At 46.8% G+C, this 70,196-nt stretch overlaps 6 protein-coding genes across 6 annotated transcripts; 2 read left to right on the forward strand and 4 right to left on the reverse strand.

Annotated features, from left to right (window-relative positions):
* The first annotated feature begins 12,687 nt into the window (after positions 1-12,687).
* On the forward strand, positions 12,688-15,009 carry LOC109741354 (amino acid permease 3). Its single transcript, XM_020300431.4, has 3 exons — positions 12,688-13,016; positions 13,120-13,662; positions 13,888-15,009. The coding sequence occupies exons 1-3, from the start codon at positions 12,902-12,904 to the stop codon at positions 14,670-14,672; spliced, it is 1,443 nt and encodes a 480-aa protein (XP_020156020.1). The 5' UTR covers positions 12,688-12,901; the 3' UTR covers positions 14,673-15,009.
* A 7,272-nt stretch (positions 15,010-22,281) lies between these two features.
* Positions 22,282-26,792, reverse strand: LOC109741357 (momilactone A synthase). Its single transcript, XM_020300435.4, has 3 exons — positions 26,744-26,792; positions 26,331-26,402; positions 22,282-23,315 (listed from the first exon to the last, which is right to left on the reverse strand). The coding sequence occupies exons 2-3, from the start codon at positions 26,381-26,383 to the stop codon at positions 22,502-22,504; spliced, it is 867 nt and encodes a 288-aa protein (XP_020156024.1). The 5' UTR covers positions 26,384-26,402; positions 26,744-26,792; the 3' UTR covers positions 22,282-22,501.
* A 6,754-nt stretch (positions 26,793-33,546) lies between these two features.
* Positions 33,547-34,878, forward strand: LOC109741363 (NAD(P)H-quinone oxidoreductase subunit N, chloroplastic). Its single transcript, XM_020300442.4, has 4 exons — positions 33,547-34,107; positions 34,212-34,328; positions 34,419-34,504; positions 34,605-34,878. The coding sequence occupies exons 1-4, from the start codon at positions 33,742-33,744 to the stop codon at positions 34,672-34,674; spliced, it is 639 nt and encodes a 212-aa protein (XP_020156031.1). The 5' UTR covers positions 33,547-33,741; the 3' UTR covers positions 34,675-34,878.
* Positions 34,879-34,956: 78 nt separating this feature from the next.
* Positions 34,957-35,879, reverse strand: LOC109741362 (protein DMP7). The gene has a single exon (XM_020300441.4). The coding sequence runs from the start codon at positions 35,623-35,625 to the stop codon at positions 34,957-34,959; it is 669 nt and encodes a 222-aa protein (XP_020156030.1). The 5' UTR covers positions 35,626-35,879.
* A 57-nt stretch (positions 35,880-35,936) lies between these two features.
* Positions 35,937-39,675, reverse strand: LOC109741361 (probable magnesium transporter NIPA4). The gene is made up of 9 exons (XM_020300439.4): positions 39,139-39,675; positions 38,430-38,486; positions 38,252-38,342; positions 37,988-38,148; positions 37,776-37,903; positions 37,536-37,673; positions 37,141-37,233; positions 36,374-36,479; positions 35,937-36,295 (listed from the first exon to the last, which is right to left on the reverse strand). Exons 1-9 carry the CDS (start codon positions 39,329-39,331, stop codon positions 36,168-36,170), a joined length of 1,095 nt encoding a protein of 364 aa, XP_020156028.1. The 5' UTR covers positions 39,332-39,675; the 3' UTR covers positions 35,937-36,167.
* Positions 39,676-62,139: 22,464 nt separating this feature from the next.
* On the reverse strand, positions 62,140-65,028 carry LOC141043078 (uncharacterized). Its single transcript, XM_073511995.1, has 3 exons — positions 64,399-65,028; positions 62,426-63,379; positions 62,140-62,280 (listed from the first exon to the last, which is right to left on the reverse strand). Exons 1-3 carry the CDS (start codon positions 65,026-65,028, stop codon positions 62,140-62,142), a joined length of 1,725 nt encoding a protein of 574 aa, XP_073368096.1.
* Between the last annotated feature and the right edge of the window lie 5,168 nt (positions 65,029-70,196).

Below are 70,196 nucleotides of genomic sequence, written 5' to 3' on the forward strand. Positions count from 1 at the left end.
TTTTCGTTTCTGAAAGTTTGGGGCTGCGATGCTTATGTGAAAAAGCTTCAACCTGATAAGCTTGAACCCAAATCGGAGAAATGTGTCTTCATAGGATACCCAAAGGAGACAGTTGGGTACACCTTCTATCACAGATCCGAAGGCAAGATATTCGTTGCTAAGAATGGATCCTTTCTAGAGAAGGAGTTTCTCTCGAAAGAAGTGAGTGCGAGGAAAGTAGAACTTGATGAGGTAATTCTACCTTCTCCAGAATTGGAAAGTAGTTCATCACAGAAATCAGTTCCAGTGATTCCTACACCAATTAGTGAGGAAGCTAATGATAGTGATGATGAAACTTTAGATCAAGTTACTGCTGACCCTCGTAGGTCTACCAGAGTAAGATCCGCACCAGAGTGGTACGGTAATCCTGTTCTGGACGTCATGTTACTAGACCATAACGAACCTACGAACTATGAGGAAGCGATGATGAGCCCAGATTCCGCGAAATGGCTTGAGGCCATGAAATCTGAGATGGGATCCATGTATGAGAACAAAGTGTGGACTTTGGTTGACTTGCCCGATGATCGGCAAGCCATCGAGAATAAATGGATCTTCAAGAAGAAGACTGACGTCGACGGTAATGTTACTGACTACAAAGCTCGACTTGTTGCGAAAGGTTTTCGACAAGTTCAAGGAGTTGACTACGACGAGACTTTCTCGCCCGTAGCGATGCTTAAGTCTTTCCGAATCATGTCAGCAATTGCCGCATTTTATGATTATGAAATTTGGCAAATGGATGTCAAAACTGCATTCCTGAATGGATTTCTGGAAGAAGAGTTGTATATGATGCAACCAGAAGGTTTTGTCGATCCAAAGGATGCTAAGAAAGTGTGCCTTGCTATAAGTATAGTAGGGAGGTACCAAAGTAATCCAGGAATGGATCACTGGACAGCGGTCAAGAACATCCTGAAATACCTGAAAAGGACTAAGGATATGTTTCTCGTTTATGGAGGTGACAAAGAGCTCGTCGTAAATGGTTACGTCGATGCAAGCTTTGACACTGATCCGGATGACTCTAAGTCCCAAACCGGATACGTGTTTATATTGAACGGTGGAGCTGTCAGTTGGTGCAGTTCTAAGCAGAGCGTCCTGGCGGGATCTACGTGTGAAGCGGAATACATAGCTGCTTCGAAAGCGGCAAATGAAGGAGTCTGGATTAAGGAGTTCATATCCGATCTAGGTGTCATACCTAGTGCATCGGGTCCAACGAAAATCTTTTGTGACAATACTGGAGCAATTGCCTTGGCGAAGGAATCCAGATTTCACAAGAGAACCAAACACATCAAGAGACGCTTCAATTCCATCCATCATCAAGTGTCGGAAGGGGACATAGAGATTTGCAAGATACATACGGATCTGAATGTTGCAGACCCGTTGACTAAGCTTCTCTCACGAGCAAAACATGATCAGCACCAAGACTCCATGGATGTTAGAATCATTACAATGTAATCTAGATTATCGACTCTAGTGCAAGTGGGAGACTGAAGGAAATATGCCCTAGAGGCAATAATAAAGTTGTTATTTATATTTCCTTATATCATGATAAATGTTTATTATTCATGCTAGAATTGTATTAACCGGAAACTTAGTACATGTGTGAATACATAGACAAACAGAGTGTCACTAGTATGCCTCTACTTGACTAGCTTGTTGATCGAAGATGGTTAAGTTTCCTAGCCATTGACATGAGTTGTCATTTGATGGGGATCATATCATTAGAGAATGATGTGATTGACTTGACCCATCCGTTAGCTTAGCACTATGCTCGTTTAGTTTGTTGCTATTGCTTTCTTCATAACTTATACATGTTCCTATGACTATGAGATTATGCAACTCACAAATACCGGAGGAACACTTAGTGTGCTATCAAACGTCACAACGTAACTGGGTGATTATAAAGATGCTCTACAGGTGTTTCCGATGGTGTTTGTTGGGTTGGCATAGATCGAGATTAGGATTTGTCACTCCGTGTTTCAGAGCGGTATCTCTGGGCCCTCTCGGTAATGCACATCACTATAAGCCTTGAAGCAATGTGACTAATGAGTTAATCATGGGATGATGCATTATAGAACAAGTAAAGAGACTTGCAGGTAACGAGATTGAACTAGGTATTGAGATACCGACGATCGAATCTCGGGCAAGTAACATACCGATGACAAAGGGAACAACGTATGTTGTTATGCGGTTTGACTGATAAAGATCTTCGTAGAATATGTAGGAACCAATATGAGCATCCAGGTTACGCTATTGATTATTGACCGAAAGTGAGTCTCGGTCATGTCTACATAGTTCTCGAACCCGTAGGGTCCGCACGCTTAACGTTCGATGACGATCGGTATTATGAGTTTATGTGTTTTGATGTACCGAAGGTTGTTCGGAGTCCCGGATGTGATCACGGACATGACGAGGAGTCTCGAAATGGTCTGGACATAAAGATCGATGTATTGGAAGGCTATGTTTGGACACCGGAAAGGTTTCGGATGAGTTCGGGCATTTTCCGGAGTACCAAGAGGTTACCGGAACCCCCCGGGGAGTCAATGGGCCTTAATGGGCCTTAGTGGAAGAGAGGAGGAGGCGGCCAGGTGGAGGGCGCGCCCCCCAAGCCCAATCCGAATTGGGGTGGGGGCCCGTCCCCCTTTCCTTCTCTCCCTCTCCCTCTTCTTCTTCTCCTACTCCAACTAGGAAAGGGGGGAACCTACTCCTACTAGGAGTAGGAATCCCCCTTGGGGCGCGCCATAGAGAGGGCCGGCCCTCCCCTCCTCCACTCCTTTATATACGTAGGAGGGGGCACCCCATAGACACACAAGTTGATTGTTTAGCCATGTGCGGTGCCCCCTCCACAGATTTCCACCTCGGTCATATCGTCGTAGTGCTTAGGCGAAGCCCTGCGTCGGTAACTTCATCAACACCGTCATCACGCCGTTGTGCTGACGAAACTCTCCCTCGACCTCAGCTGGATCTAGAGTTCGTGGGACGTCACCGAGCTGAACGTGTGCATATCGCGGAGGTGCCATACGTTCGGTGCTAGGATCGGTCGGATCGCGAAGACGTACGACTACATCAACCGCGTTGTCATAACGCTTCCGCTTTCGGTCTACGATGGTACGTAGACAACACTCTCCCCTCTCGTTTCTATGCATCACCTAGATAGATCTTGCGTGATCGTAGGAAATTTTTTGAAATTATTGCGTTCCCCAACACTGCTCCACTCTTGGCATCTGCGTCCGGATAAGCTGCGGCAATGCACACTCCAAGAAAACCAGTGGCGCCGCGTTGACGTCCACGTAGTAAGGCACTTGAACCACAACGGATTCGAGGGACTGCCTACTGAGTTGTGTGGTAGTGTAGAAGTATGGAGCCTTGTAATGCTTCGGCCAGGGAAGTGTCTACACAGTCGGTGACGTAGTAGGACCTCGCGTCCCAGACTTTGCCCTGCAATGCTTCCATCGCCTGCACATCCATTGCCACAAGCACCACCTTCGCCTCCGCCAGCGTTCTGCTACTTGAGCGGTGTTGCCTTTCCCTTCACTTTGAGGTGGAGATTTTGTCGTGCCTTATCTTCAAGGCGGATGTGATCGCCGAATTCTCCTCTATCGCCGTCTCCGAGAGCTTCTTGTATGGGTCCATCCATCGGCGGCGGCAAAAAGGGCAAGAATTGGGTGGAGAGCGACAACAGTGAAGAGGAGAGTGGTGGATTGTGTCGCAGAGACAGTGCAAACCAACTATAAAAGCGCGGGCTCTGACATAGTTTTGAGTGGGTCTAGGGTGTCGGAGTCCTACATGGATGATGTCTGGACTCTCCCAAAGCCCCCTGGTTTGGTTCTGGTTTGTGGGAAAACGGTGGTCCGAACTGCCCCACGTACTGATGAATGTCGACGTTGAATGGTTTGCGGGGTCCGGGCACCCGCGTCCGGATGGATACATGCTGTTTGGGGGTCCGTGTTGGAGATGCCCTCAATGAACAGACAAGTCTTTTTTCCTACTAAGAATGGTCTTAGACCAACTATAGTAGATTATTTGTATCGGCGATCATCACATTGGATATGTAACACACTCCATATGAATATGGAGGCCGCAACAACCATGCACGTCACACTGAGTCGCCATAATGCGGTCTTTGTATTCGCTTTACATGTAAGACCCATCCACCATCGGTTCATAGGTTCTTTCTAGCCAATTTACAACAAATTGGATCAAAAAATGAGCATAATTCAACAAATATTATTACAAACCATTTATCTGATACAATAAATAATCCAAATGCACCAAATAATCTGATGAAATAAATTGCTCAAGTGAAAATAAATGAAAGTTAGAGCAATTTAAGCATTCCTTCTCCCAGCGAGCTGGCAATGATGCTCAATGAGATCCTCCTCATCAGCCCAGTCTTTAATCTTCCGGTACGCCTCCAAAACTGCTTGAATGCGGTTTGGATTCCTGCGAGGCCTGACTGGTCTGACATTAGGTTCATAGTCAATGGGGCCTGCAATACCGGTATCCCCTTCATCCTCTATGATCGTGTTGTGTAGGATAACACAACATTTCATGATATTTGCCAACATATACTTGTTCCAGAAGTGAGCAGCCCCCCCCCCCCCAAAGCCAATTTCAAACCTTGATTGCGGCACTCCAAATGCCTTTTCAATGTCTTTCCTCTAAGCTTCTTACGCCTTGGTGAAATGCATATGTTTCTTGCTCACAAGCTTAGAACTTGTCTTCACAAATGCAGACCAAGATGGATAGATTCATCAGCTAGATACGGGCCTTGGTCATATTGATGGCCATTCACGGTGATGTTGTAAGGTGGAGAAGTACTAGCAACTAGCCTTTGAAACAAATAAGATCTCTACAAGACGTTGATGTCACTATGAGGTTCAAGCAAACGAACGTAGCAATGCCAGATCCAAAGATCTTTGGAGGCAACAACTTCCAAAATAATTGTTAGATCCTTGCAATGCCTGGTGAATTGGCCGTGCCAAGTTGCAGGGCGATTCTTCCACTTCCAGTGCTTATAGTCAACACTTTCTAGCATCCAAGGTCAGCCTTTTGCTTCATGCGTCGCTAGAAGCTTGGTCGTGTCCTTGGCATTGGGTGCTCACAGATACGACTCTCCATAAACCTTCACCATAGTCTCAATGATCAATTGTGTGCACTTGATGACTGTATCTTCGACCATTTGAGAAGTGTCATCCATCAAATCTGTAGGGGGGGGTCATATGCAAGCATGCGAAGTGCTACGGTCACCTTCTGAAGATTGGAAAAAACAAGACTAGCAGCATTTATTTTTTGTTGGAAGAAAGGTTCAATGGCTTGCATGTCTCCAGCAAATCCTGGTCCACCACGTCAACCTTTACAAGCACAAATGTTTGTCAGCACAAAATAGGCAGCATTGTCGATCCACACACAATTTCTAGGAGAAACGATTTTGAACTAGTAGTTCAAGTACTTGTGAAATCAGTAGCTCAGGCAGTTCCAATAAAAATGGGAAGCTCAAGCCATATTGGGTGTCATGGGAGGCTATGACCCAGCCCCGCCATATTGGGTGTCATGGGAGGCTATGACCCAGCCCAAGTGTATGGGGGGGTGTCTCTGTTCTAAAGATATTGAGCTTTTCAACCTCTCCTTGCTTGCTAGATAGGCCTGGCGAATCCTGCAAAATCCAGAGAAGTTGAGTTCCTCAATCTTAAAAAGTGTTTACTTCCCCCACACTACCATCCTGAATGCATAATTGGGGGTCCACCCTAGCCAAATTTGGAGGGCGATAGTGGAGGAAGAGGAGAGTGGGTTGGCTCATCGTCGGAGGCAACCTCCATTTGCACGTCCTCGTCGGAGGCATCCTCCGGCTACCTGCCCGCCTGCCAGTCGGCATCAGTGGCGGCCATGGCCTTCTTCTGCTCCGACGTCAGCCCATCCTAGAGAGCTTTGGTTGCGGAGGGATCAATGGCGGGGAGTGGTGTAGAGAGGGATGAGCGGCTATGACCGGGGCACACCGGTGGGCGGTAGAGGGACGGAAGGGTGGTGCAGGAGGAGACGCCTCGGCCACCGCGTGCCATCAATGCGGGCGGTAGACGGAGGGACGGGCGGCCGTCGTGTCGTTTGAATGCGCGGCAGTCGGCTACACCGAGAAGCGGCACGAGCGGCGCTCTCTCGGCCGGCACGCCGCTTCAATGCCGGCGCCGGTGAGTGGTCGCGTCTACTCTTGCTGGGCATGAATGCGGGCGCTGACGCTCAAGAGCGGCGCTAATCGTAAACGTGCGGGGGGGGGGGGGGGGGGGGGGGGGGGGGTTGTGCGCCGGGGCGGTCAGAAGCGGGATTGGGATCGGTCGGACTCCCGCAAACCTCCTTCACTTTTGTCTCCAATTTGCGGGAGAAATCGCGTCCGGACCATCCAGCGGACCGATACAGGACTGTGTTGAATGGCTTCCACGCGCGGTCCAGACAGCACGGTCTGAACGGTTGCGGAAGGTTTGCGGGTTGGCGTTGGAGATGCCCTTGGGTTATCATCATATCACACGATTCTTGTTCTTAGTTAGTCTACAACTTAGCATATTCACGTTCTCACGGGATTAGCTAATTAATTCATCCACGAGCGGAAAAGGATGGCTGTCCGGTCTCCGTCGCAAAAGGCACACGCACAAAAATGTTCGTCGGCTTTCCTCCACAGGTTCGGGGCCGGTCAAAACCGGACGCAATGAGTGATTCCACAAACCCGGAAGAATCGAATCGATTTTGATTGAGCACTGCAAAACATGGTACTGCAGCCATCTCACAGAGTCATAAAGAACTATTGATGCGACGACGATCAGGAACCATCCAACACACGTAAGATAGCGGCCGGACCACTTCACCATCCATGCGCGAGTGGGCGGGAAAGGAAGAGATACCTACTCCATATTCCATGGCAGCCGAGAAAGGATGGATGGACGAAAGCCCGACCGAATTGCCAGCACAGCGTTGGGGTCCCGATGGAGCACTCAGCCGGTCAGTGCAGACGAAGCACTACCGCGACGAGCGATCAGTTGTCACTGAGTCCTCTCGACCAACCGTGCAACATGGGCAGCAAGCTAGCTAATGCAGCTCCTGCAGAGAAAGGTAAGTAGTGGTAGCACCTATGTACGTACGAGACACTTGCAATTCCTATTTCTATCGCTAGCTTTTTCGTGCATCACGTGCTCACGAGAGTGAGACGAGGTGGCCTGACTAGTGTGCAAAGTAGGTACACTCTCTTTCACCGTTGACTGGCCGCCTCGCGTAGTGGGCTTATCTTTTTTTCAAAAAAGAAAAGAAGAGGATGACCCCAGCCTCCGGATCTGACTGATGCATGCAGTCATTTTATTAATCTCTACTCCGAATGAAGAAGTTGGTAGTCTCCATCGGTTAATTTTCGTCCCATCAGAGACGGTTTTTTTCGTCCTCGATCCCACCTCCCGCATCCCATCGATTCCCCCCTCCGCCCTCGAACCAGGAAAGAAAAAACGGTATGCTCCCATGATGTCCAGTGCTAAACCCTCCGGTTGTTCAAAAAAACTCGTTCTGAAAAAAATCTACAAAAATAAACCTACGAAAATTAGCCAGATGCTCGCACCCGAATCCTCGTGCCCTCGATGCACTTGCCCGCACGAGTCGCCGCCGTCATTCGTCCCTACGTCCACGCAGCTAACGTCACCGCCGCTCAATGCCTTCGCCGCCGCTCAATCCCTTTGCCGCCGCTCAACCCCTTTGCCGCCGCCATCCAAGTGCAAAGCCTCCACCCATCTGCACCAGAACCCGTAAGATCCGCCGCGGATCATTGGATCTGCGGCCGATCCCGTAAATCTCTTCATGGAATACTGGACATCACATGGACTGTCAGACCAGTTCACCCAGGTATTTCATTTTTATACATTATCTCGTTATTTTATCTTAAAATATTATATAAATTGTTTTTATATATATTTTGTAGGAGGATATGAAATATTTTCGACAAAAATTAGCTATCATTTTGCTCGATTCAGAGCTGAATAAGCTAAAAGGAGGTCCCATATACCATCAACCTGACGATGAAGAAACTTTAGCTAATTCTGATCTCGAGATCCTGGAGAATCCATCAGACGCAAAGACAAACGTCCTACCCCAATCACTATCATACCCACGGACCAACGTGAATTACTTGCCGGCTTCTGCAACTACATCATGTCGATCGATGATGCCGGGTGTTTGGAGTAAGTATCATGTATCAATATTTAATGTGCGGATGTATACTATCGTTCTTCTTACCATCCAATTTATAGGAAGGTATGGGTCCGAAGCTCGACACCCGATCCAATGGGCTTAAGTCTTAAGAAACTTCAGTGCATACTTAACATGGAGCATCCTATGGACAATGATTGCGTCAACACCGCCGTGCGTATGCTGACATGTGACGAGGGAGTATTGTTCACAGACCCTCCTATACACTACATGGATCTACGATTTTGTGTAAGTTATCGTAACTCTTCATTCTATGTGTCATTAGTATCAACATGTTGAAACAATATTTCTTTTTTTACTTAGTCCATGATGCTAGAGTCAACACGAGGTCAGAAGTTTTGCGAGAAGGAAACTATCCAGACGTTGGCAACATTATTTGATAGCTGGCCTGGGATGGACAACGACATCTCATCGTGCAACAAGGTAAGTAAAGTATTTTGTCCATTGTTATCATGGTTTATTGTTGTTTCTAATAGCTCCACTTGTCGATTTATCTTCCCTATGCATCCATCGGCCGATACATCTTGTACGTCATCGACAAAGAGGCACGTCGTCTATATATTATGGATCCTATTCAAACATCACAATCGTCAGAGGATAAAAATTTGAGGCATGCACTGAATTTAAAAAGTTTTGCAAGGGATTTCAAAGAAGCACTCGAAATAAAGCTGCCTGGTTGGAATTCTGATATATCTAAATGGCAACGTTTATTTCCGTTCGGTGTTCCAACGAGTATAGACGGTAATGAATTCATAACAAAAACATTTACTTTTGTTATCACTATATTCTTTATATTATTAATTTAAAGTTTTGCAGGAATGTGTCTGGCTATTTTGTTTTTCATTTTATGCTCTGGTGGAACGGTAAAGAATTGGTCAAGCCGGTTTGCGCGGTGAGTATTGTCCATTACATGTTTTAAGACCTTCGGCGTGAAATTTTCATACTAACTACATGTATTGTTTGTGCAGGATGGGTATGAGTTGAGGAAGCAGTTTTTATTATACTTGCTAAAACATCGTGGGAATGAAGCTAAAGGAAACTTTCCTGATATTGTGAAAGAATTTCTTAAGCTCATCATCTAGATATTAATAGTTTTATAATAGATGTTTAGCTGGAACATCGCTCAGTTTGTTACATGGACATGTCGTTAATTTTTCTTTATGTTATCAATTTACATTGCAAAAATGGACTTCAGTTATTCAATAATTGTGGTTGTGTTATATTGTTTATACGTGTGAAATTTAACATGTAACTCTTGTAAACTATTTCAAGAGTCCATGGCAACGCACGGGCATTCTACTAGTTATTCATAAAAAATTTACAAAGTAATACATCAGTAAGTCTGAAGCCATCATCTTAGCAACATCTGTCGCTACTCTTATCCACTTGATGAATAGGTGCGGATTGTCCGAGCCAAATACCCAGACATCACACCAAAGCCTAACATCCAAAGCTGAAGCCCCAACCAAGCCGCATTGCCGGGTCTGGGGCACATACAAGTCCGGTGCACACTCACAGGCCGTCGCCGCCGTCTTCCACTGATCCATCTTCAGAGCAGGTACTGACGCATCGACCTTGTCAGGCCTGCCATCGACACCACCACGGCGCCACACAGCGCCACCTCCCTAGTCGCGTTCATCATCATACATCCGTCGTTGAGACCCTGCTGCATCATGTTGTCGAGACTCCACATTGTCGATGCGTGACATGAAACGCCGCTCCAACGCTAAATCTGTGCACTGGTCCCTCGAGCCAATGCACACCTCCAAGAATGACGCGCCCATGCGGGGAACGACACAAGAGCGCCGCCATTATCCGATCAACCAATCAAGGGTTTCACCCGGAGGTAGTGAGATGAGTTGGGAGCTTCACCTCGATGATGCCTTCATGAAGGGAATGACGCCAAGGGCGCCACCATCACCGGCTCCGGCCACCGTCTGAACGCTAGATTTTCAACCGGATCTGTCCCAAGAAAATTCAACTCACAACCTATGCACCGTCCAGACCACCTTCATAGCCCCAGATCTAGCCGCCCAGATCCGGCGGCCATCCACAGTAGCACTGCCATCGTTGGAGCCCTGGCACACCGGCCACTGCATGCGTGTGCCACGACTGGAGCCTGGGAGAAGGGCCGCCACCCCACCTCGCCAAACCGCGAGAGCCGCCGAGAGGGATCCCGGGCGCTCCTCACCGTTTTTGTTCCGAACCAATCCGTAGCCAAAGCCACCAGTTCACCGGCGCAGATCTGCCCTCGACAGGGACAACACCACGCCATGCCGCCGCGGAAGCCCGAGCTACACCTGCCGCCACCTTCTAGGGGCGCCACCCCGGGATCCAGGCCGGACGTTGCCGTCACCACCGGACACGTGCCGCCGCCCCGAACCGCTGAGCCGCCGGCCGCCGCAGCCATGGCCGCCGTGACCGCACGGACGCGCCGAGCGGCCAGTACCACTAAATCTTCCACGTTGCCCTGCAGCTTCGCCGCCTCGGCCCACCACCACGTCGCCGCGCCACCGCGACCTAGATCCAGGAGAAGCACCCGGGCGGCGTTGGGTGACCCGTCTCACCCGATCCCGACGCGGGAGGAAGAGGACCTCCCCCGCCACCATCGTTGGCCGCCCCGGCAGCTTCCTCAGTGGTGACGGAGGGGAGGACGGGGATGGAGGCGGCCCGGCGGCTAGGTTTAGGGTCTCCACCAGAGTAAGAGCAACTCTAGCAGACCCCGCATCCCGCCCCGACCCGTAAAATAACCGCCAAAATGCGGGCCGGGGCGGAAAAACCCGCCCGATCAGACCCCGCATCCTGCCCCGGCCTGCAAAAAATTTTAGGGGGCGCGGCAAAATCCCGAGCCCAACCCGGGAAAACGCGGGTTTCCCCCTCGCGGCTGTGGTGCCCTGCATATAAGCGGAAGCGGTTGGTGGGGGGACATTTCATCCCGCGCTTTATCCCACCAACCACCTCTCCTCTCCCCTCTCGCGTCGCCGCCGGCCGCCGCCCAAGATTCCAGCGACCGCAGCCGGCAGGAGCACGCCGGAAGGCCGCCAAGCGCACAAGGCCTCCCCCCTCCCCCCTGCGTCGGCGGGCCGCCGGATTTGCAGATCTGCGGCATTTCATCGTGGGCCGCCGGATTTGGCTTTTTCCGGCCGCCGGTTGCTACCCCAAGCGATGGAGTGGTCGGGGAGCCTCTCCCGCAGCCCAGGCAAGGGCGCATCACCGCATGCAGGTGCGAGTTCGTCTGCCCGCCGTCGCCGCCCGCCGTACTCGTCCGGCCGTCCACCGGGCTCGGCGCTAGCGCAGCGTCTTTGTGGCTTGCCGATGCCGCTCATAGAGTGCGACGACTGCACGCCGAAAGTGCTGCGGCTCACTTCGAGCACGCCGAAGCACCCCGGATGGGTGTTCTTCAAATGCGAAAACGACGGGGTACGTGCACTTGCGGTAGCTCGTTTCACAGTTCATTCTTTAGCTAAATTGCGGTGGCTCACTTCGAACTTGCTCATTCTTTTGTGTAGGACGAAGGATGCTCATTTTGGTTTTGGGAAGGGCAATACATTGATTTGTTGATAGAAAGAAATTTAATAGATGTTAGTGCACTCCTTAGTACAATCTAAGGCAATGATGCGGCTGCATGTGCAACTAGAGGGGAAGCAACATCTACTTCTTCCGAACCAAAGATGAAGAAAGAAGAATGCAAAATCAAGAATCCACAGATCAACAACGAATGCATGGAGAGGATATTAGTCCAACTAGTGGGAGCAGTTATGAAAATTGGAAATCTTCTAAAATGCATTCTTGTAGTTCTTGTTTTCTTTGGTCTTGCTATTCTAGCAAAGATTTGGTGATACAATCCAATGTTGTTATAAAACAAAGCAATGCAATATGCTAGATCAAATTGAGTTGCAAATTTAAGTTTTGTGGGTCGGGAAGAGATGCGCCAGATCAGACGCCGCAACCCCAACCCGTAAAAAAGCATATTCTGAGATTATTCTTTTTTACGGGTCCATTATGCGGGGTCTGCAACTGCGGCCGTCCGCGCCGACCCGCAAAGACGTTTTTCCGCGAACTACAAAAACGTTTTGCGGGTCGGGAGGATGCGGGGTCTGCTAGAGTTGCTCTAATCAGCACTTTTCTGGTGCCACGAGGGAGGAGGCATGGCGAAAGCCAAAAGGTGCTGGTTGGATCCTTCTCGGAAGGTGACTGCCCGACCGTGTCGATGTCGACCACCCATAGCAAATGTGCAGATTACAGTACATGCGTCAACTCTACGAGTTAGGAGGTTTGAATTTCCAGTGGGAGCACTAGCAGCAGCGCCTTCCCGCGTCCTACCAGCCACCGGGTAGCAGCTGGTCCCTGAATGCCGACCGGTCCGGGCCGGCACTCACTTTACGCAGTGCAGGCTCCTCCTATAAATTGCACCGGAACCCTGGGTACCCAGAGGCAGGCCAGGCACCCACCACCACTCACAGTAGACATTTACTCGCTCTCTGCAGATCACGCTGCGCAAGATCGCATCTCTAGCGAGCCCGCAGAGTGCACTGCACTGACTGTGGTCTGGCCTCCTCTTTATCAGTTCTCACCCGCACGCCTACTCTCTCTTCTGTTGGCAGCAATTAAGCCTAGAGAGAGGCCGATCGGGATGGCGGACAAGGTCGTGGCCACCTACTACTACCCACCGATGGAGGTAGCCGCCGCCGAGCTCGGCCACACCGCCGGGTCCAAGCTCGACGACGATGGCCGCAACAAGCGCACCGGTACGTACAACCTCTGTCTCGTACTCTCATCTCATCTCATGGTATACGTACAGCGTACTTAATTGTTGGTCTCTCTGACGAACGTACGTGCCCATGTGTCCAGGCACGATGTGGACGGCGAGCTCGCACATTATCACGGCGGTGATCGGGTCCGGGGTGCTGTCGCTGGGCTGGGCCATCGCGCAGCTCGGCTGGGTGGCCGGACCCGCCGTCATGCTGCTCTTCTCGCTCGTCACCTACTTCACCTCCTCACTGCTCGCCGACTGCTACCGCTCCGGCGATCAGAGCACCGGCAAGCGCAACTACACCTACATGGACGCCGTCAACGCCAACCTCAGCGGCATCAAGGTGCAGATCTGCGGGGTGCTGCAGTACGCCAACATCGTCGGGGTGGCCATTGGCTACACCATAGCCGCCTCCACCAGCATGCTGGCGATTAAGAGGGCCAATTGTTTCCACGGCAACGGCCACGCCGACCCCTGCAAGCTCTCCAGCGTGCCGTACATGATCATCTTCGGCGTGGCCCAGGTCTTCTTCTCCCAGATCCCCGACTTCGACCAGATCTCCTGGCTCTCCATGCTCGCCGCCGCCATGTCCTTCACCTACTCTTCCATCGGCCTCGGCCTCGGCATCGTACAAGTTATAGGTAGGTAGTATATACCAATGAAAAAAATAGCACGCTCCAACAAAATAGCACCGACCTCAAAATACACTATTAGCGTGCTATATCGCGCTATAGCGTGCTATTAGCGAGACAATTCTCAATACGCTATAGCGTGCTATTTTTTTTCAGTGGTATATACACACTGATCAATCTACGAATGGCATTCAGTCAGCAGTGTGTTAACCAAGGATGTCTGCATGAATGCAGCAAACGGAGGCGTGAAGGGCAGTCTGACCGGCATCAGCATCGGCACGGTGACGCCGATGCAGAAGGTGTGGCGCAGCACGCAGGCGTTTGGGGACATTGCGTTCGCCTACTCCTACTCGCTCATCCTCATCGAGATCCAGGACACCATCCGGGCGCCACCGCCGTCGGAGTCCACGGTCATGAAGCGCGCCACCATGGTCAGCGTCGCGGTGACCACGGTCTTCTACATGCTCTGCGGCTGCATGGGCTACGCGGCTTTCGGCGACGCCGCGCCGGGGAACCTCCTGACGGGGTTCGGCTTCTACGAGCCCTTCTGGCTCCTCGACGTGGCCAACGCCGCCATCGTCGTCCACCTGGTCGGCGCGTACCAGGTGTACTGCCAGCCCCTGTTTGCCTTCGTCGAGAAATGGGCGGCGAAGAGGTGGCCGGAGTCCACGTTCGTCACCGGCGAGGTCGAGGTCCCGCTCTTCAGGACGTACAAGGTGAATATGTTCCGGGCGACGTGGAGGACGGCGTTCGTGGTGGCGACGACGGTGGTGTCCATGATGCTGCCATTCTTCAACGACGTGGTGGGGTTCCTGGGCGCGCTGGGGTTCTGGCCGCTCACCGTCTACTTTCCCGTGGAGATGTACGTGGTGCAGAAGAAGGTGCCCAAGTGGAGCACGCAGTGGGTGTGCCTCCAGATGCTCAGCCTCGGATGCCTCGCCATCTCCCTCGCCGCCGCCGCGGGGTCCATCGCCGGCATCAAGTCCGACCTCAAGGTGTACCACCCGTTCAAGTCATAATCGACGCTTGACGATCATGCACGCACCGAAGAACATTCTAAGATAGCGTCCGGTTACTCCGGTAAAGTTCACTTTGGCAGTGTGAAAAGCCAAAAAGAAAAGGAAAAAGAACAGCGACAAGGTACCAGAGTGTCAAAAAAATTGTTTAGGCTGGCTAATGACCGCCGTAGTTGCCTCAAAGAAAACATACCTAAGTGTCAACAGTGTGAGTGTCACCAACTAATGTTCTTGTTTTGTGTGGTAGTAGAAGTTAATTTAATACAGTCTTGCTAAGTCTTAGTCCACTAAGACTTGACGAAGTCTCAGTTGATGCTATATCCATAAGATGGTACATTAAGATCCGTGCAAAATTTTATTTTTATTTTTTCTGTTTCTCTCTTGCCTGTTATGCCATTTGACTGGGACTTGGTTAAATCTTCCAATTTAATAGTAGTACAGAATTTGAAAAGAATGTTGAAGTGTGTCTGCTGTCTGCTGTCACCCTGAGCTCGGACTCTCTGTCTTGCATGTTCAAATCACACCAACCCTCGGCCGATTTTGAAGCTAAAGTTGATCCAGCGTTCCTTTCCGAACTGATTGGCGAAGCGTCGAATCTTCATAGAATCTTCATTCTCTTTCTACGAGTGGAAAGAGAGCATTGGGCCAGCCGGCATCCTGCGAGATGAATCTCGGAGGGGTCCGTAACGTCGTGGCGTTCAAAGATCCCGGCCGGCACTTTGGGCGATGTGACCTTCGCTTTTCCGGTGAGATTCCAGATGCCAAGTCTCGTCGACACTCTTGAGTGGGTTCGTGCTGGCGGCCCGGCGGCTTCACGGTCACGGCCACCCCTGGGCCTCTGTAGTCGCCATCGCACATTCTGTGGTTGGTGCCGACGGTAGCACGAGCGTGCGTACAAAGGGAACAAGAACCCTACGAGTAAAATACAGAGGGGCGTGTTTGGTTGCCGTCGGCTACAGCACCCGCATTGCATACCCTTTTTCCACTCAATTTGGGTCTCGGAAAACAGCCTCATATGCGACATCTGCAATTTGTTCGGTTGCCTGCATATGGACTGCCTGCATTAGTGGATCAACTTTGGCATGTTGTTTGGTTGCCTGCATTGTCTCGGCGCATACAACTACACGCTGTTTGGTTGCCCGCATGGGGTATGATTAAGAGCTAACACTTGCACTTAGCACACAGGGTTAAGAGCTAGCAGAGGAAGGGGGAGAAGAAATGCAATGTCCGCCCGACCATGGCGACTGCGGTGGATAGTGGCCGTGGCGCCGTGTCCGACATGACGAGCATGGAGTCGTAGACGAGCGACCCCGTCGGCGGCACGGCGAGCGACACTGTTGGCGAACTAGTTGCGGTGCTCGCGCAAAGACAGTCGACGGAGGAGGAGAATGCAGTGCCCGCGCCATGGTATCGTCAGTGCAGTGGACGACAGAGGAGGCCGAGATGATAGACACCAGAAATGACTCCGGTGTAGTAGGGCGAGAGAGAGGAGGCCAAGATGATCGACCCCGTCGGCGGCGCGGCGAACTGCAGTGTGCATGGAGGCAGAGGACACAAGAAGTAGTGTGCGTGCCATTGCAGCGTCAGTGCAGTAGGAGGACGACAGAGAGTAGGCCGAGATGAGCGACGCCGGAAACGACTCTAGTGTAGTAGGACGTGGGCAAGGAGATCAAGGGAAAGGGATTCAGCGTCGAGAGGGACGAATAGGAGGGCTCTGAGCAGAGGATAGAGGAGATCGACATGGCGGCGTCAGTGCGGTAGACTGCTGCTCAAAGAGAGATGAAGTTACGATCGTCGAAACCAAAAACTTACAACATGAATGTTGTGAGGAACTGCGAGATTAGGCTGCTGGTCAAAGGAGATTTCAAATGATCGATCGTGCGCGACGAATCTGACAAAATTCGTCCAGAATAGCTCCAAACGGGAAGACGAGATTAAGAATTTACGGCCGATGAAACTACGAACCGATCGCCTGAACGGAACCGTAGCATCGAGGTGCATCTTTTTTATGTAGAGCTTACCTCAAATCGAAGCACCATTGTGTAGATCAGAGGGAGGAGATTAGATAGAAGCTTACTGGAGGTTGAAGAAGAACTCACGTAATCACCTCGCATCCCTCCCGTCTCCACTCGTGCAAGGGCCCGCTCGCTTGCGCTCGCCTCGGCCTGGCTCGCGAGAAACTGCCGATTCGAGCGTTTCCAGCGAGCCAGCCTCTGGGCTGCTTTAAGAAGCGTGCGATGCAGGTCCAACAGTGAAACCGGGCAACCAAATAGGCCTCTTCCTTCCCGCGCGGGCCTGGTTGAAGCGATGTGGGCAACCAAACACGCCCTAGAGGAATACCGGAATGGCACTTTCTATGTTTGGTTCCTAGCCACACTTTGTCACATCTCAATTTAGAGATCTCTAATAGATTATGTACTAATATTCTTTCCGTAAAAGTGGTTTTATGTGATGTCCGTACAATTTAAGGAAAGTTGATAGGTATTTTCTCAGTTCCTGTAAATACTTCCCCAAAAAGTGGTTTTTGGCGGTGGCGCCATGGCGCTTGCGAACTCTGGCAGTGGCTGACAGCGAGCTACGCTACAGTTAGAGGCGGCAGTGGTTGCGGCGGTGGCGCGGCGCACTACGATGACAATTAGCTAACATGGCCCTTTTATCGATGTTAAAGAGTTTTTTGCCGAATTTCTCCTCAACGGTTGTTATTACAGATACAGAACCGGTTGAAGATGCTCTTGGGCAAGTTTGACTAAGTTAGATGGGTGTTTGATTATAGCCACACCTAAGGGAAAAACCGTTGCTAATCACGAGCTCATCTGCTCATGGATGTACGGTAAAATCTTAAAAATAGCATAGTGTAATTTGAGGAATCATGCAAAATGCTTCGCTCGCGTCGCTTCCTGGGGGCGGCTCAGGCGATAACCTAGTGTAGGAGATATGCCCTAAAGGCAATAATAAATGATATTATTTATCTCCGAGTTCATATTATGTTTATGTTCCATGCTATAACTGCAATGATTCTCGAGTCTGCAATATCCACGAGGCTCGGAGGAAGACTCATATGCACGTGTGGAATAATGAACGGTAAGAAGTATTCCTAGTCTGGCCTCTAAGACTAGCTCAAGTGTTGCATGATGGTTCTGTTTTCCTGATCATGGGCATGTCTATGCCAGCAACTTTGAGGGCAAAATGTTAAGAGAACATTTGTGTTGAATCGACCCAGATTGATGTTATGCTATGAGATTCATTCATCACAAGTTAATGGTACATAACACAGAGATGGTTAACGTTTGCATGATTCCTTAGACCATGAGAGTATCGAGTTTCTTCATGCTTGCTTCATGAACTTTGGGGTTTGTTAAACGTCATCCGTAAATGGGTGGCTATTACGGCGGCTTACGGGTTCATGGAAAAGTGTGTCAAGTAACTTGATAGCTCAAGATTGGGATTTGCTCCTCCGACGATGGAGAGATATCTCTGGGCCCTCTCGGTGTTACGGTATCCATCATCGTCTGGCCAAACACTTTGTGATTTGATCACGGGGATGCCGGAACACGATAACGAGAAAAGAGAACAATACCGGTAACGAGGTAACTAGCATAGTGGACAAGTTGTTGATCCACGGGAATGCCAACATGTCTCACCTCGGGTATTTGTAACATATCGCGAAGCAACAGGAATAGCACACGGCAACTGGAGGTTCACTCGAATATTTATTCGTGTGGGTATAGGGGCCAATATGGGTGTCCACGGCTCCGATGTTGATCATTGATCGGAAAGGGTTCTAGTCATGTCTATACTTCACCGAACCTATAGGGTCACACGCTTAAGGGTCATCTATCTGCTGAATACTAGACAAGGAGTCTGAGAGAAAATCACCGAAAAAGTTTCGGACACCGGAAAAGTTTCGGACACCGGAAAAGGTTCCGTAGAAAGAGGTCATCGGATGAGTTTCAGTGAAACTGAAAAGTTGTTTCAGGGGATACCATAAAGTCAAATTGGTTTCGGCACATGCCTGATAATTCTTGGATGGTGCCAGAATCATTCTGGAAGCTTTCTGGAATTTTCCGGGATAATAACCGGATATGCTCCGGAGCTGCCGGAACCACTTCAGATGCTTTTCGCAGATGAAAATCACTAAACCGGAATTGTTTCGGAACGCGTTGAAAATAATTTTGGTGGGTACTGGAAATGTTCTAAGCCCACACAAATATTTTCAGTTCGAACGGACGCTGAAAAATGTCGTCATGAATAGTGAAAGTGCTTTTTGGGATATTTTATGGAAAGCCACCTTTTGGGGCTTTACTAAAAAGATCTAGGGATGACATGGATGGATTGGGAGGCCCTCATGGGGCCCCCAAGGGGTGTGGCCGGCCACACTTGGGGCTCCACCTTGGAGCCCCTCTTGTTCCTTGGTTTCACTCTTATGCCCTTGAGGAAGGACTTCATTCATGTGCATTTTGGGTTTTTGTGTTAAACTACCCTACCCCTTGGGATTTCCTATAAATAGAGGTGGAGGGGCAGCCCTCCACACTCATCCCTTCTCACATACAAGTGTCATGCATGATCTGGCTTCTCTCTCCCTCCCAGCGAAATATTTTCGTAGAGCCGAAAGGTTGTCTGGGTTCCGGTGGGAACTAGTTCTGGACGGCGAAGCCCTGCCGGATAGATGACACCGTATGTGTGCAACTCTGTAGAGAGATTGTAGTTTCGGTCTTAGTTCGTGAGTGCCTCCCGAAGGGCTGTCCGTGTGACCGTCCGAGTTTCGAAGGTCCTCCCGAAGGGTTGTCCGAGTGACCGTTCGAGTTTCGAAGGTCCTCCCGAAGGCCTGTCCGCGACATCGTCCAGGGGGCTGTTCGACCGCCTCCCGGAGGGCTGTCTGAGGAGCAGATGAGGGTATCCATCCTCGCGGTTGGGAGGTTGTAAATCCTAGCTGCGGGGATCTGCACCGCCGATCTTCATCGACTCTACTTCCCGCTGCGCTACGAGTCGGCAACGAAAAAGATCAAACCTTGTATGCAGTCTCCATAGTGGTCCTGGGCTGGTGCGTAGGTCGGAAATTTTTTGTTTTCTCCTGCGTTTCCCTACACCTAGCCACCGCCACCCCCGCCCCCCTCTCCTCCCTCGCTCCTCCCGTCGCCGTCGGGGGATGCAGGCGGGCAAAGCCTGCTAGGCGGACGGCGGCGGCGGGGGGGCCCTCGTCGCACGCCGCGAGGCTTCGGGCCCCGGTCGAAGGCCCGCATCTGGGGGCGGCCGCGTCTCGTCGGCGCGAGCAAGTCGGGGCGGTGGCCCCGGGCATGGTGCCAGCGCTGCTCATCCCCTTCCTCGGCCGATGGCGTGTGGGGCGGCGCTGAGGCTGGCCATCGTCGATCTAGTGCCCGGCGCCCAAATCCGGCGGTGGAGGTGCTCCGATGAGCTGTGGTGGCACTGCCCTGGCGAGTTGCGGCTGTAGGGCGCGCTGGGTGCTTGGGGTCCCCTCCCTCGACCGGGGGAGCTGTGGTGGTGGCAGCTAGGCGTATCTTTTGGATGGTAGCGCCGTGATGGTGGAGGTTCTATTGATGGTGAGCTGCGACGGTGGCGGTGAGCCGCAGTTTTTGGACGGCGGCGCTGCGACGGTGGTCGCACTGCGGTGGTCGTGGAGATGGGTCTCTGACAACTAGAGTGGTGTGCTCTGCTTTTGCTCTGGCTGTGTATGCAACAGAGCAGCGGTTGGGATGGAGGTGGCCGGGGGTCCGCGGATCTAACAAGGCACTCTGCTGCGGCGTGTTGAGGGTTGGTGGTTGGCAACGATGCTCTCTGCGCAACTTGCTGCGCTCCTATGATGTAGGCTTCCTTGTGAGGCTCGGCGTTGGAGTAGATTCTCTGGGCGAAAGCCTTGCACCTTCTCCATTCGGTGCCGGTGTTGGCGATGTTCTTGAGCATTGCATTCCTTCCTGAAGGCGCATCGCGGAGCTACGGCCATCTACTACAGCAATTGTCTGGTGATTTCCGGGTGAAAACCCAAGCCCAGCGACAATTGTGTTGTTACCTTCTTGGAGGCACCGCCTTGGAAGCATTGACCTTTGTGGAGTGGTGGACTCATGGCAGTGGTGCGGAGTTGTGTCATTGCCGGTGTGATGGATGCCAGGGCGGCGGCTCCGGCCGGTGGATGTACGCCGAGGCGGCTGCCTCGGATGGCGATGCAATGGTGGCTCTATGGGGCAGACTCGTGGCTCTGCATTGTTTTAGTGGTGACCTGGTGCTACGAGGGTAGCAAGGCCGGCGGTCGGGTCGGATGCGATCCCAGGGGTCGGTCTGGCTTGTACGTTGGCGGCGGCCCCGGGCTTGGCATGGCGTTTTGTGGTTACGGACGGTCGTCTCGTGTAGCAAGGGCTACAAGGAGTCTGTTTTGCGTGGCATCGTGCTCATGAGCGAGTGGGGGAAGTCAGAGCGGCGGCTCCGGATCGGGGTGTGTGTTTTGTTGCGATTGTTGCCTAGTGTCGTGTGGGCGATGAGGCTTCGATGCTTGTGCGGTTTTCGTCCCGGTTCCCCTTATAAACTGGATCGACCATCTTCTTCTTAATGCGATGCCAGAGCTCCTGGTTCTTTGATGAGGTTCATCAGAAAAAAATCTTAAAAATAGCAAAAAAAATGGTAATAAAATATGACACTATTTTTAAACAAATTCTTCATGTGTATGCAAAGTTTCATGACCATATGACATCCTAGGAGTTCGGGGTAGAAAAAAATAAAATGAGGGCTCCAAAACAAGGATTTTGCCCCTTTCTCAAAGCTTTGATTTTTGTTTTTTTGTCTAGAACTATCCCAATGACATGTCGTCATGAAATTTTGCAGGCGCATATAATTTTTGTTCATATTCTTTGTTCATATTTCATTCAGAAAAGTGTTGAATTTCTTTTTTGCTATTCTTGCCAATTTTATTGTTCCTTAACAGGAGCAGATGAGCTCCACGCCGGAAGGCTGTCCTCCAGCTAAGTCAAGAATCTTTTTATGAGCAATAAGCCCCACATGCCATATAAAAAGTATGAGGCAGCTAAAGTGTGACTAAGAATTAGAGCACCTCAAATAAGGTAAGTTCGGGAAAAATAATGTGGCAACATGTGACAAAGTTAATCACAACCCAAACAGGACCGTATTTTCTTGTATAAATTTATTGTATAGCTGTAAAATACTTATTGAATATAAGTGTTCTGCACTGACCGCCGCTTAGATTAGATGGAGCCGGAACACAAGACGGGGACGGAGTCGACCGTAAGGGCTTGGACAAGACCTTGCCAGAGGTGAAATAGATGAGAGGAAGGGAGGCGGCTAAAAAAATTATGGCTCTACAGAAAGTTTGAGGAAAAGATCGACAGTGCCGCTTGAAGAGGTGAACCAACAAGTGGAGGTTGTTGGATTTTAATTTAATGGCTGTGGTGATTCCACTTAAAGTTTAGAAAATTCCAGTCGCATGGATCATAGCCGGAGTTGAATTCAAGTTTAAATTTCGAAACTTCAATTGAACTGTCATATTTTAATTAGAACTAGTGCTGCATTTGAATATTTTCATTCGTGGAAGGTTTGATATGCTATTATTTTTTAGTGCTCCAGACTTAGAAAAAAATAGAGACAAGCGTTAAGAAGACAGGGTTGAATGGTCGGCTCCTGTACCAGTAGTATCCGTAGACTGGTCCCAACCAGTCCATAGACAAATACAATATCCATTTTGTAGGCCGCGTTGGAGATGCCCTGAGCTGTCGAATCCACTATTCATTGCAAGGTTTCACAGGAATACAGGCAGTTTTGTACATCCCAGACGAGCACAAACGCAGGCAATATCAGTAGTGGGCAATCACTCACTCCTGATCCTGAGGCTTGCGGGGTGGCATGTTCATGTACTTGTAGGTGGTGAAGCCGCCGTCCACAACAAGGTTCTGGCCGGAGACGTACTTGGCATCGTCGGATGCGAGGTACACGGCCGCCTTGGCCACATCCACCGCTTCGCACGTCGCGCCCTTGAGCTCGCCGAGGCCGCCGATGATGGCGGCCAGCTGCGCCTCGTCCGCGCCACGGTACAGCTGCGAGAACTGCTCCAGCACCAGCGGCGTCGGCACGGCGTGCGGCGATATGCAGTTGATCCGGACGCCGTGGCGGGCCAGCTCGGCTGCGGCCGTCTTGACCAGCCCGGCGACGGCGAGCTTGGAGACCGCGTAGGGGTACGTGCCGAGGCCGCCGAGGAGGCCGCTGATGCTCGCCATGCAGAGGATGGAGCCGGAGCCCGCCGGCGCCATGACGCGCATCGCGTGCTTGATCCCCGCCAGGGTGCCGCGCACGTTCACGCTCATGACGCGGTCGAACTGGCCGAGATCCAGGCTGGCCACCTCCGACGTCCCGGAGAGCGCGCCCACGATGCCGGCGTTGTTGAACATGACGTCGAGCCGGCCGTGCTTCGTGACGGTGGCGTCCACGGCGGCGGCGACGCTCTCCTCGACGGTGACGTCGCAGTGGACGAAATGGGCCTGTGGGCCGAGCTCCTGGGCTGTCTCTAGGCCCAACGCAGAGTTGACGTCGGCAATGACCACGGACGCGCCCTCCTGGATGAACTCGTGAGCCGTGGCCTTTCCGAGCCCACTCGCTCCTCCAGTTATGAGTGCGATCTTCCCCTCGAGTCTGCATAATGAGACGGTAGCAACTTATCGAGATTTGAGGATTTATTTTTCTATCTTTGCTAGTTATAGTGTGTCAAGATGCTCACTCGCTCTTGTGTATGTGTGGCGATATATACTTGGATGTGCATCAAGAAATGCAATTATGATATCAGGCCCATATGAGCCCAATAAATCGTAGATACTTAACAAAAGAAAATCAAATCTCAAAGAAAAATAAATAAATAATTTAGGTTCAATGGTGCGAAATCATAGACATACATATAAATTTTGGTTAAAAAATGAAAATGGTTTAAGATTGTTCTTAATAATTTAGCTTATGATTTATATCTAGCTCACAAATTATCATACTTTTTCTTTAAATTTATAGTTTCCCATTAAGTTTTCGTTATTTTTTCTAGATGAATTTGAGAACATAAAATTCACACATGTCTCTCATGAAAAATTAAATAAAATGAAGTTTATAGGGAAAATCCCAATAACATAAAGGAACGAGTGGAATTTAAAACATAACAAAAAAGAGGTAGTAACAATAAATAAAATGTATGTATATTGTTCAGGTTGAAAGAGAGTAAGACAAGAACATATACTCCCACTAGTAGAAAAGGGGGCTTTTGTCCCGGTTGGTAAGGGCCTTTAGTCCCAGTTTTTGAACCGGGACTAAAGGGTCGTTACTAATGCCTCCCCCTTTAGTCTCGGTTCTTACACGAACCGGGACTAAAGGCCGTCCACGTGGACGCAGCCTGGAGCTCCACCTTTAGTCCCGGTTGGTAACACCAACCGGGACTAAAGGAAATTTTATGAAAAAAAAAAATTGAAATTTTTTTTGTAAATTTTTTTTGATTTTCAAATTTCTGAATTATTTTAAACTCTAATCTCTAATCACCACCCCTCATCACTGCTCAATTTATCCTCTAATCTCTAATCACCCCTCATCATTCCAAATCATCTAACTTTCCGGATGGTCACCCATCCTCTCACTACTCCAGCTTGAGCACGCTTAACTTCCGGGTTCTATTCTCCCTCGTTTCCAAGTCTGCACTTGTTGTTTTCCTGACAATAGTAAGATGTCAATTCTATTAACCCTCAGAAATTTAGCTTGAGCATGAAGTGACACATTTCACTGTTTGAGTTTGAAACTATTGTTTTAAAAAAATAATTATTTAGTAACACTAATATTTCTGGAATAATTAGTTTGACCATTGTTTGACCACTGTTTGACCACAGTTTGACCAGATTTGACCAAAATTCAAAAAACTGAAATAATTATTTAGTAACACTAATATTCTAGAATAATTAGTTTGACCATTGTTTGACCACAGTTTGACCACAATTTGAAATTTTTTGAATTTTTTTGCCTCTCCAGATCTTAAAAGCCCCGTATCTTTTTTTCTGTTAGGTTTTTGAGGATTTTGAAAATGTTTAACGGGGTTTTCCCAGTTAAATTCGGATGTAACTTTTCGAGTAGATGATTTTTCATATAAAAAACTTTTTCATCCGAGTTCGTATGCAAAAGTTATGCCCATTTTAAGAAATTTCAGAGAGATTTTGCAAATAAAGTCGAAATTCATATTTGTTAATTTTCCCAACAACTAGACCACATATCACATGGAAAACTTATTTTATTTTATTTTTTTTGACATTTCCATCATTTTCTTTTGTTTTTTCTAAAACTGAAAAGGCGGTCCGCTGGGGGAGGGGGGGTAGAGTTTGATGGGCCCTTTAGTACCGGTTCGTGCCATGAACCGGTACTAATGCCTCAAAGCCCATTAGTACCGGTTGGTGGCACCAACCGGTTGGTGCCACCAACCGGTACTAATGGGCATCGCACCCTTTAGTCCCGGTTCGTGGCACCAACCGGGACTAAAGGGCCCAGGTGAACCGGGACTAATGCCTTAGCCGCACGAATTGGGACCAATGCTCATATTAGTCCCGGTTCGTGACTGAACCGGGACTAATGTGAATATTGCCCTGTGACGAAAGCCCTGTTTTGTACTAGTGTCCCTCTGATCCAAAATAAGCGTCGCAGTTTTGAACTGGGTTAGTTCAAACTGGGACACTTTTTATGGATTGGAGGTAGTATTACTTTTAAGAATTAGAAAGCTTCCATCTATTTATAAGTCTGATGACATACTATCCATCATGGTTTCAGCGCGCGATGGGTGCCTGTTGCGCTAGGAATCCACAATAGGAAACTTATGTTTGCTTTCCAAGCTCGACACCATCATATAGCATAAAAAATCATTGTTTGACGAACTGAGTGTAGCTTAGATTGTTAGCTTGCTTGTGGTAGAACCACTCTGCCAGGGTTCAAGTTGTCACTGGTGCTCGCATTTTTTGGATTTATTTCAGACTTCTCAGTGATGTCCGTTCACTGGGAGGAGACGACGTCTATGGTAAGGTGTGTGCGCATGCATTTATAAGGGTGAATTCATATGTGTGTATGTGAGCATTGTGGTCATAGCGTGTTAAAAAAAGACATTGTTTTGTACGGGAATCTCGCTGAGGTTTTCTTTTCCCACACCAACATATTAGACGCTAATTTAGTCAAGGTTTTAGATTAGGGCATCCTATTTTGCTGAAATAAAACAGACACTTTTGGAGAGAAAAATAACACCGGTGGTGAGGTTTGGGATTCCGGTGAGCATACAGACAAACGGGCGGGTTGCTGGAACTCCCGGTTGTTGGACATGCATTTCGGTGGCAAGTCAACGCTGGAGAGACAATGATTGAACAGAAAAGGTCTTGCTATGAGCAGAAACCCTGACAAGTGACAACATCGCTGGCTTGCTTCATGGAACCTACCACCTCTCTCTCCCTCCCCCCCCCCCCCCTCTCTCTCTCTCTCTATCTATCTATCTATCTCTCTCAGGATGACATGATCAATGAACATGTATTTTGGAATCAAAACACCCTGGAGAACATGCCTTGCCCATCTTACTAATTAACTAACTACAACACCTGGCCAGGCAAGAGCTCTTGCTCATCTTACTAATTAGTGGCTTAGTTAATGGCTTACCTCCCCTTCTTCGCCGCTGCCGCCGACGACCCTCGCCCTGCATCGTCGGCCATCTCCTCGGCAATCGTCCCACTACAAAAGTGGACAAGAAACAACTACCATGAGTGATACAGCCGATCGTTGTCTGCATCGCAAAAACAAAACATGCATACTTCAGCAGGGGAAACAAACAAAAAACTACTATATGCATGCAGTATGCACCCCGACGAATTACAGGAGAGATCATAATCGATATGTTCAAGAGCACCTGTGGACTTTCTTAGGAAGAATCACAGAGATTTCTGTGAGGGCGCGTTTTTTAGTCAAGGAAGGATGAAGCTAGCTAGCAAGGGATGTGATCTGACAAATAACAATAAGAAGGCATGCACCACCTCAGGATAGCTAGCCGATAGGGAAAATGTCTGAAGAAATACCTTAGCTGTCGCCGACGAGCCGGAGCAGTCTGTCCTAGTTCTTGAGGGAGGGGGGGGGGGGGGGGGGGGGGGGGGGGAGATGGTGGTGGTGTGTCGAGACGTTCTTATATAGAACCATGAAGACCTTCCCTCAACCAACCAACCAACCGCTCAAAGATAGAGACACTATTTTCATTCTGAAGTTTATTATGGTGCAAATACTTGTTCTATCAACATGCAAATCATGTTATGGACCATCATAGAAAATGTGCAAGTTCACTCTCATACCTTATACATATTTTATCAAGAGCAATTTTAACATGCTCCCTCTTATCTCTTCTTTTAACATGGGAGGTAAGAAGGTAAGAGTAGTCAAAAAATGGTTATGGTTCGGTTCAGATGGCGACATAGAAGTGCAACAGGCAGTCGAAAGATGTGTTGTCCCTAATATTTTTTGCCGCACCATGCAGGTTCTCGCAGCGGCAAAGAAACATAAATACCATTTCTTCTCGGTCAACCCTACTTGGTGCGTAGGTCACTACTTAGCTCTTACGGGGTTTTCCTATTTTTTCACTTTTCTTTATTTTTTTATTTTTATTTTTTTATGTTCTCTTTTTCTTTCTGTTTTTTTGAAATCGTGAGAATTTTTTTCAATTACCAACATTTTTAATTCACAATCATTTTCTAATTTGCAAACATTTTTTTACACTTTCATGGACATTTTTAAAATTGTGAACATTTCTTGAATTCATGGACATGCTTTTACAAATTTGAGCCTTTCTTGAACCCGTGGACATTTTTATTTTAAATTGGCGGGCATTTTTTGAATTGACAAACATGTTTTGGAAATTGGGGAGCACATTTTGAAATTCATGGACATTTTTTTGTTCGGACAAACATTTTTAAAATACATGAAAAAAATTGAATCAATGAATTTTTTTGTAATTCAAAACTTTTTTGGATTTTATGGGCATTTTTCAAAAATTTATGATTCTTTGGGAATTGTGAACATTCAATCAATTTCATGAACATTTTTAATACATATTTTTTTTCAAAAACATGTTCTATAAAAATATGATCTATATTATGTTTTCAAAATTATGAATTTTTTTGGAATATATGAACGTTTTAAAAAAATCATGAACAATTTTATGATTTCTTGAAAAATTATTTTCAAAATTCACTATTTTTAGTGAAATTAGAAACTTTTTGAAATATTTAATTATTGAAAGAGGAAAAAACGAAAACAGAAAAGAAAAAATGAAATGGAAAAACAGGGCGCCCCGCACATGGGCCGGCCCAAAAGGGCACGCTGGGGAATTTGGAGGGGGGGTGCGTGTTGTGCCTCCTCCAAGCACGCAACACGCCAAATAGGACCTCCCCATCTTCTCTCCTGGGTGCAGATCGAGAATTTTGGAAAATGGAAAATGGCCCATGTGGTTAGCGTGTGCCTGGGGTTCTCTGTAATTAGCGTGTGCTTGGGATAACTACGCAGAAAGTTAGATATTGCCGCTCCGATCCCTTGCTGCTCGACCGCCTCTCCTGTTCATGATCCGGTTCATACGGCGACGACGTAGCCTGCTTCACTTATCAATTCTTATGGCCCTGATCAAGAAACTAGCTAAGGCCCAAGGTTTAACACATAAGCCTATCTACTAATCTCCTTGACTCTCCATTCTCATCTTGACATCTTGTATCATTGCCGAACTTATACATCGGTTTTTGTTGCTTTGGTTGTGTGATTTTTGCACTATGATTTTATCTTGTAGGTGTCCTAGAAATTATCATGATTGTGACGCAAATTATCTAGTAAAAGTTCATATTTGTGATGCATATTTTTCCTATGTCAAATTTAGCTAACTCTAGATTGCAATTCGGCAGCTATGAAGAGAAAAAACACCAATTGTGGAGGCCAATTTAAACTAATACAAGCTCCATATGATTATATTTTATACTGGATATCTTTTTACCTGCTTGGCTTGGCCCCTTGTACCCAGTCCTAGCTCCGCCCCTGTTCAAGTGCCTGCTCAAGATGTCTCCTCGTCCTTAAGTATCTTTCACTAGGACAACACAATCAACCTCTATAAAGCACCGGTAACAAAAATGTTGACCTGGTGTGTAAATGTTAAGTTAATTGCCCAACTCAGTTAGATTAAATCACATTCAATATGTTAGAACTAAGCAAGAGATAAGAAGCCAATTTAGCAAAAGACAAAGTGGATTTATTAGCTAACAAATTTTACACCATGTTGTCACAAGTAACAGAGATTTTCACCCAACCAATACCCAAATACATATGCATATGCGTATTTAATTAAAGCCTTTCTCATGCCCTATGTTTCTTCAAATTTATAACATGGCTAGATCTTCACTATATATATGTTAGTCTCCAGCTCTTGCTTTAGCCATGTGGGACTAAATTTTGCTAGACTTAGGAATTTTCAGAAATTCCAGTCTTATCTCACATGGGTCTAAAATTGCCGTTGAAGCTCCAACAATCCTCACCATTTGCAAAGTGGTCGGAAAAAAAGATTACTATGCTAGAGTAATGTTGATTACATTTGTTTAGTGTAAGTCCCGTACCGGGTTGAAGTCTCCCCTAGGATAACAACATATATATCTCTTCACAACTGATGAATGGACTATGCCTTAAAATCACGACCTTGTGTGAGTAGAGTTACATTAAAATTCATACTGATACTTGGCGGGGAAATATCAGGTGCTATGGGCATCAGATGCTACCATGCTACGGACTCACTAGGAGCACCGGATTCCAAGTCCAACAGCCGTTTGCGGAGCTCCCTCAAATTTGCAAAAAAGACTTCTAAGAGTACCCTAATTATGGTAAGGTCCAACACTTCGCTCTTGAAATGTCCACTGGATCCGAAATCCAACGACTGAGCTCGCTCTAGAGCATGGGAGCATGACTCATGCGGTAGCATCTGATATTTTCCAAATACTTGGCCATCAACAAACCTTGTGTAAATAGAGAATTAAATGGGCGTGTTCTCGTAAATGCTCATGGGCTTTGTAGAGAATGCCCCATTCTCGTGATCTGTGACCTCACAACAAGGCTCAAGAAGGTGGATACCTTCTGGTTATCTTGCATGCTAATAACTTTTCATGAACAATGTCAACCTTCTATACAATAGGGAATACTTTATATACGAAGACATGGCACAAATTAGATGTACTCGCTTCCTAAAATTATTATATGTTTTCTACATCTCCTAAGTCATGGTATCTCCTATCAAGAAGGTGTGGGTTACTGGTGTGTTATAAGTTATAACTTCAGATGGGCCTCATTACCATGTCCAGTGAAGCGATGAATATTCATTATGTGATAGTCCCCTTTGTAAATGGGTCTGCTAGCTTTTTCTCGGTTCAAATATAAGTCAGTTGATATGGAGTTCTATTTCTCTGACAGTTTTTGGCCTTTGATGAATATGTTTGTTGGATTTTGCATCATCCTTGGCACTCACAAAGTGAAATGATATCTAATTCCCAAAGAGGTTTCTGTTGTACTTGAAACAATGATTAAGAGGGACTCGCTATGATTGTTAAGCATATGAACAAGTGTTAGTCCTAAAGGTTAAAAGAAAATGTTGATGAAGATCCCCTATTAATAAGAGAGAAGAAAAACATCATATTAAATTTATTCTTATGCTTGAATCATACTAACATCATACTATAGAGGGGGAGGGGGTCATGTGATGAACTTGAGGTGGAATTCTATTCTCTATATTCAATCCTAATCCACACCCCAAGTTCCGTAAAATAACTTAATAAAACGAAGAGAAAAAACTTCAAATATACACCTATGTGTTTTCTTCATGTGGCTCGGAGGTTCCAGCTTTGTGACACCCAGAATCTGAGCCAACCTTCGGGAGAGCCTGGTATCTCCCTGAGCCTCTGATCTCAGCTGCAGGCTCATCGGAGTCTCGCTCGGAATTTGGTCAGTCTCGAGGATGTGTCCAGAATCTTCGCGCTAAACCTACAAGTTGTACAACCGGCACCCCGATGAGAAAGAGTTTATAGGGCCATATAAAAGACCCACCCTTCTTTCCCAATGGGCATCTCTTGTCCCTCGTTTGATCCAAGCTTCTTATCCCACACACTTCATTATTCCATAGCTCAAAAGCTCCATTTTTTTCTACACGTGCCTTAGTCAAATTCATGCAAGCATTTGAAGGAAAAGAAAGAGGAGCCCTTGATCTACACTTCCACGTATATGAAAAAAATTGGTATACATTAACATATTTTGAATATTATAAAAAAATTATTTCAGATATATGAACATATTAAAAAATCCACCAGATTTTATTAAAGGTGCGTATACATCTCTTAATACATGAATCTCATTTTTGTATATATGAATATATTTTTAATACATGATTATATTTTTATTTCATTTATATGAACATTTTTTATTAGATACATGAAATATTACATTCATAGTATAATACCTACCATTTTGATACTTGTTGCCAAATTACTTAAAACCCATTGAGAAAAAAATCATTTTTCACAAAAATATCTTTTTTATATTATCCAATCCTCTTTTTACATTATTTCTAGAAAGTTGATAAATAAAAAGACTAAAACCTAAATTTGTCGGCCTAGAGGGCCGCGCATTTCACCAATTTTACTTTATTTTCCATACGATATCATGTGGTACCCTTGTCCCCATTCACTCGAACAGCACACATGGTTGTCATCTTGCATGACAAGTGACACGAGCGCGGGATGCGCAGGCACGTCAGCGCACCGCTTGGCAACTAGGTAGCGTTTGAAGCCTGGTTTTCTCTGGGATTCCTGTTTTTGTGTTGTACGCTCCGATTTTTCATGTTTTTATTTGTTTTTCTCTATTTATATTTTTGGATTTCATCAATCTGTGTTAAGAAGTGCAACTACGCTAAGTACTGGGAGTCAAGTTGCACTGTGCGTGAAGTACATGTTTTTCCATCAATCTGTGTTAAGAAGTACATGTTGCACATGGTGGTACATTTGTAGCATAGGCGGAGTACAAGTTGCACATGGTTGAGAAGTACATGTTGTAGCACGCGGGTAGTCAAGTAGTGCATGTTGCACCGGGGACTACATGTTGCACTATGCACCATGTATAAGTTGAGAAGTACAAGTTGTACCGAGGAGCGAAAGCTACACTATGCAGGAATCACAGTTTAAACCACACGAGGAGTACAAGTTGCAATGGGGAGTACAGGTTACGCCGTGCGAGAAGTACACAACACATTTGGAGTACATTTGCAGCATGTGGGGAGTACATGTCGCATTTGGAATATAAGTTGCATATGGTGGGAAGTACATATTGTAGAACATGAGAAGTCGAGAAGTGCATGTTTCACCAGGGACTACATGTTGCACTATGCGTGAAGTACACATTGCACCATGTGGAAGGTGAGAAGTACAAGTTGTATTGAGGAGCAGAAGTTGCACTATGCGGAAGTATAAGTTGCAATGGGGAGTATAGGTCACACCGCGCATGTAGTACATGTCGGATCGAGCCGAAGTACAAGTTGCACCAGTGAATATAGATTACACCGTGTGGGAAGTACCAGTTGCACCACATGGTCGCAAATAACTCGTTGGAAGTACACATATGTTACCCTATGAAATACAAATATGTCATCCGAGGGGTACATGTTGTCACCGCTGGAAGTCCAATTTGTGTTGAATAAAATGCTTCTCGGATCTTCTCAATATGCGCTAATTTCAAAGTTGTCGACCTAAGAATGGAGCAGTAAAAACAGTTTGTAATTATTTTGGGCATTCCGTTGAAAAATGTTTCGATTTGAAATTTTAAATTTTAGAGGAAAACACATATGTAGGTACAAGTTCTCACCCCTCGGATCCATGAAAAGAAACACCTTACACCACTTGTCGTCACCCGATACATTTCGCCCAAAAAATACCTAATTTCCCTCGGGGGAAACGTTTATAAGTTTACACCTACCTCATGTTTGGTTACATTCTCAGTGAAGCCTGGCCCTGTGGAGCCTGTTTAAGGGTATACAAGCTCTGAGCCATGTTTTGCATGTCGTTTGGTAGGCTGCATCAAGCACAGCTTGCATCCTCGCTGTAGTATAAATTGCACTAGGACGAGCCTGCATCTAGAAAAAGGTCGATTTGAGCATTCCTAGCGGGCCTGGCTGGAGCGCTTTAAGTTTCGTGCGAGCCAGCTTCTACGTGCAGGCCAGACAACAACTGAGTACTTAGCCCGCCAAAGTTTGGTTAGACTTGATACAACCTACCAAACACGTCCCTAGTGATTACCAAACTTTTGTCCTCTGTTATCAGTTTCGGCAAAAAAAAATTGGTGTGAGAACTCTTTTGCCACCAGGTTTCCTTTTATTCATGTCTGATGCTGCGATTTTCTCCGAACTAGGAAAGATTGGTGCAAGGGTGGTCACTCTAAATTCTGATGGTCAATGTGTTTTTGCCTGTCGAGAATGCAAGGCATGTTCCTGAGTTGGCCGAGGCCTTGGCTTTTCGGCGAGCGGTTTATCTTGCACAAGAGGAAGGATAAGACTCGGTTGTCTTCGCCTCTGATTGCCTTTCCCTGATGCAAAGGGTCAATTCTCCTGTCCGTGACCCTTTGTTGGTGGGCTCAGTGGTGTCGGACATCAAATATGACGTGTCGAGTATCTCTTCTGTGTTGTTCAAGCATATTTGTCGGCAGTCTAATGTTTTAGCTCATGATTTAACTAAGTCTTGTATGAACTATGGTCTTTGTGTTTTTCATTCTACTCCGATTTGTGTCCGGGAGACTATGTAACTATGTTGTTCGACTAATGAAGAGCCGACGTTTTCTAAAAAAAAAATGGAATGTGGAATCCAACAACACCACGGCCAAGCCAACGGATCGCCTTGGGAACGAGCAGCGCCAAGACTTATCCCCTCGCGGTTACCTTCCCGCCACAGGCTGCCGCGGCAACTCAACCCACACACACGCGCACACTGACACCCAGGCAGCAGCGGCGGCGGCGGCGGAACTGAGCATGTGGTCGGGAGCGGCAGCCGCGGCGGCGGCGGCGGCGCGCACCGTGTCCCCGCGGCTCCACGCGCCGACGTCCCTCACCGGGCGGCGCGGCGCGGGGCGGCCGTCGACGGTGTCGGTGCGCGCGGGCGGCGGCGGCGGGCTGATGGACTTCGTGGGCGGCGACCTGGTGAAGCCGGACCTGGGGCGGTGGCTGGCCGACGTGGAGGAGCACAAGGCGCTGGCCATCTACCCGCCGCACGAGGGCGGCTACGAGGGCCGCTACCTCAACCGCCTCCGCTACCAGGGCTACTACTTCCTCGACCTCTCCGCGCGCGGCCTCGGCGACCCCGAGTCCACCCTCACCAAGATCCACCCCGTCTGCCCGGTCCGTCAGCACAACCGATCGCCGTTCCTCTCCGTTTCACCGCCATGAATGTCGTCTGCTCTGCTACTTAACAACTGACTTGGGTGCGGTGCCTGCTGCTGCAGCCTAGCCTCGGGAGGCAGCCGGTGGCGAGGTGGTACTTCCCGCCGGAGGTGGACTACAGGCTCAGCCTGCTGCACCCGGACGCCAAAGGGCTCATCGTCTGGGTCTACGAGGCTAAGGTCTCTCTCAGGCTCTCGCCGCTCTCACACGTTACTCATCGGCTCCGCTGTTTCTCATCGTTGTCTGTCGTGTGTTCGTTTCGTTTGCAGGTTCTGTCCAAGGCCGAGCTGCAGTTCCTGGCCATGCTCCCTGACCTCCGCCCCAAAGTCAGGGTCATCGCGGAATGCGGCAACTGGTACATCAATCTCCACCTGAACTCTCACTGAATTTAACAAACCATGACAGACGAGTGTTCTCTCTTGTGAATGACTTTCGAGCCGGATTGATTGATGCAGGAGAAAATTCATCTGGAAACCGCTGAAGCAGATATCGGGCCTTGAGCCTGATCCGGACGCCGAGGAATGAGGAGCCACCGTCCGGCGGCTGCCTCGTCTCATCTCTCGCCTTACACTCCGTTTTCAGCTTTGTACTAAAGCAGGACAATGATGTATGTACATACGTATACATTTGACATCTGGGCTCGGTTAATTCCACAAGAGAACCATCAATCGTGTAACACCTTTCAAACATACACATCTCCAACAAATCAAATCATATATGCAAAGCTTACATGCGGCTCCGATACAGACAGAGTCAGAGAGGCCTCGACCTCAGGGTTCAGGTCCACTACACAGGTCGCCAAAATGTTCAGCGCCGTAGGTACACGAGGTCGGTCCGGAGCAGGAACGGGTAGCCGATCCCCCTCCTCTTGGAAGGGAACATGACGAAGAGGAGGCTGACGACGAAGCCGACGACGAGGGGCACGGTGTTCACCACCTTCCTGGGCGCGCCGGGGTAGTAGCACCGGACGATGTCGTGGTGGGAGGCGGCGAAGGTCACGAAGGCCACCAGGGACAGCGCGGTGTGGAACAGGTCCGACCACCGCAGCCTGTACCTCTCCGGCTCCCTCGGCGCCTTCCTCCGGCTCCCCCCGCCGGCGCAGAACGTCGCGATGCCCGCCGGGGTGGCCACGCCGTAGCGGAGCCGGCCCGTGGCGGAGCGGAAGCTGTCGGTGAGCGTGAAGAAGACGCAGGAGGCGGCGCAGAGCAGCACGAACGCGCCGGTGAGCACGCGGTTGACGCGCGCGCACTTGCCGTCGTCGGTGACCAGCGGCGCGAAGATGGCGAAGGTCAGGATGGTGGCCGTCGGGAGGAGCACGTTGAGCCGGGCCGTGCCGCTCAGGACGAGGTTCATGACCAGGATGAAGCTCGAGGTGTCGTCGGCGTCGTCATCGTCGGCGTCTTGGTGCGGTTCACCGGCGTCTTTGCCGGTCTGATCGATGAGCACCTTGTATTCTTCTCCTCCTTGCTCAGCCATTGGTAGTGCGTGTGCAGGCGGGTGTGTGAGATTGTTGGGTTTGATGACACGAGAAGGTTACGGGGTTAGTTAAAGGAGAGAGCTGAAATGAGCAAGCTGAAAAGAATCTGCCTGGCTTTGGACATGGAAGAAAGGATTGCTTTCGCAAGTGCAGCGAGGCAAACGGAGCATTGCCATTACACACGCAAAGAACATCACCGCCAATGAGAAAATAGTGCGCAGATTCAACAGAAGTGAAAGAGGGAATGATTTTTTAGTTCTTCAGATTCTTTCCCCATTTTCAAATAATACAACAGTTACAGTATAAGATGCATCCCCAATACTATACCATACCGGTTCCTCAAAAACAAAAATACATGGAAAAAAAACTTTTGATGTATAAGACATATATCCCCAATACTCTACCGGTTCCTCGAAAACTACAAGGGGGAACGAGCCTTTTCCTGTTTATAGAGCCCTAAAGTACAATCTACAGACTGGATAGAATGAAAGAATGCGAACCATGGCCACAAGGATCACTGAGCATCTCAAGTTGGTCAAAATTATTCTGCTGCCCTCGGTGACCTCAGAGGGAGGCCTTCAGCAGCGGATCTAAGAGGAATTCCTTCAGACGCGTAGCCGTTTTCATCACCATGTTTCGGAATCCTGATAGGCAGAGTCGGTGGGAGGCCTATAATGCCAGAAAGTTAGAAGTTACCAAATATACTAGTTACTATGTGCAAACCAGAAGGGAGGAGTGGAACCATACCATCAACCATATCTTTAGTCTTATGAAGAAGAAATGTCCCAGAAAGGATGGTCACAAAACCACACATCTCTGTCACAATTTGAGTTGGATTTTGACGATCCCAGTCCTGCAAGCAAGTACTATCAGGAGTCTATAATATCTGTGAGCATTGTCACTAACTCTATACAACAAAACTGGCAGTTTTATCAAGTTTAACAGAACCATTTGTTGACAACAAACATATGTTAGATAATTTACAGACTAGACACTGAACTCAAGATGGCATAATATTGACCATGGGACAAGAAATTAGATTATGGAGTGCTGACTAAAAGGCTTGAAACAAGAAGATGAATTATTGATTAAATAAACTTTAGAAGTGTTGTCTAGCCACATGGACAACAGCCAAATCAACTGAAAAGATAATTACAAAGTTAAACAGTCATTTCCAGATGACAAGAATCGATAATTGGATTGTCCTAGACTTGTAAACACTAATCTGACATAGATCATGATAGGTATGCCCTTGGTTTGATGAGTTCAGTTTCAGATAAGAAAATGATAATCCCTAAAATTCTCTCGTACAGAAAATTGGTTGGCAATGACATGTTTGGGTAACATTGTTCCCCTTTACTCAGACCTCATTCTGTGGCGATTCTAAAAGCAATTCACTGCATACCTAGTACAAGCAAACACTACTTGATCTCATGTTAAACTTGCAATTAAGCAAGTAGACTAAGATGACCATCTAGAGCACCATAAAAAAGCTAGAAGCCCAAATATGTTACCTTGAACATTATGACGCTAGCCAGTATTGTTAGTGAGGTAAACATCGTATAGTATATTGGTGAAACAACTGCCGTATTGAATGTGTCAAGAGCCTGCAAAAGCAAACATAGTAGGTTGAATAATGTACAAAACATCAAGCATAAGTTTGAAGCAAGGAGAATCATGTACTCAGATACTAATATCAATAGCATGCCAGTGCCCATTATGGCTGATTAAAGATGTACTCCCTCTGAAACTTTTTATAACACGTTTTTAGAGTCCATGACAGTGTCAAAAAACATCTTATATTAAGTTACAGAGGGAGCAATAATTTGTGGTACTAAAGTTACTTAGCAGATATTGAAGTACAATCACTAAGCAACGGAAGAACCATCAGCAAAGAAATTATTGTTACCTTGTTCAGATAGTTCATCTGTGTTAATATACATGCAACAACAATAATTGCGAACAACCATGTCTGCGGATAGATTAGCTGGTTTATCCCAGAAAAGGTCAGTTTCAAGGCTATACCAAGAGCTTTCACGCTCATGACCTGTCAAGTAAATAAAAATAAACAAAATTCGAGCATAATTAATCAATAGTATCATGTGAATAAACATTGGGCTAATTATTCGTAAGTAGAATGAACACATACCGATAGAGATCCTACAAGTGAACAAACACCAATATAAACCATGATATGTGTCTGACCATATTGTGGGATATAACGGAATATGAGCACGAAAGTTGCAGCAAGCACGATTATCGCATAAAATATAAATGCTGCAAGAAAATACAAAAACATTAGTACTTTATAAGACAAATAGGCAAAGCATGGTTGCTAATCAGGAAAAGAAAAGAAAGTACCTGGTTCTGTAGCAAGATCCCACACTTCTGCGACAGACTCAATTTCACGCTCCTGGGGGGCATGAAGCACAATAGTTGTTGAACCCACGACACAAAGAACACATCCAAGTATACCAAAGATATGTAGCTTCTCCTTTAACATAATGTCTGCAAGAACGGCGCTGTGCGAGAAATACGTTAGTTCGAATGAACACAGACTTCCAGAATTGTCAGCAGCTGAACATCTCAAGATTTATCATTAAGGACCGCACTTCTGACTTTTACCTAATGATTATGCTAAGTGCACCAAGTGGAGTAACAAGTATAGCAGGAGCAAACGCATATGCTGCAAAGTTAGCAACTTCTCCAACGATCACTGGGAAACAGCACTGAATACCGTCAAGATTACATTGTTAAGTAGAAGCAGTACATGAAGATCCACTTGTATCAGAAGTGCACTTACTTGTAATCATTCCTGCCCACCATAATGGTTCATACAAATAAGAGTACCCACCAACCCCTGCCATGAACAGCAAATTTGTGCGTAACCAGTCAGCGAGAACAAACTGTTTTCGGCTTATAATAGAATCATCTAGTTCACCAGAACTAAATAGCTTGAGAACTAAAATCTTCAGAACCATTGCTCAGGCCAATTTTGGTAGTTTCTCCGCACATACTTGAAGCCAAGAACAGCCTCCCAAAAATCGAAACGACAGACTGATAACTTTTACCGTGTTTGGAAGAATTAACTAGTGAGGTCATTCTCCACTAAATTGAACTAATACATCCAAAATTAATGTACTCGATTGGCTGAACAATGAGCTGAGAACCAGACTACAGTGCAACCGCGTTACGAACAAGGCAGAATAAAAGCAATACCGACATCGTTACGGAACCATTGGCTACAAACTCCAGCATATGTGAACTCCCAACATCTAAATCGGCATCAACATTATCAGCCTAAACTCTGACGCGCTCACCCTATCCCTAACCCCATTACATGTCCACTGTTCCAACATGGATTTCAGCTGGAATGGGATCTAATCATAATCAGACACCAGCGTCTTTCAGCTCAGATCAGAGCACCAACCAGGGCAAACAAATAACATACAGCTAGGAGATCGACAGGCAAGGTAATGATGCCTCGATGGTAAGCAACGCAATTAGGTCACCTGCGCGGACGCCGGACGCGCCAGCCTTCCTGAGCCCCTTCTTCTTGACGATGAAGCTGGTGCCGATGAAGACGCTGGAGGAGAGCGCGAGCACCAGCCCCTTGATGTTGTCCGTGGACATCCCCGTGTACGACTCCACCCAGCTGCCGCCGCCCGAGCCGGCGGCCGCCGAAGTGGACGTCTCCGCCGCCATGCCTCCCGCGGGCGCCGGAATTCCCGGGAAACCCTCCCTCCGTACCGTGCGCTCCGCCGCTAGATCGCGCGGTGGCGGCGCGTGCGAGCGAGATCCCGATGCGGCGAGCGGCGGGAGGCGTCGCGCGCGGGGGGGTTCGGCTCACCGCTCCGGCCAGGTCACGACCGCCTCGCGCAGACGCTCCGCATTCGCGGCGTTTTTGGCTGTGGGGGCGGAGGAGAGCGGATCGGACGCAGACAACGGCGACGGCGACGGCGACGCCGGCGAGGAGGTAACGGGTGAAGGGGAAGGTTGCGCGAGTCCACGCCGCGCGGATATGTTCGGGTGTGGACTGGCTAGTGCCTAGTTGGCGAGCCGGTCTTGCTTAGCATCGAGGCAAGCGGCATCGGCTTGTTACCAAGATCTGCTCGCCAATTCCTCGAGTGAAGTCTGTTTTAAACCTTAATGTTATAGAGCACGACGTAGATGAACCTTGACGTTTGAATCCCTAAAATTGATACCCTAACTTTATCGACGTTTGAATCTCTGAAATTGGTACCCTAACCTTATCGACGTAGATGAACCTCGACGTAGATGACTAGCCTTTCCATACCTAAAAAAATTCTCCTGCCTAGTCCATCTCCTTCCTCCCGTTCCCGCTCGATCCGCCGCTGCCAGAGACGTTCGACCCCGCCCATGCCCCTGGCGAGCTCGCGCCCGACCACTGCCCCACGCAGGCACGGCTCGCCGTCGCCGGCGAGGACACCGCAGCGCCGCCGCCTTCTTCTCTTTCCTCCTTCGTCTCCCTTCTCCCTCCTCCCGAGCACGCGCAGGGCATGCACGGCCGACAACCGCGCCTCCACGGTGTGCGCCGATGACCGCCTTCACTGGCCGCCCATCCAGCTGCTTTAAACCCGCAGGCCACCTCGCTGTTGACTGCTGCTGCTCCTCCATCCCTGCGCGGCGACGTGGGGCTGCCAGTGGAGCACTCGCCGGTGACGGTGACTCGAGGACCGGAGGACGCCGGTACTTGGCGGATCAGCGGCTACGTCAGATCAATCAAGGATTGTCGAGTGGTAGTTTGCTATACGTGCATAGCTAGCTACCTGGCAAAACGAAAATATTGCCCCATTGATCAACTAGCTAGCCTCAAGATCAATACAGCAAGCTTTGGTAGCCAGCTTGCTACGTACGTTAGTGTTTTCTCCTGAAAGAATTGATCAAGCGTGACTTGTGTATTTGCACGTCTCGCCAGAAAGCAATCCACATGTCATACTATTTCGCCAGTGTACGTACGCATTCGACCGCCGGAAAGTAGTCGCCGTGGAGCGATCGGGGCCTAGTCAACAACGACATTAGGCCACGCACAGGCACGTCTCCATGATTCCCGTCGCCGCCTGCTCCATTCGCAGTGCCACAGCCAGGTTCGGCGACGCAGCAGCGTGCCATGCACCAGCGCAGGCTTAGGACGTGCACGACTAGAACCCAGAGTTCTCTGGTTTAAAATTTAAATATTTAATATTTCTCTATTTCTTTCTCATGCTGACAGGTGGGCCCCCAAAACATGTGCTACATAATTCACTCATCCCGGCCTTTTCTGTTTGGATACGGCCTAAAGGTCAAAAACGACCGGGATTGAAGAAGTCAGGGTATCAATTTCAAGGATTTGGATGTCAAGGTTCATTCATGACATGCTCTACAACCTCAGAGTTCAAAATAGACTTCACTCGAATTCCTCTAAAAATAATATTTGCTTGCCAATGCATTAAAAAAAAGATTTTATGCCAATGGTACTTGCAGTCTCTTTCCTAGTAATATTTAGGCAGGGAATGATAGTTTGCGTAATGAAGTTTATGGAGGGATTAGGCGTGGAGAATAAATTTGTACTCTCATTTCTTTTCTTGGTATACGAAGAAGACTAATACGGAATAAAAGTCTGATCAAATGAGAAGAAATTGATGGAAGTTGGCTGCCGAAACTCTTATTCCCCTTTCGATTTAAACTCCCGATCCCTTTAACCAATCAATGGACTTTTAATCTTGTCATCCTTCAACTTTCAGTTCTTATCCTTAATTCCCACGAACAAAGGAAGGTGTATAACACTTTGATTTATAATTTACAAATAGTAAAATTTGTGGCTTTCGTGGATAGTTTCAAATGATCGAGCAAACGATACGGCTCCAATGTGGGTGACAAAACCAAGCTTTAGTCCAGTCCCAGAAACCAAGACTGGAATTCGAGTTGCGCTGACGACCACTGCTGGCGAGATGCTGAGCCCGATCTCCACACCTGACTCCAGTGCTTTGTCCTCGCCATTGGCTATGAATTAGCAGAGTGGCCTCAGAGTGCTGTGGTGTTCTTTTCTTGTTAGAGTCCAAAAGACTGTCTGCTCGATGTTTCCTTCTTTCCGGTTACTTTGTTTTCCGATTATCAGCTGGCCCTGCGTGGCTTTGAACTGGGTTGTGAACTCATGTGGTACTTGGGTTTGGGGTTCCTTTTCAATGAAAACTACATGAAACCCCGCGCGTTGCTGCGGGATATATTGTGCTAAAATTTATAATGTAGAGAGATACATTGTCTAAAGAAAAATAGTAACTTGCATGTGCGTCAAAGCATTTCTCTTTTTGTGGGGAAAGCATATCTTTCAAATGAGTGCATACAAAAGAATTGCTTGCATCGGATTGTAACAGTAGTGTTAATACAAAGAATTTAAATGATGAGTTAATACAAAAATTTTGAAACAAAGAAGTCTTTAAGCGATGACACTTTCCATTTACATACATGAAAAGAGTGAAGCAGAATCAGCATATAGCTAAAAGTAATAAATTTGGATGTTGGATCCATGTACTCGTGCGGCTATCATGTTACCTGAGCTGAATTAACAGAAATGTCACCTAGTTTAACTTAACTTAAAATCTACTACCAATGCATCAAAGTCAACAATCACTAACCTGCAACTCTCAAAAACAAACAAAATGACATTTTTTTAGAGGTGAACTAATGGAGAATAGTATAGCAATATAAATGAAAAGTCAGAAGAAAGAAAAATTATTCCATCAGGAACTATTAATGTGTCCAATGTAACTTTGAATATACGATTATCAAGACCTTCAACCTGGAAAAAAAGGATCATTAAGTCAGCATCAGGAATACTACATGGAGGTGCTAGGTAAGGAGTTGGTGCCGAGATTCATATCGAGAATGGTATTATAAAGCCCATCGTGTGTCTCCTCAGATGCCCATTAATTTATGAGTTTGTAATGGCTATTTCAAGCTGCACCACTCACCTCACATGTTCCTGGAGAAGAAGAGAGAAACCTGTCAGTTTGACCGAGCTGTCCAGGAGGACTGAGCACAAAATTACTTGACATGGTCAAGTATATTGCAACAACAGGTCAAGAGGACCACAACACCTCCAATTCCAGAAACGTCGTTGATGTCCCCACTCATAAGCTTACCACCGATAGAAAGGAGCAGCCTACACGTCTTCCTCCGTAGCTCCAGAGTCAGCTCTCCAAAAAAAGTGCTATCATTGCCATGTTAGAAGCTCGACCATGTTGTATCTTCCTCATTTGGCCATCGAAGCTGAATTGCAGCTCCGACTCCTTGTCTTAAGGGACTATAGTGTTGATAATTTCTAGAACACAAATCAGTTTTGCTGATCTGCCATCGACCAAACAAAAGAAACTCCAGGATATTCTATTTGTGCATCCATAGTTTATGCTCTTTACTAAAACCTACATGGAACACTTACACAGACGTTAGTATAGAGGAACTATTGTGGAATTTCAATTAAAAAGGAAGCAAACCATCATGACCTGCAGTAAAACATGTATATCAACTCAGAAACAAAAAATTTGCACGTACCTTCAGACTGTAGCGTGTGTGGGAATTAACCTTCAGTAAGAAAATAAATAGTAGAAAGACGTTCAGAGTTGGACTGCACCAAGTAACACATCACTTTGAAAATGGTTGAGTTATTTTATTTAACACCTAGGACGTAATGCTTATAAAGTCCACTCGGAAGCATGAAAGATGACAGTGACCGGAAGCACGAAAGAAGACAGACTTCCATACGCTGTTTAGAAAGCAGCAAGATAATTTATGATGCCTTGTATATACATCAAGATATTTAACTCAGTCCACCTGAAGCACCAAAGAAAACAGTGACCAGAAGCACGAAAGAACAGAGTCTTCAGAACGCTTTTCTGAAAGCAGCAAGATAGTTTATGATACTTTCTGTATACATCAAGATATTTAACAAAAAATAGATTGAGAGAGGCTACTTACAGATGGTGGCACATAGAGCTATTCAACGGGAACAATTACTTGGTAATGTAATACTTGAACAATGAATACGTGCTCATGCATAAATTCTATTGGACATACTCGAATCAGACAAATGCCCAATGCAGCCGAGATGATACCCCTGCCAGTATGTAAGGAACATGTCTTTTTTCGAAACGGAGGCAAAATATTTGCCTCATCTATTAAATAAGGGAGAGTAGATTAGAGTTTTACAGCGACCACCTCAAACACGGCATGCGAACTACTCACGAAATACAATAGGCCCTAGTTTCTTTGCACCAGCTGTAACCCAAAGCTTGGCCTCCTCAAGGATTGTGTTAAGAAGAATAGGCGGCGGAGCACTTTTGTGTCGGAACACCCTAGCATTACGTTCATTCCAGATGGTCCAGGAGACGAGGAGGGTGAGGGAGGCCAAGGCACTCCTGTTGGGGACGTGTCTCCCAGTACCATCTTCCCACCAATCTAGGACGGAGTCATGAAGATGACATCCGGAGGTGTCAATGTGATGAAGGCCAAGCTTGGCCGCGAGAGACCTCCAAAGCCGAATAGTGAAGCGACACTTGAAGAGAAGATGAGCACCCGTTTCCTGCTCCCTAGAGCAAAGAGGGCACAGACCGCAGTTGGCCCACCCGCGCCTCTCCAGGCGGTCCGCAGTCCAGATCCTATCTTGAATAGCCAACCAAGCAAAGAATTTGATCTTCGAAGGAGCCCAAACTTTCCAAACCATGCGATCCATTGGGGACAAGGTTAAGCCAAGAAACTGCGCTTTATAAGCACTGGCTGCCGAGTACATCCCATCATTGGAATGCTTTCAGGTGATGTCGTCCTCCCGATGCTCCTCAAGATGGACGTCATCCAAAAGCATCCAAATTGTGAAAAACTCTCGAATGTGGTCTCCGATGACGACGTTGTTGTAGCTGATTTTGAAGATCCAAGCGTCCTCTCAACAGCCTCCCTGACCTTCCAATTCTTCCTCCTGGAGGCCTCATAGATGTGCGGGGCGATCTCCTTGGGCTTACGGCCAAGGAGCCAAGGAGAATCCTAGAAAGGCGTTTTGGCTCCGTTGCCCAGAGTAATGGTGGTGGAGGCATAAAAGAAGCTGAGATCGTCCTCCGTACAAGGGTTGCCAAAACCAACCCACAATCTGTGGGGCTCCTTCCATTCGTACCAAGGCCACCTAAGGCGAAGGGCACGCGCAAATTTTTCAGAGTTAAGCACCCCAAGGCCACCATACTCCTTCGGCCTACAAACCGTGTCCCACTTCACTTTGCACTTGGCACCCGTAGTCTTGTCAGCACCTGACCAGAGGAAAGCCCGTTCAATTTTGGTCAGACTCTGAAGAGTGCTTTGAGGCACGGCGAGCGGCGTGATTGAGAACACCGCTTGGGAGCAAAGGACTGACTTGACAAGGGCCGTGCGCCTCATAGTTGTGATGTTTTGGCCTTCCCAAGTAACCAATTTGCTGGCCGCCTTGTCTTCGAGATACTGGAAATCCACCCGCTTGAGTTGCCAAACCGAGAGCGGGAGGCCTAAGTATTTGACCGGGAAGGACGCACGGGTGGCCGGTAAGTTCCCAAGGATGGGCTCAAGATGAATGTGGGCGCACCTAATTGGCATGACCGAGCTCTTCTGAAAGTTGCAACAGAGGCCCGTAACCTCGCCAAAGCCTCGCAAGATCGCTGCAAGGTTGCCAATGTCCTGCTTGAAAGGAGCCACAAAGACGGCCGCATCATCAGCATAAAACGAAGTCCGCATCTCGGCTCCCCGGCCCCGGACCTTGTGAAGGAGATGTTTCCTTGTTGCCAACTCAAGGATTTTCTGAAGCGGGTCGATCGCAATGACAAAGAGCAGGGGGGAAAGGGGATCCCCCTGCCGAAACCCGCTGCCGTGCATGATGGGCGGCCCTGGCAGACCGTTGAGAAGGATGCGGGAGGATGAAGTCGAAAGAAGAGCAGCAACCCAAGCACGAAATCTGTTGGGAAACCCAAGCCGTTGAAGAAGCTCCAGGAAATATCCCCACTTCACAGAGTCAAAAGCCTTCTTGATGTCAAGCTTGAAGAGGAGGGCAGGAGTTTTGCACTTATGTAACCTCCGCGCGAAGTTCCTCACATACATGAAGTTGTCATGGATACTGCGCCGCTTGACGAAAGCGCTTTGAGCGTTTGAGACAAGACCATCCATAAGAGGGGCAAGCCGGAGCGAGAGGATTTTGGCGATGATTTTGGCAATGGAGTGAATGAGGCTAATGGGCCTATAGTCAGAAATGCCCTCAGCCCCATCCTTCTTGGGCAAGAGAACAACGTTGGCAGAGTTGAGCCAGTGGAGCTCGTCAATGTGAAGGGAGTCAAAGCGTTGGACCACCCTCATGACCGTATGCTTGATGACCCCCCAACACCTCTTAAAGAACAATCCCGTGAAGCCGTCAGGGCCAGGCGCTTTATCGGAAGGCATGTCCTTGATGGCCTCCCAAACCTCCTCCTCAGAAATGGTGGCATCGAGGCCGTGCAAATCATGGGGCTCAATGCCTAGCTCCTCCCAATTAAAGTCCTTGCCGCTCGATCCCCTTCTCCCCTCACCTCATGGAAGTGGTCGTGAATGATCTTCTCTTTTTCTTTATGCTCGGTTACCCAACCATGCCTGTGCTTGATCCGATGAATGTGGTTCTTTCGCCGCCTAGCATTAATGCGTCGATGAAAAAATTTGGTGTTAGCATCACCATCTTTCAAATTTGCAACCCTTGCACACTGACTCTTTCGAGCCCTCTGGAGCACCGACAGGCTAATAACCCTTCTCTTCAGTCTCAAGCGGAGGTCCCGCTCCTCAGGGGAGAGGGATCTCCCCTCCTGCGCAATGTCAAGGTGAAGGATCACCAGCTGAGCCGCATGAAACTGGACCTTCGCCTTGGAGAAAAGCTTCTTACTCCACTCAGAGAGACGCATCGCGGTTTTCTTGAGCTTTTGATACAGAATCTGGTACGGCTCAGTGCGTCGCACCCGCTCGGCCCAAGCCTTCGAGACCACCTCATCGAAACCAGGCAAGGACACCCAGAAGTTTTCAAACTTGAAGGACCGAGGCCGCCTAGGCCCCCTGTCGTCGGCGAGCAGCAAAGGGCAGTGGTCGGAAAGGGACGACGAAAGGGCGTGAAGCACATGGGTGTTGAAAGACAAGTCCCAGGTCGCATTACAGAAGAAGGAGTCCAGCTTGCAAAGGGTTGGGTTTTCCCTCTCGTTGCTCCACGTGAACCGCCTATTCTACAGATGGATCTCCTTGAGCTCACATGACTGAAGAGTGTCACGAAAGCGCTTAATCCTCCTCCGGTTGAAATTTCGCTTGTTCTTGTCCCTAGCACGGTATATTTGGTTCAAGTCCCCAAGCACGAGCCAGCCCAAACCCGGAAGTGGCTTGCAGGAGCATATCTCAGCAAAGAAAGCCTCCTTGCATGCATAGTCAGTAGGCCCGTAGACATTAGTGAGCTTGAAACACACCTCATTCTCGAGGACTCGGACCGAAGCCGAAAGGCAATAAGCCGAGAAAGAAATGTCGGAGACCTCGAGAACGCTGTCATCCCATAGAAGCAACAGTCCACCCCTTGTCCCCACAGCCGGACGTTGCGCAAAATTCCGCAGCCTGTTACCACCGAGAAAGGCAGCAGTAAACACATCCACGTTCTCCAGTTTTGTCTCTTGCAGACACACAATTTGGCAGGAGGAAGACGCAATCGTAGCACTAACAGTTGCCCTCCTGGCCGGGCAGTTTAATCCCCTAACATTCCAACACAGTGTGTTGATGGGCTGACTTAACATGGAGACCACGGGAACACACATGGTTGAGCAGAATCATAGGAGTCTAAGTCTGAGAAGAGACATCACAAACTTGAAGAAATCAGGCGCATTTGAATTTGAATACTCGAGGCACAGCATCCACCCATGGGCACACAACGAGGTTCAGAGTACAGACACAACATAGAAGAAAAGATACAGACTCCTCTGGGCCAACTAGCCATACTTGCTAACATAAGAACGTGGCAACATCCAGGGCAAACAAGCAGATCAGACTGCATCAAGGCCCACACTCCCCTGGAGCACAACGCCGTCCTGAGCCGAGGCAATCTCCAGGGCTCCTTCGCCGCCGTGGTCGATCAGGGCATCTTCAACATCATTGACAGCCTTGTCGTCGAGGCGGAAGAAGTCACGCATGGCCACGATCACCTCTGGGGGTAGCTGCTCCTTGAACTTGGCGGTGAAGTCGTCCAGAGTGGCTTCCGTCACATCTTTGCCATCCTTAGTAATACCCAGGCTGCGAGAGACCAGCCGCTCAGCAGTTTTGGCCACCGGAGCAACCGCCGGGCCACTAGAGCGCATCGCGCTGAAGGGAAAGGCCACCCTTGGAGGAAATCCGCACTCCAGCCAGGGTCTTCCTGCGAGCTGCCGGCGGCCTGGGAGGCGATGAACGAGGCGAGGCGAGGATGCCCGGCTGACGCTCCACGAAGAGAGGCGCCACCGCCAACATGCACCGGAGAACGGGTTCGCGGCACCGGACCATCACAGCGCAGCGGCGGCGTGGGCGACACCTCGAAGCCCGGGGGCTTAGCAGGAGAGGGGAGCGGCTCCAGCAGCATCCCAGGCGAGCAGAGAGCCAGCGTGACGGGGTTGACATGCAGCAGCGGAGAACTCTGCGATCCAACCCTCTTGGACCGCGGGTTGGATGGCAGCACAGAAGCTGGGGAGCTGGGCCGGGACGCCGGCGGAGTGAGAGCCTCCAGCGAGCGCCTCCGATCACCACAGGGAGAGCCGTGCCGAGAGGTGGAACGCCCCCAGTTCCCAGCACGCTCCCCCTCTATAACGGGCAGGAGCTTGCCGGCACGATCAAGGGCACTGCCACCCGATCCGGAGCCACGCAGAAGACCAGAGCCGGTGTCCACATCCTGAACAGCAGCCGGCACCAGCGACAGGGGAAGGGCGGAGAGCTCCGCCGCGCGACGACGACCACCCGACCGATCCCTGGAGCGATCTTGTACAGCCTCCCGTTGGCGGTCACGTGTGTTGCGGGAAAGGGAACGACGCACCCTGGCGCTCCAGCCTTCACGAGCGCGGGCACCATTGCGGCCACGGCGCCCATCGTGGTCTTCATCATCCCGCCGGTCATTGCGTCGAGCTTCACGGGCCGGAGCAGCGCGCCTGTCCGACGGGACGTAGGTGCCGTCGACGAACTTTCTGTACCAAGTGAACTCCTCGACGTCCGGCGGCGGCGGGCTGTCATCATCTTCTCCGGCCTTGGAATGGTCCTCAAGGAGGTCAAGGTGGACAATGACGCAGTGGTGAAGCCCACGACGCCGGTGCCCGCGGGCAGGCAGTGTGAGCCATTTCACCTTAGGGATGGCGCTGGGGTCGGCAGTCCAAGCCCAGAGCGACAGGTCGCGGGTGTCCTCCTTGCGACGGGAGCGGGGCTCGATGTAGTCCAGAGAGCAGCGACGGCCGATGAGGAATGTCGCCACATACTCGTTCCAGGCATGCAGGGGCACCCCCTCTAGGCATAGCCGGACGTGCAGCAGCATGTCCTCATTGTCAGCATGAGCCTCCAGCCTCCATTGCCGCGCAAAGATGCGATAGCCCGAGCCAGGCAGGAAGTCGCGGGACACGGCATCAGCGCAGTGATGCTGGTACATGAAGCGGATGAGGAATCTCTCCGGGTAGTGCTTGACCACTTCGACGTCCTCCTTGCGAGCCCCCAAGGCCTTGGCGATGTCTGCCGCCACCTGCTGGCAGGAGACATCTTGACGGTCACCCTCGAGCCAGGTAACCGCCGCGTTGGTGGAGAGGACGGCCGACTCCGCCTGCATCTCAGGCGTCGCCGGGACGACGACGAAGTCTTCGGCCGGCCTGAGCGAGGCATCCCCAGGCCGCAGCGCCATGCCCAAGGGGCGGACGGCAACAGAGGCGGCGGAGGAGGCGGTGGCACAGCACCAGGCGCGGTCGGCACCTTGGATTCCTACCCTCGGCCTGGGCGGGCATGAGCTTGGGCAGAGGTCGCAGCGGGGCGAGGCAGAGGAGGTGGTGGCAGGACGGGGCCGTCAAGAGAGCTCAGGGGCATCCATCTGTTACGGCAGCCCCGCGATTTATGCCCGTTCTACAGGTAGTGGGAGCAGCGAAGCGGGTCTCGGCAGCCTGAAGCCCTATGGCCGTTGAGCAGGCACATGCAGCAGCGTCCGAAGAGCCAACGCGGGATGGGCGGCGGCTTGAATGCCGGAGCAGGCAAGTCCGGCTGGCGCGTCCCTTTACGCGACGTGACCAGCGTCCAGTCGCCGGTCACCTCCATCTCGCGCCCCGCGCCACCAGAGCCAGCAGCCAGCAATGAAGGCGCGCCCGCGGCAGGGCGGGGGAGGCCATCTGCCCCCCACCATCGCAGTAAAGAGGGGCTCCCTCTTGAATGCGCATTGAAAGCGCAGCGGAAGAGGCAGGGCCCGAGCCGACCAGGGCGCGGCACGGAGACGCCCCGACCGGCTGCGAGTCCGGGACGAACTCCACGGAGGCAGCGGGGCTGGCCCGACCCCGACCACCCAGACATGGATCTGGATCTGGGGCCGACGAGGAACGCATCGGGGGCGCCAGCTGCGCAGGGGAACGGAGCAGGGCACCAGCAGGAGGAGGTGGCAGGGGCATGAACCAGGTGCCAAGCACCAGGCCTGGAGCAGCATCCGCCAGCGCCGGGGCGGGAGCGGGAGCTGGCGCGGGCGCCGCCGGGAGCCGCGAGCGAGGGGGCATATCTTTCTGCCGCTCTCCAACCAAGACTCTGGTGACCGCCTAAACTATGTAAGGAACATGTCGCAGAGCTGTTGGAAGTAGTGCAAATGTTGTATACCAGTATACCACGATGCATGAAAAATAGAGAAAAATAGGGGGGCGGAAACCCTATCAGTACCGGATAAGATCAAATCGGGCCTAGTACAAAAAGAGAAAAACAGGGGAACCATAGATCAACACTGGATTAGAACGAAACGGGCCTAGCCGAGGCCCGTCCGGAGGAAGGAGGCGACGGAGTCAACTTACGTGTCTTCCTCGTCTAGTCCTCGAAGCTGAACTACGGATTCGGCTTGCCCTCAAGGGTATTGATGCCCCAGCCAGCCTCTAGATCGATCTTCTCAAGATTCGGTCGGTGCTCCATCATCGCCTTCGTACTCGCCGGTTCTGCCCCGGGACGGTCGCCGTAAACCCTAGAGGCTGGCTTCTCTTGCGTCCGTCGCTTCGTCGGGGGTTGAGATGGTGGGAATGGGAGACGGGGAGGCCAGCTTATGAGGATTCAGGATGTTTCGTTTTGGGGAGGTTTGCTTCCGCTTCGGCTTCTGCTGGTCGATCGAGGAATAGAGATCCAAACGGGAGGGCGTCTATTGTGGAGCACCGAGGGGTCATCTGTAGTAACTGAAGCCATGTGCTATGTGCTGGTAAAAAACCTTCCGGGGAATATGCCATCAATCAATGCTACGTGAACATGGAGAAAAAAAAAGAGAGATAAAGTGATGTGGCTGGAAATTGTTGAGGTGGCTAGATGATGATGTGGATGGGCTGCATGTTGAGAGAATTGGTGGTAGTGGGGATCAACTTCTTAAGAATGTAAGATGGGAGCCGGGGAGCTCCTCCCATTCATCTAAAAATAATAATAATAAATTTGTTGTCATTTTGGAGACAACGGCAAAATACAGGCTGCCTCTTGATTAGTACTACATGCAAGGGTAGCGGAGGTGTGCATGTGGCCTTGTGTGAAGGTCATGGTACACTGATAGAATTGACACATTGGAATATTTTTGATAGGTTTGATCGTGGAGCATGACACAATGTTACGTTAAGAGAGGCGATGGGACAAATGTCTTCACAAGTGACTAGGATCACTTAACGTAATGATGCCTCGAGAATCCATTTCTCCTAACAAAGGAAGTATTTCCACTAGCGGTTAGGGCCATTTGAGGAAATGTCGCCTCGAAACTCCTGCTTTGTTGTCGTTTCGAGCCTCTCAAGGTCTCTCGGCTCTCAGCTTTGTCTATTTTTCCAAGCCTTTCTTGCGCTCCTTAGAGACCTCACACCTTAAGTTTATTCAAGTGAGAGTGGAGGATTATCATGATGCATCGGTGGAGGGGAGTCTCTTGGAATATTCATGTATCTCACCATTGGGCGCTCAGTGTGGCATAGGGTGGAACTGACTTAGGGTTCCTCACCCCAGCCCACCAGGCCGAGAAACGTCATGATGAGTGCCCCTAAACCGGGACACCGACATCAGGCTTTGAAGAATAACCACTCGTCCCTTGAGATGAGGATTGCATATCGTTGAAGCAACATATCTGTTGGAGCATCACCCCACAAAGTACAGGCTTGTGATCCATCACCACCGGTTCAGAGTGTTGGAGAAACCGCCATGCCACAATAAAATACGAAAGAAGATATCGAAGTCACCACATCAATAACCAACCAATAACTCTACTTGAAAGACACACCAATTGCCAAGATCTGAAGGGAACCAACAAATCTGCAGACACAAACTCTCACAGGCCTTCGTCGACACCAAATCGGATGTTATTAAGGTAGGAAAGGACCGGAGAGACCTTATTCCAACACGCCATCGCCGCCGCCACCTCATTGATGTCGGTGGGGAAACAAAAACATAAGGAGAATAAAATACGACGGACCGATCCCCACTCCTATTGCCACCGACGAGGCCATCAGATGAGGAAGAGGAGGGAGACCGAGGCGGCCTCAATGTAGGGAAGTTGTGCCGGCGGCTAGGGTTATGAGAACTATTTTAGAGCCGTGTGTAATGTCACGTGGCAAATCTAGGATTTTAGTTCTCTCATACATGACAACTTTTTTGCAAATGTATAATGCTCACATGTCAAATTTAGCTTCAGAGCCATAGCAAATTACATATCTGGACCATGGAAATGTTTTTAGCCTTGGGAAATTTTAGAGCATGGCAAAAAACTTTCTGCTCACATGGCAAATTTTTACATCATTGCAAATTTTATTACCATGGAATGTAACTATATATACCCCATGGCAACTATAAACACATCATGGAAACTACACATATCATAACAATTTGTACATACTTTTTTTCTGCTAACATGTGGACTTCACAATTTTTTGCTTTCATAGATCATGATCAACACCTTTGTGCTTGGCATATATAAAAAACTATGAAACCACAAAAATTCTGATACAAAAACTGTGTAAAACACAAGCTGCATTGTTTTTTTGAAAGCAAATTCTTAAAATTTCCATGTCTTAAGTACATTTTTCCTCATTTGCCATGATCTAGATATGTAATTTTTCTAAAGTTGACATGTGAACAGTACACAACTTTTGTACATTTTGCCATGAATTAGAGAACATTCTTTTCCATAATTATCATGATTTTTATAGTTTTGCCATGATGTATGTATACTGGCCATGGGGGTATAAATAGTTACATTCAATGTTTATCCATGTGCCTTAATTTGTCGTGCCCTAAAAGAACTGCCAACACATGCAATGGGAAATTGCCTTGTGCAAAACCTAGTGCTTGCCATCTAAAATCTACTACCAAACAAACTAAGTCGGAAAAAACCCTATATAAACATATGTTGCCACCATTTATAACACACAATTAACCAGAGCATTAAACTTTTTAATTGCCACCTAGGGGTGGGGTAAAACCAAGAGTTTCATTCTTTTTTTTTCTTTTACATATACACACTTGCCATAAATTTGTAGCGAATTATGTTTTTTTTCTCTTATTTGCCATGTGATAAGTTAAACTTTTTTAAATATGGTCATGTGATGATTATAAATTTTCCAACAAATTGCCATGTTTTATATAACAAAAAAAACTAAATTACAAGTACAATCGTGTTATAATTTTTTACTCTCAAAATTGCCATGGACCATGAAAATTTAGCATTGCATGTTTTTTGTACAATACCATGGCAATTTTTCATGCATTTGCATTTTTCATGTTTTGCACTATGGCAAATCCATTGTATATACCATGGAAAATTTATTGAATATACCATGGATTTTTTATGTAGCATGACATATTTATATTACATATAGATATAGGTGGATTTTTCTTCTTTTCATGGCATTTTCTCTTTGTTTTATATTTATCGATGAATGTGTAATCTTGAACATGAAAAAAAAATGTTACACATAGGTGGATTTAATCATGATTGGCAAACTTACTTTTGGTGTCATTATAGCCATGTTTATGCATTTTTCATTTTTGTAACAACTATTTTTGAAATGCCAATTTTAAAGGCCTGAAAATTTTATGCATTTTTCTCTTACCAAATTTTTACTCCCTTTGTACTAAATTAACGACAATTAATATGGATCAGAGGGAGTAGTTTTCTTACTTTAGTATATCAAAAAAAATATTGTTGGCAATCTTTTGGGTAGAAAACAGCTACCTGGGCCTAGCCTAGTTAATTTTTTCCCACGTGCTCCCCTGTATTGTTGGGCCAGCTAACTGGACCATGGAGCAAACCCCTGATGGAATGATCAAGGTTCACTCGTTAGGCGCAAAGGGAGCAACTAACTAAGGGATATGGGGATTCCGGCGGGTAGTCTCCCACGCGAGGGAGCACTCCAGCGCCGTCATGTGTCGCGCGGTGGGTGCTTCCTGCATCGGACGGTTGTTTTTGTTTTTTCTCTTGGGTTTCATGATTTTTTTTGTCTACCAGGAGCGTGAAGCACAAGTAGTGTTCCGTGTGAAAAGTACGGTAATGTTTCTGTGTGAAGCACAATAGTTCTGTCACATGAATCTCATGCGTGCTTCTACGAGAAAGGAAAGCACAGCAGTGCTTTGTGTGAAAAGGGAAGCACAATTGTGCTTCTCGCGTCTTGTGCTTCTCGGGCGAAGGCACAATTGTAATTTTCGGAAAAGTGAAGCACTGGTGTGCTTCCATGTGAAGCAACTCGCTTGAGAAGTACAAACTATGCTTCCCAAAAGTGAAACACGAGTTAGTACATTTAAATGACGGTATAATAAAATTTTGGAGCACAAATTCCTCCCAAAAAGTTTCTCGGAACCCATCAATATAGAATATAGTTTTGAAGATCTCGACGCGAAGAATGAAACGGTGAAAACGGTTCGTGATTTGGACGCGTGGGAGAAATCTCACCAAAACTCTCTAACTGCGACAAGACCACCAGAAAAGGAGAGAGTGGCCAAGAGGTATCTCTTAACTAATTACATTCGCTTATCAGCGGCCCTATAAAAAGTTAAGAACTGTCTTAATTGACACATATTCACACCCATATAATCTTCGGTTGTCCTAACTTGGACGCGAAGGCAAACACAATTGCACTGAGTACTGACGTCCAGGTATGGAACTGAGCTTCAGCTTCTACTAGCTGTGTAACTATCGAGCGTGCATATGAGTGGGGCGGTAGCATGACCAATCTTGAGTAAATATCCTGCTGAGCTACAAATGAACGTGGAGGAATCGGAACTTCAGAAGACATCGCAGCACGGAGGGAGGATCTCAACTCAATCCAGCACACACCATGCATGATGCAGGCATGCAGCCCAGTAGTGGATCGGTGTACCATTGCTCCTACTGTCCTACCCTACTGAATGAATGCTAGAGACGGAGCGCTGTGGCTACTTTGCACTTCTTACCGAAATAAGAAGTGTTACCGGCCGGAACATATTATATAGCATATACTGCTAATTTCTGGTTACATAACCAACTCGATGCATACGCATGAAAGAACAGCAATGCATAAATAATCCATTCAGAAAGGAAATGGTGGTTATAATCGATCACATTCCATGCAGCAATTATAAGTTGGTAATGCAGAAGTGCAAACTAAATCCATCAAATGCAGAATGTTTTCATTTTTCTCTTTGCTCTGTTTACGAGCTGTATTGGATTTCAGACTTTGTTTTTTGCTGCCACTTTTTAATAATATGGCCGCAGAGGCCGGGGGTAATCCTCCTTTTCAAAAAAAATCAAATGTAGTTTAAAAAAAATCCATCAAATGCACTTACACTGGTATCTTAATTTTTTGAACGAATGGAAACAATTGTAAATTCTTTATGATGAACTGGGTGCTGGCTGTCACTGAAGCTATCTGTTTGGACTATCAGCCATCTTTGTCTTGACTGCTTGCATAGAATGTATTACTAACTTATTACTGGAAGGCTTCAAATTTCCTCAAAACTTGCCACCGGTGAAGATGAACTCTGGTTTGTTGGTCAAGATGATGTTGCCTGATGAGTAAGAGAGAAAAACCACTGATAGTTAACACAAGAGCAGGAAGCATAAGAGAAGATAGAATGATGTTAATTATCAACAGCAACAATCTGCCATTACCCAATAACAAGTAGGTGGTACAGTTTAATCGGAGCAATCTTGACATGCAATCTACTCTGCAGCTTTTGCATCCATTTTCCTGCAGATAAGTACAAGGGAAATAAGATCACAATTTAACAACCATTAAATAAAGACGGTAGGGATAAGCATACTCTTTGTATGAAAGAATATCTATGCGTATGTCCTCTAGGCTCTTCAGTTCCTCCAGATCGAACAAGGCATCCTTAGAACAAAGTCATCAGTTAAACAAACAAATTAGTAAAAGACTTTGTGAGGCACAAACAGGAATGTTGTGTAAAGTTTGAAGCGGGTGACATATACCAGATGGCTCAAATCTTCTCCCAGTTTTTTGATCGTGAGAAAACAGTACACGAAGTAAAGAACATACATACCACAATCTACTCCACTTTGTTGTGGCACCTACAAGTTTGTTTAAGTATATCATAACAGAAATCCAAATAATTAAGAAGCAACAATGTAGAACATAATAATAGATATATTTTTTCCAAAAGATGAAAAATAGTTTGACTGTCAGAGGTTAAACACCATACCTTAGGAAACTCAAGTTCGACTTCATTTATGAACTGCTCTAACTCTTCCCGCTCTTCGAATTTTAAAATATCAACAATGAATCTGGTATACACCAGCAATAAAGGGCTAATAAATATAGGGCATTCAGAATAAGGATGACAATTATGTGTTATAGACAATGCGAATGAGTAAATAAAACATTTATGTGAACGTAAACTAAGGCATATATCAGGGCGCTTTTGACGCCCACTCCATGCAACCTACAACTACAATTAATGCACAATGTTTTTTGAAATACTAAACACCTTGTTGGGCTACCAATATATATAGATAAAAAACATATCTCATTTTAGTATCTTGAGTTGCCTACATGCAAAACCATGCTACAACAAAATATGTAAACATGCTAACATATAGAGCATCATATTTGGAATTATTTTGATGGCTTAGTGAGAGAGAAAATAAAGTGAACAAACCTGTTGATGATTGGTTGTAACCTCTCCGCTTTCACCTTTTTAAGTGAATCCAGTAGCAGCATGCGTGGACCCTTCTTAGTACCCAAGTACTTGGTCTTGCCAAAATTGCACAACACAAGAAGGCTCCAGTGTCCCCTATATATAGTCAACAAAGTGAATATTTGGTATCATGCGGATCAAATAAGTGATTCTGCATGATCATAATGTGAGTAACATACCAAAGAACAATAGGTACAAATACATATCGTCTTGTGAATATCTTCTTAGCTTTTATCCATTTAAGGATTCTTGATTTATCATCCCAGTCGGTGTACATGTTAAACCACAACGGATTAAGGTACACATAATCGTTCTTCTTTTTAATATCCATGCATGACCAAACATCCCTACATAGAGAGTTGTAGTAGTACATTATAAGATTAACATTCCAATCAAAAGAAAATGAAAACTAACAACCTAAGACAAAGACAGAACATACTCCATGCACAACTCAAAAATATGAGTGTCTAGCATCTCTTTATTTGTTTTGTCCCTCCTGCTAATGCGGCTTGACCTTTTTTTTAGAGGGGGTTGATCTTGAAAGGAGGGTAGTTCATTTTTCAAGCTCCGTCGCGTCTTAACTTCTCCGCCTTTGCTTGTCTGGGAGCACTTATTTTGGCATTCTACACAAGGAAAAATAGAAATGACATGGAGATAACACTCATGCATGTGCACGCATGCACACGCTTACACGCTCACGCCATGTTAGACCGCGTGAATTAAAAAAAAGAACACTCTTGTGTAACTATTTTGTACTATGTAGTAAAATCATCTTGAAAAGCCACATATAGGGGTGAACGTCAGACTAATGTAAGATACAACACATAACAGTTGCACAATTAACAACAAGTCATCATGTTTACAATATGTATATGGGAAAGTATATAAAAAATTGTAAATCAAGCACTTACAAGATCAATATTTTCTGTTAAAAGAAAATGGTACAACCCTGGTTCGTGACCAGTGAACTAAGTTACTACTGTTTACAATGATACAATAAAGTACTCCCTCCGTAAAGAAATATAAGAGCGTTTAGATCACTAAAATAGTGATATAATGAATCAAGAGGAAGTGATTTGCTTCCTAGATGACAAAATAATTTCCCTTGTGGAAGAAATGCCCGTGTATGATTGTTAAACAGCCTAGAATGTGATCCTCCTGTGCACTAGGAAACGTATCCAGTGAAACGATACAAAAGCTAAAAAATATCATATCCCATAATTAATTAATAATCAGGTAAACTCCTAGATTGTGCTAAAAAACATATGCAGCCATATTAAACAAATGGTGTATTGTAATTGACATGAAGAGTTAGGCCATTGAAATTAGATAAGAGATAAGAATTTCCAATGATTAGTAAACCTCCAACTTTAAGTTAAACTACATCAAAAATAGTTTAGCTTGAAATTACGAAAACAACCACTAAACACAAGTGACGAGTGAGTTGGTAGTCATACTACGTCACATACATAAAATCATAACTATCAAATCTTGTAAAGCTACCGAAACAGAAGGACAAAATTATGAACAGTGATGAGATGTTATAAACGGTGGTAATTGATCGATCACACCACTGATTAGTGCTTGAATACTAGCTAAGCAGCCTTTCCATTGCCCTAACCCCTATATGTGGTGATGCTAGTAGAACTTGGCAAATTTATGTATACAAAGATACATACTACTTATAGGTGAAAAATTCATTAAACAACAACGCCAAGGCTATATGCCCTAGATGGTTAATCTATGCAAGCACCAGATCTCACCACGAAACCGAGTCATGAACATCTAATCACCATTGTTCTAGATATGAAAGACTAATCTGAACTGAATAAACCACTAAAATGGCTCATTGGATCTACTGACCTTTCAATAATCTTATGCATATGTAGGTTTATATAATTTTAACCTTGATCCAGAGCGAGATATTAATCGATGTTTTTAATATCTGACCAGACCCTCTAAATATCCATGTCGTATAAAAGACATCACCCAAATTAATACCATGAATTCTATCTAAGCGGCTAATGATCCTAGGAATTCCTGTCCGTTTCCAAGAAGCAATAGTGTAATCCAAACATGGAACATGCAGTCGTTTAAAATAACCAATAGAATCCGCCCAGAAATATAATTTGAGGAGCTATTTCCAACCTTCTCCGTTTGCAGGAAATTAAACGAGGAGCAAAGCTAATCTAATGTAATCTGAACAGAAGACGGGAGTGACCAGCGCCATATTGCAACCTATCCTACCAACCATCGAACAAAAATACACCACTCTATGCAACACCATCAGAGTCTCAGAGACCAACAGAGAAGATCACGGGGGACGCCCAAGGCCCAACACCACCGTGATTAGCAGATCAAGCGCATGGAAAGGGAAAAGGACCAGGTTGGTCGTCGATCGCGCGCTCACCTTGGTCGCTGCTTTCGTCGCCGTCAAGGTCGATGACGACGTTCTCCTGGTTGCGGGCGTTGCGGCTGTGGCGGGGCATGGCGGCTCCCAGGGGTCTGGAATGGAGAATTCGATTTCTAGGGTTTGAATGATATGGTTCCTCGCGGACTCGCGGTACAAATAGGCAATGGCGAGTTCAGATTAGGAAAGTGGTAGTGGGATGGGGGACGCGTCTTGCGTCTGAGCTTTGCTTCTCTGGCCGGATTGCCTTCTTATCCCTTTCCGTTTCTGGAGCGAAGATGAAAACGGACCTCGAGAAAGCCCGCCTGTTCTTTCTTTGAAACACAATCACATACATGGCCGAGAGCTGGTACGTGTAGCAAAGGTCTCATTTTTATTATTAAAAAAAGACTCATTTCTATCAGGGTCTTTTTATGAGGATTTATCTAATTATTCCAGATATATTTCTTTGAGAAATCTACCTGTCTGTCTGTTTTGTTTTGTTTTGCAAGACTGTCTGAATTCTTTTGACGGTTGAGCATATATCAGGACGAGTTATTTACCCAAAACCACCACAGTTGGGGCTAGGGTAACAGGTCAGTACCACATTTGAGCCATGTCACAAAAACCCACCAACTCTGGGACTAATTGGTAACGCGGAGCACTGACTAGCCGATTTAGCCGCGGAAACAGCGAAACCGACAGGTGGGACCCACCTGTCGGGTCGACGTGGCGCGGGCTGACGGACGCCGTTAGACGGAGGGGGGCGACCGTTTCCGCGCCCGTGTATTAGTGGGCCGCGCGGGTCGCTGGTGGGACCAGACCGCACCAGAGCACATCCGACCCCTCTGTCTCGACCTCGACGACCGCCGCCCCCGCCACCGTTGTCTCGCCGCCGTCCGCCGGTCCGCCATGGTTTCCTGGAGCGAGGGGTCAAGCTCTTCTTCTTCGGACGACGAGTCAGTGACTAGCCAGGTACGTTCATTTGGGGATTCCACCATTTAGGGTTAGGGGTGGGGTTCTTGAGTTGGGGATTTCTTACCAACTCGCTGATTAAACAAATCTCTTTGGTTTTAAGCTTCCTAGGACTATCCCATGCTATGAATGGAGTGGCATTGCTCATGAGCTCTCCTCTCGCTGTCTGCATCGCGAGCCTTGCCTCAGGCAAGTAGCATTTGAATCTACGGACACTGGCCGACGTTTTCTTGCTTGTGCTGAGGAGAAGGTATGTTGGTTAGTACTGTATTTAGTTAATCTTAGTTAGTTTTTGCTCCATTCAAATGCGAGAAGGAAATTTTGCTCTGCTTATTAGTGTGAAGAATTGTCACTGCCTACAGTTGGATATAATTATGCTCTGACAGTAGTAAATTATGCTATGCCAGTGTAATTTGCTCCAAATAATTAAGTAGTGTACAACATTGTTAGTGCCAGTAGGAAACTATGCTATATTAAATAATTTGGTGGAAATAATACAATTGTTGTTATAATGACAACATATATTTAGTTTATATGCTGTTAAAAGTGACAAAAATTTCTTATTGACAACACATATTAATTTCATAGGCTTTCTTAATTGTTTGTGCATTTAAATGAACACAATTTCTTACTGAGAACATCTCTTGTGTAGTATGATTGACAATATTTTTTCTGAATTATAGGCTGAACACAATTACAAAGTAGTTGGAGAAAAGAGGAAGATGGAAGAAGAGCTGAGATTTTTCAAACTTGATTTTGCAAAAATGGTGGCTGACAAGGAGGATGCTATTACTGAGTTGGGCAATACTAGGTTGGCTCTCAATGATCTGAAAGAGGAGATAGAGAAGAAGAAGCCGGCAGACCATGGTTGCACAAACCTACATCAGTTACTCAGGGCAAAGGCAGAGAAGGAGAGGGACAAGCTTGTGGTAGAGAGAGACCAAGTGCTCTCAGAGAGAGACCAACTAAAGGAAGAGAAGAAAAAGCTAGAGTACATCATCTCTAATTTGCTGAAACAGAAGCATGGCTACAAGGACAAGATCAAGAAGTTGAAGGAGATCTGTGATGAATTTTAATTATGTAATGTGGTATTGTACTGGTGTAGTTGTGCTCTGTTGCACTGAATAATCAGACCTAACTAGAAGTGCACTGTACTGTTTTAATGGTTAAATTTGTACTGAATTATGCAGTTTATCTGCAAGTCTAGAATTTGAACTTATGGCATGAATTTGAACTTAATTTGCAATACTATCTCTTGTATTATATTGAGTACTCTATTATATTTACCTCACTCCAGGTGAAACTGGTGTGATAGTCAAATTATTGTGCACAGAAAAATTTGAAATACTAGTAACTTATGGCATGAGTATACCAGGAACTTTGTGGCATTATTATTATGCACAGAATGTGATGATCAGGGAGTGCAAACAACATAGCAGTACGGAGTAAATATAGCAGTGCAAGCACATAATTATAGATAGGTACATGATGATTGAAGCAAGCCAACATAGCAGTACACAAGAATTATAGATAGCAGTTCCTCATAGCATAAAACCAAGATCCATAGATAGGTTCAACATAGCATTACACAGCAGTAGTTCTTAGTGCCACACATAGGTTCAACATAGCATTACATAAGTTCAAATTTAGTCTTGGCATAGATAAAGTGCTCTAGTGCCTGATGGAGCACACATGCACTTGGATACATAGTCAAACAAGAACTCTCAGTAGTTCCCACTGGCATAGAAGTACCCCTCCATCCTTTTGCTCATGTATCTTCTCTTTTTGGACCTATTTCCTGTTGGCTAGCTAGTTGAAGCTTCTGCAGTAGTTCTTGGAGGATTGAAGCTTTTTGCCCCTTGAAGCAGCAGCAGATGAACCCCTTGAAGCAGATGTAGAGCTTGCACCCCTAGGAGTTGTTGTACCAGATGTTGAGCTTCCACCTTGCTGCCATGCAGGGGCTGTCCTGTTTTCTTGCAATTATTATTTTTTGAATAAATTTCAGTGATACTTAATGAATGATGAGATAGAGAAGGAAGTCAAAAATAACATACCATGTGTTTGTTCTTCCTGATTTGCAGATCTGGCCTCAATGGCTTTGCACAACTTGTGTATTTGTGGCCCTGCAACTTGCAGTTACTACAAGTTATTGTAGCCATCCTTGATGTCTGCTTTGCTTGAGGAGGCTCAAACCTGCCTTTCTTCCTTTTCTCTTCTGCTGGTCCCTTCTTGTCTTCTTTGAACTGAGGTGGGTCAATGTCAGGAGTTGCAGTTTTCACCCAACAATCAGGACCAGGAACTGGGTAAATGATAGGCTTGTATGACTCCAAGTACATAGCCTTTTTGAAGAACACATTTACATGGTCCTCTGGTAGTTGTTTGGACCTGTAGATGGCAGAACAACCATGGTTGCAAGGAATTCCAGAGATATCCCACTTCTTACAACCACATGTTTTCAGGTTAGTGTCAACAGAGTAGGTCTTGTCCCCACTACTCACTTGGAAAAGACCTGGTCCAGCTATCAATGATTTGCAGTCCCTTGCATATCTCTTGTTCATCTCTAACTTCTCAGCATAAGTTGGTGCAATTTCCCATCTTGAAACTAGTCCACCCTCTCTCTTTTGCTGATACCTTACCAGAAATTTTTCCTTGATCCCATTGATCATAGTGACAATAGGCTTGTTCCTTACATCAAGTATGTACTTATTAAAAACTTCACTTAAGTTATTGACCACAAGATCAGTTTTGTAGTTAGTATCCATTGCATGTCTTGACCAAGCTTTTGCAGGAATCCTTGACATCCACTCCCAAGCAGGCTTGCACTCAGCCTTCATGCTCTCCATTGCCAACTGAAAGTCATGTTCAGTGTAAGCATATGCAGCTGCATCCATGCATTTCTTCAAGTCTTCTCCTCTGAATCCTGCTCTCTGAAAGTTGGCATAAATGTGCCTCAAGCAGTACCTATGAGGGCAATTTGGAAAAACTGTTGTGACTGCATTCAGCAGACCCTGCAAAGGATTTTGAATTAATTTTACATTATAAAATATTTTAAATTAAATTGTTTTACTATTAAATTGATTTTAATTCAATTTAGTTGTTCTACTATTCAATTTAGTTGTTCTACTATTCAATTTAGTTTAGTTGACCCTAGGCTAACTTGACCCAAAGTGTCGACAAGACGCGTTACCACTCGACAAATACCAACTAGGGTGGATGGGGTTTTTCTTGGCTAGGTTGACCCAAAGTGGTGACCCTAGGCTACCTTGACCCAAAGTGTCGACAAAACGCGTTACCACTCGACAAATACCAACTAGGGTGGATGGGGTTGTTCTTGGCTAGGTTGACCCAAAGTGGTGACCCTAGGCTACCTTGACCCAAAGTGTCGACAAAACGCGTTACCACTCGACAAATACCAACTAGGGTGGATGGGGTTGTTCTTGGCTAGGTTGACCCAAAGTGGTGACCCTAGGCTAAGTTAACTAAATGCAAAACAAAATAATGAACTAAATTAACTAAATGCAAAACAAAATAATGAACTAAATTAACTTAGTGCACAACAAAATAATGAACTAAATTAACTAAATGCACAACAAAATAATGAACTAAGATAACTAAATGCACAACAAAATAATGAACTAAGATAACTAAATGCACAACAAAATAATGAACTAAGATAACTAAGTGCAAAATAAACTCACCTTCTGTCTATCAGACATGAATGTGTACTTCCCAAATTTTCCCTCTTAGTCCCTCCTAGGGCATACTTCAGTTGAGTCAAAAACCAAGACCAGTTTGGTGTGTCTTCAACTCCAACCACTCCAAATGCTATGGGGTACATATTGTTGTTTGCATCCCTTCCAGTAGCAGCTAGTATTTGTGCCCCACTAGTCAACTTAATGAAGCAACCATCTAGGCCTATGAATGGCCTGCATCCATTCAAAAATCCCTCAACACATGCATTCAAACAGAAAAAAAGACCATGAAACCTTGGTCCTGCAGTAGGATTTTCTCTTGTTTTTCCACTCACAGTAGCAACAATGCATCTTGATCCAGGATTTGTAGCTTTCACAGTCTCCAAATAATCTCTCAGCCTCTTGTATTGCCTCTTGTGATCTCCATTTGATTTCCTCTTTGCTCTCCATGCCATCATCCTATTTACCTTGTCAACTATAGCAGGTACAGTAGTGTTGGGGTCTGATCTGATAGTTTCAAGCATTTTGTTGCCAAGCCACTTTGAGCTGATCCTTGTCTTCTCAGATTGGGTGGGACATGTGTGCTCCAATATCATCTTCTTAATGCAAAAAGTGGGCTCACTACTGATCTTTGCTGCAACCATGTGGAACTGACAGCCCTCTCCATCACAGCACACTATCACCCTGTCACTGCAGTTTCTGTGATATTTGTATCTTCTAAGTTGTTTCACATGCAAATTCACAAGAGCCTCTCTAAATTGGTACACATCTCTGAAACAGAGCCTGAGCTGGAATTGCTGCTCTGGATGCAGCCTGTTCTCATCATACCAGACCCTGGGTGGTCTTTTCTTAGCTCTGCTCATTCTTCCAGAGGGGATTATAAAGGACATTGGTTCATTGACATCATCATCAGCTTCAAAGCCTGTATCATCCTCTTCTGAAGATGGATACCGGTCCTCATTCATTCTTCTGTTAGCACTAGAGTGGGACCTACTAGTAGGCCCAGGCCTCTTTATCTTCTTCTCAACAGGCTCATGAACTGCTATCTCTTAACAGTCATCATCCTCTTCCTCCAAGTCTATGTCATATAAATCTTCAGGGTATGTGTCCCCTTCACAGTGTGTACTGCTCATGTATTGAGCTCTCTTCCTCTTAATGTCAGCAATTGTGTCTTTCAGATCACTGTCCACTTTCCTCCTCTGTTCTTCTTCTCTAGCTACATTATCTTCTTCTTCATAGTCCATGGAATCTGAATCTGCATCTAGGAGGTCTTCATGAGCTACAAAGTCTTCATCAAATACTGAGTCATCATCTTCATAAGATGTGTCCTCATTTCCTGCATGCTCCTCCTCATCTGTATCAAACTGGAAATCTGCATAATTAACACTAACTTGAGTGTTAACCTCCTGCAATGCATTATTTTCATCATCTGCATCTACCATCTCTGGCTCAATTGGGTGATCTTGTGTCCCAAGCAGTAACTGGTATGGTGGACGAACTGATTTTATTGGCATATAGTTCACACTTTCTTGTGTACCAACAAAATATGATGAGCCAACATAATCATCTATTGTTTTGTGCACAACACCTGACTCATTAACAACAAATACAACTGGTGGGTCCACTGTTAAATCTTCAATTGTTTCATCTGGGTCCACTTCTTCATCTTCTGCACTTTTGTTAATTGGTGCTTGCTTTATATCTAATTTCCCCTCTTTAACATACAAACACAGTGTCTGACTGCTTTTAAACTGCTTTATCATCTCATCCACTTCAGTGTTGTTTCTGATGAAAGTAATCCCTTGCAGCCCCGTGCCATCCTTCCTCAAGTAGCAAATATTGTCATCACTTCCATATCCATTTCTGACCATCACATTAAGCAAACTGCCATAAGTGATGTCTCTCTCATACATCTTCACAAGGGCATATTTTTTGGCAGCATCTTTAGAAGGAAACTGAAAATATAATGACCATGGCTCCTCAGGCCTACAAAACACAAAACATATTAAAACATATTAATGACCATGACATTTTCAGGCCTACAGAACACAAATCAAATTCATGACCATGACATTTTGAGTGCCACAATAAAAACTATGACAACATTTAGTAATTCAGAAAAAAACAAAGAAAAAACTTCATTTTCATCTAGGCATAGGAGCTTCCTCCCCCAACGAAGCAGTATTGCTAGAAGTAACCCTAGGTATCCTAACTAAGCGAGTACTCTAACTAAGCAGTATTGCTAGAACCCTAACCCTAGGTTTTTTGCACTGAGATTTACCTGGGTGGAGATGGATGCCCGGGGGGTACTTCCTCCCCCAACGAATCAACCGCCGTCGATGCCTTCTCTGCGTCCGTAGCAGCCTTCTTTGCCTCCTCCGCATACTGCGATGGCGGCGGCACGGCAGCTTTTCCCCAATCCATCGTCGAGTGCGAATCGCCATCGGGGTTGGGGCCCAACTTGCCAACGGGGTCGCATTGCGGGCGGCGACCACCGGAAGAACGACCACCGCCGCCGGAGCCGTCGAGACCTTCTCCACCATCGCCGCCGCCGGAGCTGGTCGCCATGAGCAGAGCGGGAGGAGCGCGCGGGAGGGAAACTGAATCGGGGATTGGAGGACGAAACGGCGGGGCCGTGACCTAATACACGTGCGCGGAAACGGCCGTCAACCCCCGTCTAACGTTGTCCATCAGCCCGTGCCACGTCGACCCGACAGGTGGGCCCGACCTGTCGGATTCGCTGTTTCCGCGGCTAAAACGGCCAGTCAGTGCTCCACGTTACCAATTAGTCCCAGATTTGGTGGTTTTTTGTGACATGGCTCAAATGTGGTACTGACCTGTTACCCTAGCCCCAAGTGTGGTGGTTTTGGGTAAATAACTCTATCAGGACAGAGATCCCTGAAAGTGCACTTATTTGAAACGACACGACGGATGCCGGGTCAGCCTACTGGTTCTCCTTTTTTTCGGGGTAAGAAGAGTTTATTCAATGTTCATAGAGTTACCATCGAGAAGCACAAGTTCCTCACTACATGGGGATTATGGTTAAGCCACATTGTCGTGGTGCATTTTATGCGGCTGTAGTTTGCCAGACATTTAAAAAAATAGGCTTTCATCCTGCTTTATAGATAAAGCAACCGTCAAGTAACAAGGTTCTCTGGTGGGCAAGGAGGTTGTGTGTATGATTAATGGTGCGAGGAGAAACCTTTCTCTGGTGGGCACCATAGTTGAAGATATTAAGAGTCTCATGCATGGATGGCAAGGCTGTAAAGTCACTTGGAGAAGGAGGTCTACAAATAAGGCTGCTCATATCCTGGCTAGGATAACTGTAGGTGATGGAGCGTGTGTGGAATGTCGCTATGCGCCTCCTGACTGTATCTTAAGTGTAACCGCAGATGAAATCTCGGCCATGTTTAAATAAAGTAGATGTTTACCCTAAAAAAAGTAACAAGGTTCTCAAAGTACAAGATCCAAGTAGCAACACAAGAATTTAGTCTCCTGGGAGGCACCGGGGAAATATCAGGTGCTCCCATCCTTGGGATGCTCCCCATACTCCAATTTTTTTTTACAAAATCAGTTTTTAATGTTTCAAAAAATTCTGAAAACAATTGTGAATGTTCACAAGAAATGTAACTACAAGTCCTAAAAAAATTCAGATCTAAACTCTAATTGGAAACTAAGAAACGAAAATGTGAAATCTAGCATGAATAGTATCATAAAAAGACAAAAGCAATGTTTGACACCATTCACATCGGAATTTGTCTTTTTTGTTTCTCAATGTACATTTCGAGTTTGGACCTGAAATTTTTAGGGGTTGTAGTCATATTCCTTGTGAGCATTCACATTTTTTCTGAAAATTTTGAAACTTTAAAATTGATGTTTTGAAGCTGGAGCATGGGGAGCACCTGAAATTTTCCCGGGAGGCACCAGCTAAACAACAAGCCCACAAACGCACACAAACATAAAAAGGCAGGGACCCTAGTCTGGATCAGGCGGAGCCGGTGGCATCAGGCATTGCGCAAGGGAGCGAAGTCTAGTAGATATATCGTCGAGGGCTTCGTGCTCCGGTTGCTTGCTTAGGACCTTCCATTGTTGCAGGAAATCACATAGTATGTAAATAGCAATGATGAGATTAGTTTCTCAATAAATTGCTTATTGTGGATCGTCCAAATTGTCCAAGACATTCTGCCGAAAAGCAGCCACAACCATCGCCACTCGAAGGGAGAGCAAGCCTGAGGTTCTTTGAAGAAATCTGAGAAATTTGAGTGGCACCACATGCTCCCAAATAATTCCCGAATACAGCTCCAAACAAATTCGATGGTCACCCAAGTGAAGAAAATGTGATTCGAGTCCTCTTGCACCAAGCATAGCGGGCACATGTCATCGCCTACGCCATTGCGCTTGTGTACCTCCACCCCTGAAGATACCCTACCGTGAATGAGCTATCAAAGGAAGATCCGGATTTCAAAGGAAATTTGATGTTTCGAATCTGAGACAACTCCTCTGCCCCTCTGAGTGAGAGCAATACGTCAGTACGGTGACTTGGTATAGAAACGCCATGAAGCCTCTAGGTTCCAAGGTATGTTGTTAGGACGGACGGAGGGGGAGTGAAGGACAACACAATCCAGCAACTCTTCCCACGCATAAAGCTATACAGGCCCGAATGAGCATCTGAATGTCAGCTGCCCTAGGTCCCGAAGGGCGGGCACAACCGAGATGTTGGGTAGGGCGCAAATGGGGAATATGATGGGGAAACGGGCACCCAACTGTTGGTTGTCGACCCTTAGATCAAACCAAAACAGGTTCATTGTCCATGTACCCACCGAGATGGACGAGCCTAATCGGAGCACCGTCATCAACTAAATCGCGGCTCGCCAAAACTGAGAGCCACTGGAGCGTTGACAGAAAGCAAGTGGCTGGCCCCTTAGGTATTTAACCTTGATGATATCTAACCAGAGATAGCCATCATTATTGGAAATGCGCTAGAGCCGAGGAGAGTGATGCTCATATGTTTGGAGCTAATAATGCAAAGACCCCCTGATACTTAGGCTTGCAAAGCTCAAAGAATTTGACCATATGATACTTCTGCTTGCCTCCCTATCCAAACCAAAAGAATCTGGACTGGTCCTTGGCAATCTCCTCGTGCAATCCTTCATGAAGAAGGTAAAATCCAATGATAAACATGGCGAGACTCGCCAAGGACGAATTTATCAGGATGGTCCTTGACGCCTTGGAGAGTACCCTCCCCTGCCAAGGCTCGAATCGATGATCGATCTTGGTCACCACCGGATGAAGATCCTTCATCACAAACCAAGATTCACTAAATGGAATGCCCAAATAAGAGGTAGGAAAGGAACCAAGTTTGCAATTAAGATGATTTGCAAACTTCAGTTTTTCTTCCTCAAAGTAGCATAATACTATGACTTCACTTCTATCAAAACTAGGTGGTACCCCGCGTGTTGCAGCGGGAAGTTGTTGTGAATATTGAGTAACGTCCACATAACTAAGAAGATTCCAATTTAAATCAATAATATGGTAGAATTCATATAGAGGTGATAATAATTAACAATGTTTATGGGCCTTGCCAAGGTGAAATGAGAGATGAATTTGTTATGGTTGTATAATTTGGAGGTTGAACGAGAACAAAAGTGGTTTTGATGGGTGATTTTAACTTTATTCAATCTCTTGATAATCGAAACCTTCCTGGAGGAGATGTGAATGACATCTTCATTTTTAATGAGATCATTGGGCACCTGGGCCTTCTGGAACTTCCATTAAAGGGAAGAAGATTCACTTGGTCTAATATGCAGGATATACCACTTATGGAACAACTTGATTGGGTTTTTACTTCTGCTAGTTGGATCAATCTATATACTATGACACAAGTTACCCCTCTTGCAAAAACTGCTTCAAATCATGTACCCTGTCTAATATCTATTAGCACTACTATACCTGATGACCCACAAGTATAGGGGATCTATCATAGTCCTTTCGATAAGTAAGAGTGTCGAACCCAACGAGGAGCAGAAGGAAATGATAAGCAGTTTTCAGTCAGGTATTCTCTGCAAGCACTGAAATTATCGGTAACAGATAGTTTTGTGATAAGGTAATTGGTAACAAGCAACAAGTAACAAAA

Source organism: Aegilops tauschii, chromosome 3 (assembly GCF_002575655.3).
Source record: "Aegilops tauschii subsp. strangulata cultivar AL8/78 chromosome 3, Aet v6.0, whole genome shotgun sequence".
NCBI lineage: Eukaryota > Viridiplantae > Streptophyta > Magnoliopsida > Poales > Poaceae > Aegilops > Aegilops tauschii.

Excerpts from the sequence above, each read along its gene's own strand:
- LOC109741354 (XM_020300431.4), top strand. The coding sequence starts at position 12,902 with ATGGCGGACAAGGTCGTGGCCACCTACTACTACCCACCGATGGAGGTA. Across the intron at positions 13,017-13,119 it reads TGGCCGCAACAAGCGCACCG|GCACGATGTGGACGGCGAGC; the intron begins GTACGTACAACC and ends CCATGTGTCCAG. Across the intron at positions 13,663-13,887 it reads CGGCATCGTACAAGTTATAG|CAAACGGAGGCGTGAAGGGC; the intron begins GTAGGTAGTATA and ends GCATGAATGCAG.
- LOC109741357 (XM_020300435.4), bottom strand. The coding sequence starts at position 26,383 with ATGGCCGACGATGCAGGGCGAGGGTCGTCGGCGGCAGCGGCGAAGAAG. Across the intron at positions 23,316-26,330 it reads GCAGCGGCGAAGAAGGGGAG|ACTCGAGGGGAAGATCGCAC; the intron begins GTAAGCCATTAA and ends CTCATTATGCAG.
- LOC109741363 (XM_020300442.4), top strand. The coding sequence starts at position 33,742 with ATGTGGTCGGGAGCGGCAGCCGCGGCGGCGGCGGCGGCGCGCACCGTG. Across the intron at positions 34,329-34,418 it reads TCTGGGTCTACGAGGCTAAG|GTTCTGTCCAAGGCCGAGCT; the intron begins GTCTCTCTCAGG and ends TTTCGTTTGCAG. Across the intron at positions 34,505-34,604 it reads ATCGCGGAATGCGGCAACTG|GAGAAAATTCATCTGGAAAC; the intron begins GTACATCAATCT and ends TGATTGATGCAG.
- LOC109741362 (XM_020300441.4), bottom strand. The coding sequence starts at position 35,625 with ATGGCTGAGCAAGGAGGAGAAGAATACAAGGTGCTCATCGATCAGACC.
- LOC109741361 (XM_020300439.4), bottom strand. The coding sequence starts at position 39,331 with ATGGCGGCGGAGACGTCCACTTCGGCGGCCGCCGGCTCGGGCGGCGGC. Across the intron at positions 37,674-37,775 it reads CACTTGTAGGATCTCTATCG|GTCATGAGCGTGAAAGCTCT; the intron begins GTATGTGTTCAT and ends TTTACTTGACAG. Across the intron at positions 36,480-37,140 it reads CTAGCGTCATAATGTTCAAG|GACTGGGATCGTCAAAATCC; the intron begins GTAACATATTTG and ends ACTTGCTTGCAG.
- LOC141043078 (XM_073511995.1), bottom strand. The coding sequence starts at position 65,028 with ATGAATGAGGACCGGTATCCATCTTCAGAAGAGGATGATACAGGCTTT. Across the intron at positions 63,380-64,398 it reads CAAGATGCATTGTTGCTACT|GGTCTGCTGAATGCAGTCAC; the intron begins GTGAGTGGAAAA and ends AATCCTTTGCAG. Across the intron at positions 62,281-62,425 it reads TCAGGAAGAACAAACACATG|GGGTGCAAGCTCTACATCTG; the intron begins GTATGTTATTTT and ends AACAACTCCTAG.